The 69,934-nt window shown below is 36.9% G+C and overlaps 8 protein-coding genes across 15 annotated transcripts in view; 2 read left to right on the top strand and 6 right to left on the bottom strand.

Annotated features, from left to right (window-relative positions):
• LOC111441850 overlaps positions 1–3,874 on the bottom strand; it is a 45,523-nt gene extending 41,649 nt beyond the window's left edge. For 4 of the 5 annotated variants that reach the window (XM_023079025.1, XM_023079019.1, XM_023079034.1 and 1 more), the window contains exons 1-6: positions 3,594–3,874; positions 3,166–3,259; positions 2,692–2,786; positions 2,120–2,601; positions 1,804–2,011; positions 1,324–1,635 (exon numbers count right to left, since the gene is read on the bottom strand). In XM_023079025.1, coding sequence (XP_022934793.1) covers positions 1,324–1,635; positions 1,804–2,011; positions 2,120–2,601; positions 2,692–2,786; positions 3,166–3,259; positions 3,594–3,770 — 1,368 coding nt within the window. In that variant the 5' untranslated portion in view covers positions 3,771–3,874. Of the gene's footprint in view, positions 1–1,323; positions 1,636–1,803; positions 2,012–2,119; positions 2,602–2,691; positions 2,787–3,165; positions 3,260–3,437; positions 3,532–3,593 lie in introns of those variants that run through there. The other variant, XM_023079043.1, reaches the window with a different exon arrangement.
• A 2,561-nt stretch (positions 3,875–6,435) lies between these two features.
• LOC111454479 ((S)-ureidoglycine aminohydrolase) lies at positions 6,436–10,885 on the top strand. Its single transcript, XM_023095973.1, has 13 exons — positions 6,436–6,496; positions 6,671–6,799; positions 7,694–7,781; positions 7,864–7,940; positions 8,046–8,085; positions 8,203–8,269; positions 8,771–8,856; positions 9,130–9,211; positions 9,469–9,525; positions 9,614–9,652; positions 9,814–9,884; positions 10,487–10,540; positions 10,638–10,885. The coding sequence occupies exons 1-13, from the start codon at positions 6,436–6,438 to the stop codon at positions 10,711–10,713; spliced, it is 927 nt and encodes a 308-aa protein (XP_022951741.1). The 3' UTR covers positions 10,714–10,885.
• A 437-nt stretch (positions 10,886–11,322) lies between these two features.
• Positions 11,323–15,192, bottom strand: LOC111450607 (phospho-2-dehydro-3-deoxyheptonate aldolase 2, chloroplastic-like). The gene is made up of 5 exons (XM_023090824.1): positions 14,617–15,192; positions 13,827–14,104; positions 12,217–12,493; positions 11,838–12,083; positions 11,323–11,749 (listed from the first exon to the last, which is right to left on the bottom strand). The coding sequence occupies exons 1-5, from the start codon at positions 15,103–15,105 to the stop codon at positions 11,465–11,467; spliced, it is 1,575 nt and encodes a 524-aa protein (XP_022946592.1). The 5' UTR covers positions 15,106–15,192; the 3' UTR covers positions 11,323–11,464.
• Positions 15,193–26,091: 10,899 nt separating this feature from the next.
• LOC111443208 lies at positions 26,092–28,909 on the bottom strand. The gene is made up of 2 exons (XM_023080927.1): positions 28,572–28,909; positions 26,092–26,679 (listed from the first exon to the last, which is right to left on the bottom strand). Exons 1-2 carry the CDS (start codon positions 28,752–28,754, stop codon positions 26,401–26,403), a joined length of 462 nt encoding a protein of 153 aa, XP_022936695.1. The 5' UTR covers positions 28,755–28,909; the 3' UTR covers positions 26,092–26,400.
• A 123-nt stretch (positions 28,910–29,032) lies between these two features.
• Positions 29,033–31,238, top strand: LOC111443177 (ABC transporter I family member 1). The gene is made up of 2 exons (XM_023080878.1): positions 29,033–29,263; positions 30,269–31,238. The coding sequence occupies exon 2, from the start codon at positions 30,369–30,371 to the stop codon at positions 31,056–31,058; it is 690 nt and encodes a 229-aa protein (XP_022936646.1). The 5' UTR covers positions 29,033–29,263; positions 30,269–30,368; the 3' UTR covers positions 31,059–31,238.
• LOC111443185 lies at positions 29,534–34,790 on the bottom strand. 4 transcript variants are annotated; one of them, XM_023080915.1, is made up of 7 exons: positions 34,599–34,790; positions 34,411–34,490; positions 34,222–34,314; positions 33,176–33,246; positions 33,020–33,082; positions 32,855–32,924; positions 29,534–29,738 (listed from the first exon to the last, which is right to left on the bottom strand). In XM_023080915.1, exons 2-7 carry the CDS (start codon positions 34,472–34,474, stop codon positions 29,734–29,736), a joined length of 366 nt encoding a protein of 121 aa, XP_022936683.1. In that variant the 5' UTR covers positions 34,475–34,490; positions 34,599–34,790; the 3' UTR covers positions 29,534–29,733. The 4 variants fall into 4 exon arrangements, with proteins under 4 accessions (XP_022936683.1, XP_022936666.1, XP_022936675.1 ...); XM_023080898.1 differs by lacking the exon at positions 29,534–29,738 and adding an exon at positions 31,865–32,064; XM_023080907.1 differs by lacking the exon at positions 29,534–29,738 and adding an exon at positions 31,978–32,108.
• Positions 34,791–39,077: 4,287 nt separating this feature from the next.
• LOC111443170 lies at positions 39,078–41,460 on the bottom strand. The gene is made up of 5 exons (XM_023080863.1): positions 40,773–41,460; positions 40,498–40,596; positions 40,252–40,296; positions 39,731–39,868; positions 39,078–39,600 (listed from the first exon to the last, which is right to left on the bottom strand). Exons 1-5 carry the CDS (start codon positions 41,163–41,165, stop codon positions 39,244–39,246), a joined length of 1,032 nt encoding a protein of 343 aa, XP_022936631.1. The 5' UTR covers positions 41,166–41,460; the 3' UTR covers positions 39,078–39,243.
• Positions 41,461–55,345: 13,885 nt separating this feature from the next.
• LOC111440962 (serine/threonine-protein kinase SAPK3-like) lies at positions 55,346–59,214 on the bottom strand. The gene is made up of 9 exons (XM_023077850.1): positions 58,868–59,214; positions 58,490–58,564; positions 57,369–57,470; positions 57,238–57,291; positions 57,079–57,171; positions 56,903–56,995; positions 56,683–56,787; positions 56,482–56,580; positions 55,346–55,801 (listed from the first exon to the last, which is right to left on the bottom strand). Exons 1-9 carry the CDS (start codon positions 58,988–58,990, stop codon positions 55,523–55,525), a joined length of 1,023 nt encoding a protein of 340 aa, XP_022933618.1. The 5' UTR covers positions 58,991–59,214; the 3' UTR covers positions 55,346–55,522.
• Between the last annotated feature and the right edge of the window lie 10,720 nt (positions 59,215–69,934).

The following is a 69,934-nucleotide window of genomic DNA, read 5'->3' as shown; positions in this document are numbered from 1 at the left end:
CAATGAGATGCTTTGAACATAGCGATAATGAATTTTCCATCCAAGCTTTAGAGTTGTCTTCAAAATCCTTTGGATTCCCTCAAACCATAGTTTTGAAATTAAACCTTTGATAGCATTAACCCAAAAAAGATAATCACGTGGAGGTAAAACCATACAATAATCAGATGGTGTTCCGACTTGCATCATTTTCAAACACCCTCTGAATCTTCAGTCTACAAATGCTTACAATGGAACTACCCAATCGATTATTGAACGGTCTAACTCCTTAGGTTTGACTTGAAACCATCTGGGCTAGTGGACTTCATTAACCTTTCAGCAGAATAATGGGCTAACAATTTGCAAGTGCTCCAGGGCCCACCATACTTAACGGCTATCATTCTCCTTCCTGCCAAAAATTTGAACAATATTGGAACTCAAGCACTTGCCTCCTTAACCAGTCCTTTGTCTTCTGCGCATTGTACTGGCAACCCAGAAAAACTGAACCCATGCCTTTTATCCACCGAGTACATGTAATATCTAGTACCCATTGCCATTAGGCAAGGACTTTCTTCTTCATCATAGAGTTTGATGGCTGCCTCAAAGAAGAAACATCCACAAGCGCAAACCACTAATAGCCAGTAACAGAGCAAGGAATGGGACCACTAATTGCAATGGAAAAACTCACTCCCTTTGTCATTCTCTAATTCGATAACAGCAGAGATAAAGGCAAAATAATTGCCTCTAATTTCAATGAATCCCTCCAGACAAATTGTTTTCCTTGAATATCTGATAAAGCCACTAACTTTATATTTATTCATCTTAAAGTATTCACCCTCCACAGAGAAAGGAGAAGGCTATGAATTTTGACTCATCCACGTATCAAGCATTTACGCACCCCTTACAATGTAAAAAATTATTCCATCGTTTGAACTTGGACCAAAAAAACTGGCTACTGTTGACTACCTTTTGCACTGACACAATAAATTTGCCTCCTCCACATTAGCTCGTCTAAACAGTGTTTTGTCAAAGTGAGACTTCGTTTGATTTATAATATTAACGAAGAAAAAGAATGGATGTGATACTACCATGCATACAAGCATACAAAATACATATCACATGGACATGGCAGATACATACACAACATGAAGTACACATCAATTTTAGAAAAAAAAAAACAAGGTAATGTATAAAAAAGTGGAGAACTAGACATCCTCCTAAGACTGGATCTCAATAAAAGACTGGGAGGGGAAGTTAAAAAAACAATGATAACTACAAAAAATAAATAAATAAAATAAAATAATAAACTGATGAAGAATATTGAGAAAGCATTAAATGTGAATGAACCTGGTGATTCCAAGCAGCGTCAACCAAGTGTGAACCATATTCTTCAAGCATTTCATATAGAAGTATGAATGCTTCCCACTGTTGCTGCCGGCTATTTGTTACAGGCTCCTGTTGGCTGCAAATTTGCCCTACACCCAGTGATTTTGCTTCCTTATTGGCCCATCTTTCCTTTTTTGTAATACCTCGATCATTACTATCTTTTTCACTTGAAATTGTCTTTGGAATTGTTGATGCATTGTCTCTTCCATCTATCAATAGTGCTTTATTCAATATATGTAGTGATTGCTTCCTCACCAAGCTCTCCTTGTCCACCTAAACAGGCTCAGCAAACAAACATAATCAACCTAACCACAAATATGAAATAAATATTTCTCAACAAATAAACATGAAATAAAATTGTTACAAGTCATTCTAAAATCCGTAATTGTACAAGTAATGAATCTCAATCAACAATAAACAATCGAAGGTATGTTTGACTACCAAGCCTCTTTTAATTTCTTCCCATAAATCTTTATCAGCTATGTCAGATTCTTCTCCATCATCACACATTCCAGCAACTCCAAGCTCTTCATTGTGAGGGAAAAAACATAAATAAAGAGACAAAATCCTATAGGCATCTCTTCTCTCCAAAGTTCCAAATGAAAATAGTTTTTTGCAACATTTCCATATTTTCATGAGGAAACGACTCCTGTAAGACAATCATGTGCAATAAGAAAATAAAGAGGTGAAACAGAATTCTTAAAACTAGAACATGCTACACGTTTGGACTAAAGTTCAAAGAACATGTAAGCCTAACCTGGAGATATTACATGCCTGCCCTTGAATGGAGACCTCTAAGGAGTGGTGAGAAAGAAGTGCTTCAAAGATTACTGGAAGAAGATAGTGAATGGCACAAGATCGATGATCCGAGCTTTGTAAGAGCATTTGTTCAGATAAATTGCAAATATCCCAAATAAGTTTAATAGTAAACTCTTCGGCTTTTTGGCCCCCATTTGACACCACTACATCTGATGCCTGTGGTGCTTGTCTGTTACCAAGGACAGCATCTAACATTACAGCCAACACGTGGCACGCTAATGGTAATTGAAGAAAGCCATAGGCTTTCATTGTTGAGTCCAAAATGACAGAACATCTATCACCCTCAAAGGTGCTCAACTCTTCATTTTGCAGCACGTTCGGGGAATAAATAGCTGAACTTATACAAAATGGAATTAGAGTTGCTTCGACAATTGGCCAAGAGTTCGTCTCAGTGACAACATCAATGAATGATCCAAAGACCTAATATCAAGAAATTAAGTCAACAGGTTAAGCATGCTCGAAAATTTCAGGTACAATTATCATCTGAGATTAGCTTTTATAAAATAGTACCTGGTTAAGCATTTCCCGATTCAATGTAGCCGCCTTATTTATCAAAGGAACAAAACTTTTCCATATAAATGACTTCAAAGCATCAGGATCAGCACCTAATGATTAAATTAGTTGACCATATGATTAACAGCACGTTACTACCTAAAACATTATATCCAGCTAATCCGAATTGCTGAAGTAATAACAAACATGATTGCCCAAATGAAATCCTAACAGATTGTCGACAAACCTCCATTCTAACAGAGTATAGAGACATGTAAATCTTCTTTCCTTTCCATTTTTCTAAGATAATATACTGGCAGAGGTCCAACAAATCAACTCAATTCTGATGGTTGAGTTGTCACTAGTGGAATGTAATGCATAAACCATATAATAAGAAATATCTAACATTCCTCGTTTGTAACACGGAACCCTCTGATGCAGATTAAAAAGGTAAAGCATTTGGAAAACTATTGAGTGAAGATGATGACTGACCAATTTTTTTAAGTATGTGGCACTGCGCGCACACCAAAGATGTGATGTAATTACATTGATCCGCATCAAGCTTTCCCTCCTTCGTAGTGACATCCTATTCAAAACAATTACCCCAGCTTAGACAAAAACTTTTATTATGTTTCTGCCCATTCCCCATTATCAAACAACTTTTGAGTTATCAAATCTCTTTTCTGGTTCATCCATCCTCTAGATTGAGTTAAAGGAAGTCGTTACTGTAAAACTCAACAAAAACATATATAGAAGCTACATACGTGCATGGATAAATACATATAGTACAGTTTCCATGATGAGGTTCTTACAGGCAATAAACATAGCACATGCATATAGAATAATATGTATTTGCTTGCATGTTTTTACAGCCTAAAATTAAGTCACAACTAACGAAGTGGAGTATTTCAGAGAAGTACATCAATATTTTTCGGAAAATTCTCAAGAAGCGAATCAAAAAGCTCGGATGGGGATAACCCAGTAGAAGCAAAAATGCAATCCAAAATAGCTGGAACTGCCATTGGAGGCACTCTCCGGAAGCTTTCTGATACTGAACTGAAAACAGAAGCCATCGAGAAACTCTTGTTGTTCGACATCTCCGCGACAATTGGACAATATCCAGAAATGCTTTCAATTCAAACGGTCCGATTCATAAACCCTAGGGTTTTTCCTTTTGCTGCCCATTTCTTTTTTTCTTTCTTTCTTTCTTTTTTTTTTTTTTTTTTTTTTTTTTTTTTTTTTTTTTTGTCTAAAATTCTTTTTCCGCCTAAAAATGCATTCCCAAGTAAGAGGTACATAGGTGGTTCTCAAGAATTCAATCCAAACAATTTTTTTTTTTTTTGAATGGTCAAGTTACTAAAAAAAAAAATTATTTATCCATAATTCATGATTATTAAACTTTAATTTTAAATAAAAATATTAAAAAAAATTCTAATTTGACTCTAAAAAAGTCCTAAATAAAAGTATTTAAGTTTCGTATTTTAACCTAAGATATATGTCAAATTTATTAAACTTGAGCATTCCTTATAGTTTCGTTGAATAATATCGAAAGAAACTTAATTTTTTCACGTAATGATTTAAGTGTCTCGGGTTCGTATTTTAACCCAACATATGTGTCAAATTCATTCCAACTTATTACTCTCGATATAAGAGCCAAAAATAATTAGTTAAAAGAAATTACGCACAAAAATAAATAAATAAATAACTGTATTTATTTACATTGAAATAGACTCTAATTTATCTCACAAAAATTATTTTAAAAATTTATCTAAAAAAATTATATATATATATATATATACTTTAATTATATAATAAATATATTATAATTCAAAATAATAAAAATAATTTGTCTGTTAAAACCTTCTCAAATAATAAGAATTTTTTCAAAGATAGTATATTTTAATTTAGAAACTGTCGTAGACACTATAACAGTTAAAACTCGATATTAAAAATAACTTATTTTTCATTAAACCGGATGAAAATAAAAATGATGGATTGAAAGTAAAAACAATTCTTAAAAAACTTTCATAATCGGTATTTAATAGGTAAAATGAAAACCATTTAGTTTTAATATTACTTAAATAACACTTAACCTAATATATTTTTTCTAAATCTAAATGTATGCCTAAATTATAATGGCCGGAAATGCTTTCAATTCAAACGGTCGGAATCATAAACCCTAGAGTTTTTGCTTTTGCATCTGACTGTTCTCTCCCTGTCTCTTGGAAGGTGAAAAAACCAAACACAAATTATTACTTTTTAATCCCTCTTCTAGACCAAGTATAAATTAGATAGGCTTCTTATATATAAAAGTTATATATTAATGGTAAAAAAAAATATATATATATATACTCGAGATGTGAATGCTCGTGATTCACTCAATATAGTGATGGATATCATGGCTGAACTACAAGGAAGATTTTCTAGAATTAGTCCACTTCCCATTATTCGACAATAAAAATTTACCACGTGTAATTAAAAGAGTTATTGAAAGATGACTAAAACAAGAGTGCACCGTGTAATTAAAGGAACCAAATGTTATTAAGATACCTGTAGACTCTTATTGCAACCTTAACCTAGTAGGCATCCATGGGCTTTTCTTTAAGCTCTATGAAGTTCAGGTCTAACTTTATAGTTATTCGAGTTTCTAGGTAAGCCTCGAAGTTTTGAGTGTTTCTTATAACCATCACAAACCTACTGTGGGTCTAGAGGTGATTCATTCATTTTTGACGTTGGGAGTCGACTAGGTGACAAATCTCATTTTTAGGGTGAACCAATTTTTTGTTATTAGACTTAGTCAACTTGCATCGCAATAGATGGTCTAAAACCTGAGTTGATATGCTATCTCATAAAATTTGATAGAACAATATGACATATAGCGGGTCTAAACATCAACTATAGAAGGTTAGTTAGCAACCTTTTCATTGGGACATAGAGTCACTCTGAATCTGGAGGAGCAACCCTCGTGTGCTGCCCAACTACTAGGTTATCTACATCGTCTTACACCCCTTCCAAGACGAGTTTATGACGCATATGTCCTGTTTGGGAGACTCCTGACCTTTTTCACACATGATAGTGACACTTAGTTGTCTCGATGTATTACATTATCATGCCTAAGCCTGACTTGACTGTATTTGTACTTCTACTGCTTGGTAGGGTGGGGCTAAACTCAATGTACTCACGTTCATGTTGTAACATGTGGCAGGTTGAAATTCTTGTAGTCGACTCTCAGGGATTGAGTTCAATTCTTCACGGATGTAAGGATTTCTTGACAAAGCAACACGCGATGCACCTCTCAGTATGTTGCATAAACTTCGTTATATTTTAATTCACAAAATTTGAAGATATTTATTTTAGAAGTGGTTGTTAATGTGTTTAAATTAAAAAAATTAAATTAAATTTAAAAACTAAAATAGATATTTTAAAAATTTTGAGGAAAAAAAAAATACTTTTAAAATGGAAAATTTAAATAGAATAATTTTGAAAGCATGTAAGATACAACCTTAAATTTAAATAAACAAGATATATAAAATATTCCATCGTCAAAAAACGAGAAATTATCACGTGACTTCAAATCAACCAGTGAATGTGAAGCTCACTGTCGCTCATCGGCCGCCATTTCTCCACCTCGAGCATCCAATAAAAAGCGCCACCATGGATTGCTATTCCTACCAATTCTAATTCGTCCTGATCAAAGAGAAAAAAAGTTCGATCGGAATTCAATAAACAGAATCACAAGATAAAATCCGTCTCCCGTTTGATATGTGGAGCTTCTCAGCGCACTCCCATGGAGCATCTCTTCTAATTATCATCACCACTTCAAGTAAACCATCTCTTGTATCTCTTTGTATCTTCCCCATTTGATTCCCGATACAACTTTGGAGAATCGCGAATTGAATCTTTTTTTTCTTAGATGGAAATGCGTTCTCTATCGACTAAAGAAATCCCTCTTTGTATTGCGGCGAATTGAAACTCACGTTACTGTAATTTATTTCAGGTTTGCTTGGAGTTACGTTTGGTGGAGAAGGGTTTTGTTCAGCGCCCTCCATTATCGATTCGGATGCCGATTCGAAGCCTTTGTATTATAAAGCGACCAATCCTACTCTTTCTCCTTCTCATCTGCAAGGTTGGTAATTTTGTATGGGGCTTTATGATCAAATGAACAGTTACAAAGACGTGGTGAGAAATTGTTCTTGTTATGAAGTGGATTTTGCAGAATTTCGGCATTTCCATTTTGTTATTAGTTTGATCAAGTACTTAGTTCTGGGCGTGAAATTGAGTATTCAATTCATCTTATGTGGAGTATGCTGTTGCAATTTTCCATCACTCTCTGGCTTTTCTGATACAGTTTATGTGGTATAATGTTAGAATTTTCCCACTAGTTGATCTACACCTTATGAAAATTTGCTTAGAGTTCAATTCATGGTAACCACCTACCTAGAATTTAATACCTCATGCTTTCTTGACAACCAAATGTAGTGAAATCAAATGATTTTCTCGGGTGATCAGTGAAGGTATGCTCATAAATTTCAAAAAAGAAGGATAAAAAGAAAATAAAGAAGAATGTAGTTACTATTTGAACGAGATGGAGACTGCTTGAAACTAAGTAACATTTTTTAAAGTAAAACGAAATGTAGAAACGTATCCTACCAAAGCTCTAGAGATGTCTTAAGACTCTTAACAATGTTTTGATGACGACATTAAGAAATTAAGCGTCATGGATCGGAGCCCGTTTTTGTTTTAGATTGGCTTGTATTCTCCTTGTTTTCTTTCATTTGTTCTCAGTGGAGGTTTCGTTATTCATAAATTTAAGAAAAAAAAAAAATTACTAATGTCCATGTTTGGCTATCACCAGATCGTAATGTTTAATATTCTTATTCTGGTAAAGTGATCTTTATTTTTCAAGAATGTAACAGTAAAACAGGAACTTCTTCATTTAGGGACTTGGTTTGAATAATTTACAATAAAAATGTTATAACTACGTATTGCTATCTCGACGTCACTTGTTTCTTTTGTGCAGATTTGCCTGGTTACACTCGCAGTGTTTATAAAAGGGATCATGCCTTGATAACACCGGAAAGTCAAGTGTTCAGTCCTCTACCTGAGTGGTAATTTTGGTCATCATCTTACTTTTGAACATTCTTGTTAATTATTCTTTGCAAGGCCTGAATTATTTTTTTCCCTTTGCAGGACTAAAACACTTGGCGCATATTTAATCACACCAGCACTTGGTGCACATTTTGTGATGTATCTTGCGCAGATGCAAGGTTTAGTTGAACTTTGCCACGAACCTTTACATAATGCGCATATATACACAACGAGTATTTTTTATAATATTTTATTCATATTTTCTTTTATTGTATGAGCTGCAGAGAAATCAAAATCAGGATTGCCCCCACATGATGTTGAGAGGTGTACTTTCTTTTGCCTTCTTTATGTAGTCCCATTGCAGAGAAATTGATAATATTTACCTAATACCTATATCATGCAACTGACATTTCAAATTTTTATCTATGGTCTTCATACTAGATTTTTATTTGTTGTTCAAGGAGCAGTGAAACTTACCAATTCGTCAGGCATAAGCGAAAAACTTACGGTAAGACAGAGTTGTCAATTTACTTGTTCATATTTTTTCTCCAGTGTCAGATGCTTGCTTTGTAGTTAAGAATAAGATTTAATGGTTTATTTCCTAGAAATGTCTATAAGAGTCATTCTTCATAGTTCATACATTTGGATTTCATTTGATATTCTCAAGGCTGCAAATCAGCTCATACAAGAAAGGTTTGTGTTGAATAAAGTACCTAATTCCCTCATCATATTATTTCATTGTCCTGTTTGAATGGTTGGCTAGCATGAAGGCCGATGATTTGTTGCTAGTGAAGTTCACAGATAAGAACAGCACCCTGAATTTTATAGATCGAACATTGAAATACAAGTATATAAATAGATTCATTTTTATTCAATGGAAACAGTGATTTGTGCTCATGTAGACTGTCTGTTATGGTCGATAATTGGATTGTTTGCGGAGTGAAACTGCTCCCGTGATATGATCAATAGTCGAGAAGTCTGATGATATTTATGAATCTGTGAAATGAAGGTTGATTCATTTGCTTATCTACCTCCGAATATCGACCATTCCGTGAAGTGTGACTCTTCTGCTACCCTTGTGGTTTTTGAAAGAAGGTTTGTTTCCACCTATTAACTATAATATGCATGAAATGGCTTCACATTTGTGCACCAGTCATCTTCACTCCAGTTCATGATAAGCATTTATCAATACTTGCATCATGTATGTATTTGTTCTTTCACCTGAAACCAATGTTCTAAGAAATGATTATGAAACTGTTCAGTATATCTATTGTCACATATATCACAGGAAATACTTCAATAACATTGCTAATAATTGGCTTATAAACAGTTCACCTCTCGTGACTTCGAATTGTCTCATTTAATCAGGTATGCTTCTCTGGAGAATCATCACCCCAAGCAGATCATTGGTTCGACAGACAAGCAGCCCCTCCTCGAAACTCCTGGTGAGGTAAGCGAGGATGTTTCTCCTTGCTTTAGGAAGGTTAAAAGTTTCTTTTGGAAAAGGAAACACAAATATTCATTGATAATATGCAACTTTACGAGTAAAGATGCAAGTTCTCAGTAAGAACTGCTGTAGATTTAAACTTACAAAATTTAATAAACTATCCTTGGAACAAAGGTTCTTCTGAACATCTTATAGATATGTTCTTATATCATCCTACAATATATTTGAAAGTTCTTCCTTGTGTTGTATCACATTACCAGATCTTTCAACTTAGGAAGCTCCTTCCCATGTCCATGCCGTACGATTTCAATGTCCATGTAAGTTATGAGTTGCAATTGAAAGATTAGTTCTTTTGTCTCGGTCATGAGCTTTCTTATAGTTATATTGAACATCTTTTCCCACTAGGTCATGGATTTTGAGCCTGGGGAGTTTCTTAATGTGAAGGTAATTTCATGAAGTTCAAATCTTACATTTCTTAGCTTTGGTTGGTTTTAAACTTCCTTCTAATTATTCGGTTTATACGTTATTCGATGGAAAAATACATTCCTTTTAAATTGGATCTATATTATGCCTCTTAATTATAGTTTTTGTTGAACGGTTGACAGGAGGTTCATTATAATCAGCATGGTTTGTTTCTCTTAGAGGGCCAGGGCATTTATCGTTTGGGCGAAAACTGGTAAATATTTCATTCCTCTTGCTCGGAGTTGATCGCCTTTCATATATATATATTATATATATATATATATATATATAGATATAGATATATAAGCTTGAAACTAGTTTCACATTTTCTTGGGCAGAGCTGGAAATTTTCTTTGGGTGGGATAAATTTTTTATTTGCACCTCTCGTGCACATAAATCTTTTAAATTCGGTTAACTAGACAAAGGTAAAGACATCTATCCTCAACCAAGAAAGAAGTTAGAAGTTGAAGTAAAAAAAAAAAAACATAGAAATCTTTTGGTTTTAAAAATTTAGGAGGGAAAATTAGAGACAAGATTTAGAACTAAGAGGGCCCCCCTGCTCTGCCCTTCTCCTTGTTTACTCCACTCTTCTCGACATCATCCATTCATCACAAAGTCCACATATAACAAATAAATCAGCAAACAAACATGTATTTTAAATAGAAGATAGATATGCATAGCTTTTATCTTGTAAGATGCACTGTAGGGTTCTTATGACATGTGACTAAAATCAAAGAAATACAATTCATTTTTCGTTCTTGTTCAAAATATTTCTCATGGACTTCGCACTTGTTCTTATTATTGCTGTTCTTGTAGGTACCCTGTTCAATCTGGTGATGTCATTTGGATGGCTCCCTTTGTACCGCAATGGTTAGTCAAATGCATATATGTTAGACTTGTTCTTATTCATCCTCATTACAATATAGTGTAAACTAGGTTTGGGTTTAATATTATATGATCTTTTCAGGTATGCTGCACTCGGGAAAACACGAAGTCGCTATCTGTTGTACAAGGATACGAACCGTGATCCCCTTGATCACTAGTAGTATGTTGATGCAACATTATAAGATTACTATCATATGAACACAGTGAACTGGTAGGATTTATTTTAGATTGTTGAAATGGAATAGTGCATTCCCCCTGCAGACCCCTTTGATTTGAGTAACGTTTTTAAGGTTAAGCATACAATAAATACTTGTTGCAAATTTCATAGTCCATTCAATTCATATTGAATGACTTTTTTCTGCTAAAAATACTTCTTAAACATTTAAAAATTTTATCATTTTAAAATTGTATACTAATTTTTATCGATTATAAAATTTATTTTGACAGAATAAAATGTATCTATTAAGTTATAAATTTTATGTGAGATCCCACATCAGTTGATGAAAAGAAAAACGAAAGGAACATTTGACTAAAAGCACCACTATCATTTGACTAAAAAGTATCCTTACCCGTAGACACGTTACATTTTAAATGGTTTGGATTAGAATGCAATTTTGTCCTTTTTAATTTATTTTATCAATTAGAAATGCCACGTGCAACTTCAATACTTAATTCCACACTTTTAGGAGACCCTTTTTTAAAATGGAACATTTGACTTTGTGAAACAAACACTAATAAAGTACTGAATTTTGATTTATTTCAAGGAATTCTCACAAACAAAAGCTTTCAAGAAATCATTCAGATTAGACAAACATTCAGTCTCCGTATGTAAAATTTATTACCTCAACAGAAAAGATATTGGAGTTGCAAGTTGTTATTATAGAGCAAATAACGCATTATGGAAGATTCTTAAGCAACAGACCCATTTTCTACAAGCATCCCATTAGAGCCAGGCTTAGAATGCATCCTTTTCCTCCGCAACCTTTGGGATATTGCAAAGGCCAACTCCAGCGACTGCGAAGCATTCAGTCTCGGATCGCAGTGGGTATGGTAGCGAGAATTCAGGTCGTCGAAAGTCACTTCCTTCGACCCTCCGACGCACTCTGTCACATTTTGTCCAGTCATTTCTAGATGAACTCCTCCAGGGTAGCTCCCTTCTTGCTCATGAACATCGAAGAAAGCTCTCAACTCGGCCTAAGTCAAATGAAAAGATAACATCAATATCTAGCAAGATTTACAGTGAGTATGCAATGTGGATTCTTGTTGGTAGACAGGCTTTTACCCTTATTGAATCAAATGAACGAGTCTTGAGACCACAAGGTGCCTTTATTGTGTTGCCGTGCATGGGATCGCTAACCCATGTGACAATAAGCCCGGCTTGACGCACGGCTCTAATGAGATGAGGTAACTTGACTCGCATGTTATCGGCTCCCATTCGGGTGATTATCGTAAGACGTCCAGGTTTGTTGTGAGGATTCAAAATCTCACATAACTGAACAAGCTCTGCTGGATCCATCTTGTCACTTACCTACATAACAAAGCCACTGACTTGATCAAACACATTATAGCGAAGTACCTCCCAGATTTTGAATTGATCAAGCACTTCGTATCTAGATGCAAACAGTGAATCTATCCCAGTAATAACAGCTGTTGTTGGGTACCTTAATGCCGAGAGGATTCGACACGCCCCGCAGGAATTCAACATGAGCACCATCCAACTGTCGAGTCCTCTCACCTACCCAAAGCATGTGAGCAGAACAATCGTAATAGAGGCCTGTCGTTGAGTCCTCCCTCGTCAAGGCTTGCTCGTATGGTAAGTGAAGGCACTCATGAGAGGTCCAGAAATCAATTGTGTTCATTATAGGATGGTCCATAGTGATTCCAGCAGCTGCCATGAATCCAAGCGCTTCATCAACTCTCTGAGCAAGTTCTTTATACCTGTAACCAATACGTAAATCTTCATTTAGTTCATTATACCTGCACCCAATAAGATAATCTTCATCATAGGATAGTCCATAGTCTAGCTATTACACTAGGTGCTCATGGGACACCGATCACTAGACTCGGTTTTGTTTAACCCAAAGGCCAACTCTAGAAGATAGAAATATCGGAACGGAAGACATTAAGAAGCATCTCAAAACCTTGCAAGTGCTTATTGTCACGGTCCTACATTCTTGACCGTGTGGCGTCGTGATCTATACACGCTCACGACTAGCCTTAAGGGGAATTAAGCCCTATATATATTTTTCGCCCCGGCTTTGTGGCTTCGTCGGACCTTAGGCGAGGTTTGTCTTCGCCGATCGAACATCGCTTGTGCGGAATCCAAGCTTGTCCAACCACACACGCCGCCTGTGCGTGTATGTTTAATCGTCTGCGACACATCCGACTTACCTCTATGCTAGGCCAACTCATTCGGTTCGACCTTGCCTCTATTCGGGCCAAGGTCTCTCAATACAACGTCGCATCTCGTCTTGCCATCTCGATCCCCATCGACGAGGTCCATATGTCTTGACGCCATCCCGAGTCTCGGGATGTCGTCGGCCATCATAACTCGTTCGGTCGTGCCATCGAGAATGGGCCCGCGTGTCGTTCATCTCATCAGGGCTTCCCGAACATCCATCCATCCGGGTTCTATCGAGGCATAGGCCCTCCCGTGCCCATGCCAAGTCATTTACGGATACCGTACCGGATAGCGGGTGTATGTAGCAACCTCCAACACGCGGGCTAGGGCGCAATACTGGCACACCCGTGCCGTCCGGTACTGTCCTTCAAAAACCCATTTCAAAGGAAGTCGCCCAAGACACTCGTCTCGGCACGCTCGCCCACACTGTGACACACGTATGTGCCACAGGGTAGCTTTCTCCTCGTTTTCTAAAACCTTCTTTTAAAACCGAGGCTAGAGGCTCGACCGTACGTCGCTTGGCCGTAGGCGACGCAAGAACAAATTGGCTTAACTCACTTGTCGCTGGAAAGTGAGTGCCGCACAATCGCTAGTCCGCTGCCTTCGAAAGTGCGATTGTGTCACTTATCACCAAGCCACTCCTCAGGGTCATTCAGTACATGAGGCTAAAAGACCAACAAATTGGACACTCCTTTTGAAACAGGGAAAAGGCTTTTTCTTTCTCATTTTGAGAAGATGGAGAGGCTGAGTTCATAATGAAGATCATAAATTTAGATCTCAAGGACGCAGCCGTACAACCTATAGTCTACAGGACAGATCTGTTCAAGTAAGGCAATTATTGAAGAGCATAAATTGTAAAATGACAGTCACCTGTCTCCTTGCTCACTGTGTTGAACGAAGTCGAGATTCCATTGAGAAACTCTCTGCATTGCAGCGTATCCTCCAGTGGCAAATGCTCTAAGAAGATTCAAAGTGCCTACAGATTGGAGATATGCTCTAACCAATCTCTGAGGATCCGGGGTTCGAGATTTCTCGTCGAAAGCATCTGCATTGATGTTATCTCCACGATAACTTGGGAGCTTTACACCATCTTTAACCTCAAATGAATCTGACCTGGGTTTAGCAAATTGTCCTGCCATTCTTCCTACCTGTGAACATAGTTGGTTGATCAAATTTATATCAAAGAAATTCCAAACTCAAACATTTCTCATCTTTGAAAGGATTTAATAGACGACAGACTGGTATACTCGGATATTGAATATGTGTTTGGTAGAAAATTTAGCATAAAACATGCTAATGTTGTTTTCAAAATCTTCACTTCCAGGGTTGTAGAATCTAAATATAATCCAAATACAGCTTTTAGAAATTGATATACCAAATAAAAATTCCCAGAATTCGTTTAATTCAATGAATCTGAAAACAATGGACTGACTGAATTTGGATAAGATAGTGAACAGATCTAGATAGAGTATTTGCAATATCTTCCCAATGTGAATATGAATTCAAAAAACGAGATACCAACAAATGCAGGGTACGTGTAAACAATCATGGATTGAGATCACATCATGCATATCACAATAAGTCATCAACAGTGAAGTAACATATGAATAAAATAATCGGAGATAATCGTATAAAATTCAAGAATCCGACAGAAATCAACCTTTATAATGGGCATTTGGGCGCCATACGTAAGAACCATACCCATCTGGAGCAAAACCCTGAAGGTATCCCTAATATTGTTCCCATTAAACTCCTTGAAGCTCTCAGCGCAATCCCCACCTTGAAGCAGAAACGCTTCGCCAACGGCGGCCTTCGCGAGGCTCTCTTCGAGCTTGCGAGCCTCGCCAGCGAAGACGATGGGCGGGAAGGACTCGAGAACGCGAAGAACGGACTCGAGCTCATTAGGGTCGGGATATTCAGGGAGCTGAAGGGCCTTCTTGGATTTCCAAGAATCAGGCGCCCAATTGGAGGATCCAGAAGTGAAATGCGTGGAAGAAGAAAAAGAAACGGCGGAGGGAATGGTCCGGCAGAATTTGGCGGCGTTGGGGATGGGAAAATGAGGTTTGAAGAGGAAAGATTTGGTGGTGGGAGTTGTACGGACGGCGGAGGAAGTAAGAGGAGGGAGATTTGTGGAGGCGGAGATGATCATTTTTTACCTTGTTTGTGAGTCTCCAGTCGCCGGTAAACTCTGAAGTCGGTTCTGTTGCTGGCTGGATAATGGGCTCGCTTTACGTCTGTGTATCAAATTTGTTGGGGACCACCTCAATTTGCATGTATATATAATATATATATATATATATATATATATATATAATTCTTTTATATTACTTTTTTTTAGTTTATTTATTATCTTTCTTCCTAAGTTTTATAATAATTAAACTGGCCAATCGTGTAATTATATTAATAAAAATATTTTGAAATTTTTCCTAATATCCATATTTTTTTAAGTTTTTAAAGTCTTTTTTTTTTAAATATTATTTATTTGCATGGAATTTATTAATACTTTATTTTTTAAAAAATAATTTTGAAGTTTAAAGAATATTTAGTATTTTTTAAAATACAAGTTTTTTTTAATACTCTTTAATACCACATTTAAAATACTTAAATTTTTAGTAATTTTTTTTTTATATTTACAATTTCTCATTTTTTTTTATATTTTTTATATTTTATTATTAGTCGATCTCTATAACTTTCTCCATTTATTATTATTTATTTTGTATCTCTCCCCTTAAATATTTAAATGGGAGAATCTCTTATATTTATGAATATTTAAAATAATAATAATAATAATAAATTTCACACAACAATTTATTTTTCAATTATTTTTTTTAGAAATTGATTATTTGAGTATTAAAGTTTCTTAGATTTATTTTTTGAAAATAATTTGAGAAGATTTTTTTTAATCTAAAGTTTTGATATTTAAGAAAAGATAAAAAAAAAAATATATATATATATATATATGGAAATAAGATAAGTTTTAAAAGAACAAAAGATAGGAATCAAAAGGGTATTCAAAAAGTTTTTTTTTTTTTTTTGAAAAATGAGAAATTGTTCGGTCATAAATTGAGAATAGGAGATAGATTAAATTGAAGAAGAATATAATATAGGAACGGTGAATAAGTTATTTTAATCCATTATTAATCCTGAAACTTTTAATTTATTTTTATAAAGATTAAAGTGTTAATACTATTTATAAAAGTTTAACGAGGGTGTTTTTAATTTTTTTTTTTTAAAGTTGAAGAATATTAACCAAAATTTGAAAGTCTAAAGTTTTTTTTTAAAACAAATTACTAATAATTTTTAAAATTTTGTTTCTATTTTAGGAATAATATCGATAACTTTTAAAAATTTAGAGATACTTTTTCGAACAAAATACAAAACTTAGAATTTTTTTTTTAATAGGATGTTTAAAAAGGATGGTTTAGTATAGGGTTGTTTTTAGTTATTTAATTAAAATTAAATTAATAAAAATATTCTAAATTTTTTTTTTCTTAAAAAAATATCTCTAAATTTTAAATTTCTTTTACCTATATCTCTTGATAATCTAAAAAATTACCTTGGGATGAAATTTTAAAAATACCCTTTAACTTTATGGTTTCGAAAATACATTTGAATTTTAAAAATTTTCATTAATATCCTTTAATTTCTTTAAAAAATTAAAAAAAATATTCTTACGTTTGGTACTATATTTGAAAAATATCAATGAAATTTAAAAGTAGCATTATCACCCTTAACCTTTATAACAAATAGATATACGTTAATATATGAACTGAAACTATCTATCCACATTTGATAGATTATATTTTTTTTAATATTATTTTTGAAAGTTTATGAGTATTTTTGAAACGCTCTATTAATAGTAAGGATATTTTTGAACTTTTAAAAAAAATTTAAAGGACTAGTTGCAAGGTACATTGGTCATGATTTCATGATTACTTTATCCTATGCAAATCGTTTGCCTGTAACTATTCAATATTCTTACGAAAAATTAATCGCATCGGAGCGTTTCCGCGGTCGAATCCATTTTGAATTTGATAAATGCATTGCTTGTGAAGTATGTGTTTGCGTATGTCCTATAGATCTCCCCATTATTGATTGGAAATTGGAAACGGATATTCGAAATAAACGATTGCTTAATTACAGTATTGATTTCGGGATCTGTATATTTTGTGGTAACTGCGTTGAATATTGTCCAACAAATTGTTTATCAATGACTGAAGAATATGAACTTTCTACTTATGATCGTCACGAATTGAATTATAATCAAATTTCTTTGGGTCGTTTACCAATGTCAGTAGTTGATGATTATACAATTAGAACAAATCTAAATTCGCCTCAAATTAAAGTCTAAAATAAGAAGTTTTTTAAAAAAAGTTAGTAATCCGTCCCAAGTGAGCTTATTATGGAAGTTGTTTTTAATTTTTTTATAAAAAGTTAGAGAGGTAATTTTGAAAATTTTAAAAAAAAGTTTGATATTAATGAAAATTTTGAAAGGTTAAAATATATTTTAAAAAAAGTTTAAGATTATTTTTTAAACCAATTATAAACAATTTCGTCGTAAACGAGTTTAATCGTATATTTAAGATTTTTATTTTTATTTTTTATTTTTATTTTTTTTAAGTTTGAGCATATTATTAAAATTAAAAAATATTTTTGAGGCCCATGCAAAATTTAAAGATATTTTTAAGCCTTTAATTTATATCATCTATTTGAAAATTATTTCGAATATCACCTACCTCGGTTACAATAATTAAATAGTACAAAGAATGAAATAGACCTAGATTCACTGCTAGCCGTAGTCATTCCTTAGACATAGTACAAGGAATGAAATAGATTTATTAGTCATTCCTTACATATCTTTCTTAAAGCTCAATGTAACGACTCAGATCCACCGCTAGTAGTAGTCATTCCTTAGACGCAACTTAAAGTGCATTTAATGCATCTCTTTCTTGAAGCTCAATGTAACGACCCAGATCCACCGCTAGCAGATATTGTCCTCTTTAGGCTTTCCCTTTCGGGCTTCCCCTCTGCTGGAGGAAGGTTTTCACATAAGAGTGTTTTGTTATCCTCCCCAACTAATGTGGGACATCACAATCCACCGCCCTTCGGGGCTCAGCGTCCTCGTTGACATTCATTCCTTTCTCCAATCGATGTGGGACCACCACCAAATCTACCCCCCTTTGGTGCCCAGCGTCCTTACAGGCACACCGTCTCGTGTCTACCCCCTTTGGGGCACAGTGAGAAGGCTGACACATCATCCGGTGTCTAGCTATGATACCATTTGTAACAGCCCAAATCCACCGCTAGCAGATATTGTCCTCTTTAGTTTTCTCAAATTGTCCTCTTTGAACTTTCCCTTTCGAGCCTCCCCGTCTGCCAGGGGAAGGTTTTCTTTGAACTTTCCCTTTCGAGCCTCCCCGTCTGCCAGGGGAAGGTTTCCACACCCTTATAAATGGTGGTTTGTTCTCCTCTCCAACTAATGTGGAACATCATAACCCACCCCCCCTTTGGGGCCCAGCGTCCTCGCTAGTACTCATTTCTTCCTACAATCGATGTGGGACATCATAATCCACCCCCCCTTGGGGCCCAGCGTCCTCGCTAGCACTATTTCCTTCCTCCAATCGATGTGGGACTGCCCCAAATGCACCCCCTTTGGGCCCAGCGTCCTTACTGGCACACTGCCTCCTGTCTATCCCCCCTTCAGGGAGCAACGAGAAGGTTGACATATCGTCCGGTGTCTGGCTCTGATACCATTTGTAACGACTTAGATCCACCGCTAGTAGATATTGTTCTCTTTGGGCTTTCCCTTTCGGGCTTCCCCTCAAGGCTTTAAAACGCGTATGCTAGAGGAAGGTTTCCACACCCTTATAAAGAGTGTTTTGTTCTCCTCCCCAACCAATGTGGGACCTCACAATCCACCCCCTTTCGGGGCCCAACGTCCTCACTAGCACTCATTCCTTTCTCCAATCGATGTAGGACCATCACCAAATCCACCCCCCCCTTTGGGGCCTAGCGTCCTTACTGACACACCGCCTCGTGTCTACCCCCCTTCGGGGAACAGCGAGAAGGTTGACACATCATCCGGTGTCTGGCTCTGATACCAACTGTAACGAACCTAAATTTTACCTATTTAATTTAAGGTCATTACTATACTTTAAATGCGGAATTTACCTTAAATGGGCTCTTATCATAAATGTGACATAAGTTTGCTTTTTATTACCTCATGAATAACGAATACAAGGGAAAGAAAGGAAAAAGAACAACGCTGAAATAAATGTCTTATACTAACTACCCTGTGATTTATTATGCGATTACAATTCAACCATACTAACCTATACTAATGATGCAAACGGGAATTCAACCTAAACTAACCTATACTATGAATGCAAATGAAATTCAACTTATACTAACCTATACTATGAAATGGAAAACAACTATCCTATGCATGTGCCACGATTCCGGGATGTGCAATGCCGTCGTCGATCTCACATGGGTGCCTTACCTTTATCTGAAAAACATAGTAGCACGAGGCTTGAGTATTTCTAGAATACTTAGTAAGTGACCCCCTATCGGGGTTATGCAACAATCACATGCAAAATGGGATGATGAGACATATCTTTCAATCTGTCTTCCTATGATGCTGTCCTAATGAGTAATTTGGATGTGTACCATATACTCTACACACAGCCCATACGTGCGAGTATGGGCTCACTAGTTAGTTCACACACCGCTGGACCACTTTCCTTGTCGAGCGAGCATACTTTGGGAGCTCCTTAGGCCGGACACCCGTTAGAATTAGTAACCGACATGGCAACGCTATGCAAAACGTAATGATCGTTGTCCTACCATTGGATGTATGCGTCCGTACCCTCATGATGGAATAGGGGTATCCCCCCAATGCATGAGCACACCTAATGCATGAGGTCCCCAATATTTCTACTTTTATCATTAATGAATATAACCCCGCTATCGTCATCTTTCATGCTTAACATGTCATTTCTCATTTTTCAGTCTATGTATCATACATAATCCTCACGAGGTTACATTTCATGCAATTTATCGTGATTTCATGTCATACATTACATGCTATTTACATTCAGAATTATAATACCATTCACGCCAGAATAATCAAGACACATCATAAACGTCATAAACATAGCACATCATTTCACTTTAAACAGCATACATTCACATTTCACAAGCGTACTTAATCGAGTATAACAAGCTAGCATACAATTTAATGACATGTGCGAATCCATGGGCACGTGCCAACATACAACATACAACCCGTAACCTACGACGGGTGAGCCACTTACTTGGTAGGCCTTAGCCAAAGTACTCCCTAAAATATAAACGTAAGCTCCTAGCTCCTTGTATCCGTCCTATGCTTCCATTGGTGGTTGATTCCTATTGAATTATTCGACACCTTCGTTAGTATTTCACAAACATAATTAATTTCCAACTCGAATTTTGAAATACGGCCTTAAAATGATCTATTTTACCTTAAACGGGGTCGAAATCAAGTACGGGAGGGTCGAAACGTTGCCAAACAGGTCGGAATCAGGTTTTCCGAGCTGAATAAGCCGTCGGAATCGAGAAGCCGCTGCTGAGCCAATCAAGCCGCTAGAGCCGAGAGGGTGTCGCGCTGTAGACGTGCCACATGGCACAACTAGAGGGCGACGCGTGTGCAGCGGTCTCGGGTTGAGGCGTGGGTCGTCGGGTCAAGCGCGCGGGCTGTCGGGCGGGTCGGACTCTGGACAGGGGTTTTGGTTGTGATGGGCTGCAGGGTTTTGGTTGCGGTGGGCTGGGCTGAACTTTACTATTGGGCCGTAGTTTGTTTCAGTGGGCTGAGAGGTTTTGGATCACGGATCGGAGATCGGGTCGAACTTCGTCTTCCTTGCCCGATTACTAGCAAATTTTTTCGGCAACACTCTCTCTCTCCTCGGTCACGTCGTTCTGACGTCCTTTTTCCTCCATTTTCGAGTCTCCTCCTCCCCCTAATCCCGTTTATGGTATTTGTTTGGTTCGTAAGGACCTAACACTCCCGGATTTGAAAGAGTTCGAAAATTCGACGTTTTGTCTCCCTTACCCGATGGTGTACAACGTGCAAGCAACGTCGAAATCTACCCCTAGTGTGTGTAATGGTCTCTAAGATTATTTTCGTTGCGTAAATCGGAGGTTTCAACGTCGATTTCGTAGGGTTTGGCTTTGTCGGAGCTTCGTCGATTTTCTCACTATCTTTCTCGTTTTTCTCACTATTTTTCTTTCTTGCAGGTGTCTTAAAGGTGGCTGAAGGTTGGGTTTGGTTTTCGTGGTGACCCCAACGTCGGGCGCGCTTTGTGGGTTGTGTGCGAAAGTTTTCGGTCTTACCGACGACCGCAGTTTTTTTTTTTTGTTTTTTATCTGATCCGTTACATTATCTACTCTTAAAAAGAACTTTCGTCCTCAAAAGTCTCGAACTTCTGGATCAATTCGGGATATTTATCCTTTATTTCCTCCTCTCGTTCCCATGTTGCTTCTTCAATTTAGTGGTTTTGCCACAATACTTTGACGAAACCTTTGTTTTTATTACGTAAGACTTTCACTTCTCGAGCTAGAATTTTAATCGGTTTATCCTGATAACTTAAGTTTTCTTCGATCTCGAGGGGCTTGAGTCTATCATGTGCGTAGGGTCTGTAATATATTTCCTCAACATGGACACATGAAATACATCGTGTACGCTCGAGAGTGAAGGTGGTAAGGCTAGTTTGTATGCTACTGAACCTATTCTTTCTAAAATTTACAGTTCGATAAAGGGGGGGATTAGCTTCCCCTTACATCCGAATCTTAGAACGCCAATCATAGAAGCTACTTTTAGGAACACTGGGTCCCCCTCTTTGAACTCTAAGTTCATACGCCTAACATCGGCATAGCTCTTTTGCCTACTTTGTGCGGTGCACATCCTTGCTCTAATTTTCTATATTACCTCGTTGGTGATGCAGACCTACTCGGGTCCTACTAGTTCTCATTTTCCTACTTCGTCCCAACACAATGGGGATCTACACCGTTTTCCATATAACGCTTCAAACGGCGTCATCTGATGGTTGCTTGGAAACTATTGTTGTATGAAAATTCCATTAAGTGTAGTTTAGTGTCCCAACTCCTCGTGAAATCCATAACACATGCCCGAAGCATGTCTTCAAGGATTTGGTTTAATTGTTCCGTTTAACCATCAGTTTGTGGGTGGAAGACAGTGCTAAAGTCGAGGCGGGTACCCAACGCTTTTTGGAGTCTGCGCCAAAAGGCCAATGTAAAATGTGAGTCTCGATCAGACACTATTGATACCGGGACTCCATGCAACCTCACAATTTCTTTCACATATAGTTGAGCTCAGTTGTCTACTGTATATGTTGCCTTACTCGGTAGTAAGTGTGTTGACTTTGTCAGACGATCGACAATTACCCAAATTATCGTGTAACCCTTTAGTGTCTTGGGTAGGCCTACTATGAAATCCATAGCAATATTTTTCCATTTCCATTCTGGTATACTTAGAAGTTGTAGTAGTCCGGCGGTTTTTTGCCTAGGGGCTTTTACTTGTTGGCACACCAGACATTTACTCACATATTCCGCGATATCCTTTTTCATACTTCGCCACCAGAAGTGTTGTTTCAGGTCTTGATACATCTTTGTACCACCTGGATGTATCGAGAAGGGTAAGTTGTGTGCTTCAGTTAGGATTTCGTTCTTTATTTCGCTCACAACTGGGACACATAAACATCCTTGACATAATAGTCCATCATCTGTTGACTTAGAAAAACAGTCCACTGGGCCTACTGTCAACTGGTCTAAGATTTTGTTTAGGCTTGGGTCCTCACGTTGTGAGTCTATGATCCTCTGTCTGAGCGTGGGATGCATTGCCAGTTGGGCTATTTGGGCTATAACCTCCTTGGTTACTACCGCTATGTCAACTCGTTCGAAATCAGCTCGCACTCGTGGCTCCCTTGTGATGAGGGCCGACGAGTGTACTATTTTTCGACTTAGTGCGTCAGCGACTACGTTTGCTTTTCCAGGGTGGTACTGGATATTTATGTCGTATTCTTTTACCAGCTCGAGTCATCTACGCTGTCTCATGTTCAATTCTTTTTGTGTGAAAAAGTATTTTAGACTTTTATTGTCCATGTAAATTTGGGTCTTTTCGCCATACAGGTAGTGTCGCCAAATTTTGAACGTGAACACCACCGCCGCCAACTCTAAATCATCTGTAGGATAGTTTTTCTCGTAATCTTTTAATTGACATGACGCATATGCAACAACCTTGCCATGTTACATCAGTACACAACCCAGCCCCTTTTGGGTGCATCACTGTAAATCACGTATCCCACATAGCTTTCTAGGACTATGAGCACTGGGACGGACACTAGTCTTTGTTTTAGTTCCTGAAAGCTGACCTCACAAGTATCGTTCCATACGAAAGGTACGCCCTTTTTTGTCAATTGAGTGAGAGGCGAGGCTATTCTAGCAAAGTCTTGGATGAACCATCGATAATAACCCGCAAATCCCAAGAAACTTTGTATCTCGGTGACCGTAGTTGGGCGTTTCCATTTCGTGACGGCTTCTATCTTGGTGGGATCTACTAAAATTCCGTCTTTGGACACTACGTGTCCCAAAAACGAAACATGTTGTAGCTAAAATTCACATTTGGAGAATTTGGCATACAACTTGTTCTCCCTTAAGATAGTTAGGGCTTTTCGGAGGTGCTCTTGGTGTTCTAGGTCCGTTTTCGAGTATATTAGAATGTCGTTTATGAACATGATCACAAAGTGTCTAAGCACTCCTTAAATACTCGGTTTATTAATTCCATGAACACCGCTGGGGTGTTGGTGAGGCCAAAAGACATTACCACAAACTCATAGTGGCCATATATGGTTCGAAAGGCTGTTTTTTGTATATCTTCGTTTTTAATCTTAATTTGATGGTATCCTGACCGAAGGTCTATTTTGAAAAACATTGTTGCCTCTCGAAGTTGGTCAAATAGGTCCTCGATGCGGGGTAATGGATATTTGTTCTTTACCGTCCTCTTGTTTAATTCTTTGTAGTCAATGTATAGACGCATAAAACCATCTTTCTTTTTAACAAACAATACTGGTGCACCCCAAGGGAATACGTTAGGTTCAATGAAGCCTTTATTTAATAGGTCTTGTAGTTGTGATTTAAGTTCTTTTAGTTATACTGAGGCCATGCGGTATGAGGCTTTAGAGATGGGTCCCGTTCCTGGTTCCAATTCTATTCCAAAGTCTACCGCTCGCGATGGAGGGATTCCCGAGAGGTCCTCTAGGAAGACATCTGTGAATTCGTTTACTATGGGTACTGTATCTATTGTTTTCTCCTTTCCTTTTGTATTTACTGCACAGGCTAGAATCGCGCACCCCCCTGCGTTGTACCAGACGTCTGGCTTTCATCATCGATATTATTTTTGGGTGGTGCTTGTGAAGGCTCCTTTAAACTTAAAGGTAAGTCCGTTTGGATGTGTGAATACCACTTCTTTCTTATGCCAGTCTATGCTAGCAAAGTTTTTGGCTAGCTAGTCCATTCCTAGTATGACATCAAAATCCGTCATATCTACTACTTTTAGGTCTATGTGGATGGTTCGTCCAGCTATTAATACTTGTCTGTCTTTTACTCTATTTTTTGTGACTAGGTCTACCCCTGCTGGGGTATCGATCGACAATACATGCATTAAGGGTTCTACTACGAACCCTGCTTGACTAACAAATGGCAAAGAAACAAACGAATGGTTAGAACCTGAATCAAGCAACGTCAATGCAAAGTGTTCTAGTATAGAAAGCGTACCTGTCACCACGGTGCCAGACGTTCCCGCCTCTTTACTGGTCTTTGCATATGCCCTGGTCTGTGCGCGAGTTATATGTGATGTCCCACATTGGTTGAGGAGGAGAACAAAACACTCTTTATAAGGGTGTGGAAACCTTCCTCTAGCATACACGTTTTAAAGCCTTGAGGGGAAGCTCGAAAGGGAAAACCTAGAGGACAATATCTGCTAGCGGTGGATTTAGGGTTGTTACAAATGGTATCAGAGCCAGACACCGGATGATGTGCCAGCCTTCTCGCTGTTCTCCGAAGGAGGGTAGACACGAGGCGGTGTGCCAGTAAGAACGCTAGCCCCAAAGGGGGTGGATTTGATGGTGGTCCCACATCGATTGGAGAATGGAATGAGTGCCAGCGAGGACGTTAGCCCCAAAGGGAGGTGGATTGTGATGTCCCACATTGGTTGGGGAGGAGAACAAAACACTCTTTACAAGGGTGTGGAACCCTTCTTCTAGCATACGCGTTTTAAAGCGTTGAGGGGAAGCCTAGAGAGGACAATATCTACTAGCGGTAGATTTTGGTCGATACCCAAAGAGGACAATATCTACTAGTGGTGGACTTGGGTCGTTACACTCAAGGGGAAGCCTATTGAGGACAATATCTGCTAGCGGTGGATTTTGGTCGATGCCCAAAGAGGACAATATCTACTAGTGGTGGACCTAGGTCGTTACACTCAACTTTGAACAACATGTATGGGAGGTCTCCAACTCCAACGTCTTCTAGAATTTCCTTTGATAAGCTAACCACAACTTGAATATAATAAGATTTTGGTTTATTGCAAATTAGTAACAGTAATGAGAAAATTGATTTAATTTTATTTCCTTGTAAATTAAGAAATTAAAATAAATATACAAAGGATGGAGATATAAAGAAAGAAAACACTTTTAATGTCGAGAATCAATAGGACAGAAAATAAAGCATTGTGTCCCCTCTTCTTTAGATCATTGTGTCCCCTCTTCTTTAGAAAAGTGTAGAAATTGGGACTCCAGTAGAGAAATGGGACCTATTATGGGACATGCATTAGAGGCGAATGATTGTTACGTTCAACCCGGTTATTATATTCCACATCTTAAAAAGAAAAAAACTTATTTATACGAAACTTCTATTTCGAGCACACACAACGGACAATATTACACACCACGGAACTATATTTGAATTGATATTACTTAAAATAAAATTGTCTTGGATGATCTCAAAAAGATCTTTTCCAACAATGTCATAACTGCTCGAGATTCATTCCATTCTATGCTAATAGAAGCAATATTACACTACATTAGCTTTAACTCAACGGGTTAAGATATAAAACTTCAACGAAAAAGCAAAGTTTTAAAAGACGATGAGATATTCATTACATAAACTTTTCATCTAGAGGCTCGAACCCAAGACCTGACATCTCAACAAAAACATCCCACAAACAGGCAAAAGGCATTTATGGATCTTTGTTTCAGAGAATCAGATGATATGGACAAACTAAAGAAACCACCCATCTCTTTATTTGTCTGCCTACAATATCACAAGAACGGTACCAGAGGTCCCTTCACTAAGTTCATACTTGGGCTATCATAATAGACACAACCAAAATTCACTCAGTTGTCCTCTCTTCTTGCTCCACGTCGTATTCTTCGTCATCATCGTCGTCGTCGTCATCTTCTTCATCTGCGTCGTCATCACCAATCATTTTAAATCGAGGAAATTTGTTAAGTTCATTCTTTCCATCGTCTTCGCTAAGGAATTCCAGGCCATATTTTGTGTCACGATGCTTCACTAAAAGCCAACGCAACAACCGATCTTCCTTGTTTAGGTAATGTAACTCCTTGTTCATGTTCGGAGTGGCCATCATCGTCATCTGCATAAGTTGCCCCTTTACCATACAAGAAAGAATAACAATGTCATTGATTGATTCTGACATCCACTACAAATAAATAGATCAAATTTTTTTCGTCGATCCCACAAAAGCGTCACGAAACTTGACAATACATCAGATGAATACAAGCTCTAGTTTAGAACTCCTACGATATTGTGTTCATGACACACAACAGAGTTTGGGTATCGACTTCGACTTTTGATAGTTCCAACTGAGTCATCAAGTCATATTCAGCTAGTTGGGTCTAATAGCCATCAAGTTATATACAAGGATCATAAGGTCAGGAGTCAATATTCAGGGGATGGATTAACATTTAAATCATGCAGGCTTGTAAGCATATTTTTCGACCCGGAAATAAAATCAATATCATAGCATAACTACAACCGCTTAAGGGAGATCGATTAACCTAGTCCGAGTAATCTTCTCAAGCATTCCAACCTTCTTTTCTATTGTTGAGGTCCCCAATAAGGTGGCTAGATGACTGAAGCTAAAAGATCAGAAGCTTCATTTGAGGTGACAACAATCATGAAGGAAGAACTCACTACATAGATGGGAGGTTTGTGGTTCGTAGTTTAAGCTATGGAGACCATCTACCTATAATAATATCCGACGAGTTATCTTGGCAACTAGAGGTAGTAACGTCGGACGACCCATTCGTATTAAGAGAATAGATAATGATTCCCTTGAGTTATGAACAATTTATCAGAAATATGTGCAGTAAGTAATAACTAAGAGGACTTATTAGGGTCACTGCTCTTTTGGAAAGCATCAGATAGAGTTAACATACAGAAGCCTGAAACTGAATAAACTCACCTACGTCTTCATAAGAAAAGAAATCACAAAATCACATGATATTTCTTTCATTCCAATATCAAAAGCTCAAAGCTATTATCCAGTTAATGATTTCGTTTTTGAAATTTATGCTCGTTTTCTAATAATTTCTTACTCTAATGGAATTCTTCATCAAAATCCTTTTTTTTTTCATAAAGAAAACGTTCTTTTTAGCTCACAAAACTTGTAACAGCCCAAGCTTACCGCTAACAGATATTGTTCTCTTTGGGATTTCTCCTCAAGATTTTTAAAACGCGTCTCCTAGGGAGAGGTTTCCATACCCTCATAAAGAATGTTTCGTTCTCATCTCCAACCGATGTGAGATCTCACAATCCACCACCCTTCATGGCACGTCTTTGTTGGCACTCATTCCCTTCTCCAATCAATGTGGGACCCCCCAATCCACCCCCCTTCGAGGCCAGCGTCCTTGCTGGCACACCACCCATGTCCACCCCTTTGGAGCTCAGCCTCCTCGTTGGATATTGCCCGGTGTCTAGCTCTAAATCATTTGTTATGGCCCAAGCCCACCACTAGCAAATATTGTCCTCTTTGGACTTTCCCTTCAGGCTTCCCTTCAAGGTTTCTAAAACACGCATGCTAGGGAGAGGTTTCCACCTTCCACACTCTTATAAAGAATGTTTTGTTCTCCTCTCCAACCAATGTGGGATCTCATAAAACTAAGCTTGAATTACGAAAATATTGGTAGATACTGGATAAAAAAACAAAAACAAAATTCATGAATGAAAGTAGTGTTTATAAGCTTAATTTTTATCAAGCAAACTGGTTCTACATCATTAACCATGAGCAAATACAGCCACCATTTCAATGATTTGCAGTTCTTAAGTACAAAGGTTTACTTGGAACTTCAACTAAATTAACCAAAGCCACTTTTATCACCTTTGAAACAATCCAAGAACACGCGAACAAGCTAATTAAAGGCATCCAATTCTCAGTTAATACAGTGATCATGAGATTTACAGATACAATCCAGCTAACAAGAACAACAAACAGTGGATGATAAAAGCTTCAACAAGAAAACAACAGATATCAAAGCTCACCTGAAAATATCTTCCATCAAGCTTCTTAATGCCATAACCCAATTGAACAACTCCAAACGACTTAATGTCAGTGACAACCCCATTTCTTCTGAACACATGCTTGCCCACTCTAGCAACCAAATCCAACAATGCCTCCTTCCTCACATGGGGTTTCATCAAAAGCATACAATCGTAAAGAGGCATCTTGATTGATAGCACCAAATCTCCTCTTTCGAACTGTTGCAGATTTTAGCCGATTGCCGAGAAAAATGACGGTCGGCGCCGACGCCGCTGCGGATTTTAGGCGATGCTTTCGAAAAATGGGAAGAGAAGGCGAGGGCAAAAGAAATTTCTTTGTTTGATCTTTGGGGGTATAAAATGGGCTGGGCCGGTTTGGTGGGCCTTTAGAGACCAATCTTCTGTTCTTTTTCTCCGCTTTCTCCCTCAAACATCTTATTCTGCAGCCACAGACGCCGTTCTAATTTCTTTCCTCTCTCTTATATCCCTCTCCGCCGACGCCGCCGTCGGCCTCCAGTTGCGGATCGCTGGATGCACTCATCGCCATTTCTCTGTTGAGACCAACCTCACTTGGGATTCCTCAATAGTTTTCCAGTTAATCTGCTTCAATACTGTTGCAAAATTCGTTTGAAGAAATTGGAATCCATATATCGTGAAATTGCTTCAAGGTTATGTGAGAGAAGAACTTCGTTGAGGTAATCTTTGCATCTCCTTCGTCATTTTTGAAGAGGATTTAATACATGTATCTGTATTACTCTGGATAATTGGGATTGTTAGAAAGGATCAATGATGCAGAATTGTTGGTTTGCTTTCCTTTTCCGTTGCACTCATGCATATGATTTGTATAATTTTGGTTAAATATCAAGTTTAGTCTCCCAACTTTCTTATTTATCTCTAATTAATCCTAACTTTTAGAACGGATCTTATAGTTCATCGAGCATTTAGTTTTATATCAAATAGGTATCTCAGGTTTGAAGGTGTCAAATAAGTTTATGAACTGTCTAATAATTTTAGATTTAATATCTTTTTAGTACATAACTGGAAAATTTTCAAGGCCATCCATTGAAGCCAAATCTTGTATCCACCATTTGAAATCATCTATTCTCTGTGTTCATTCATTTTCCCTGTTGGCTCTACATCTTTGGCATCGCCCATCTGCATATATTCACCCTGCAGTGAGTTGGATAATAGCTTTAATAGCTTCTCAACAGGGAAAAACAAAATCTTGATTTTGTTCCCTAGTTTTGCATTCTATAAAAGTTTTCACCTATTTGCGAGCTTTTGCTATACAGAACAATTGTTTGATCTCGACTCGGGCGTCCTGAATGATGTATTTTAGGGTGTTTGATTGTTCGTTGCTTGCTGAGAAAGGCTGATTGTTTTGCTGGACTGTTTAATGTATGGCAATTTATTGATTTCGAGCTATTTGGATCGATTTTTCAAGTGCTTAAAAAGAGGTTTACGCGTTCAAAAATACTTTTAAGTACTTAAAAAGTCATTACAAACATGTCTGGACCCTTCTAGGATCGTTATTTTACTTCTTAAAGAACTATTTTATTGTTTGCTTAATGTGGTTACGTCTCGCTTTTGGAAGATTTGGATCAAGAGAAATCAAAGGGTCTTCTAATCTATTTTGCTTCTTAAAGAACTATTTCATTTTGACTTAATGCGGTTATGTCTTGCTTTCCTTTCTACCACAGGAAGTGTTGGCGTGTGTAGTTTCTTATGAGGCTGAGCTCAGTTTGGAGAATTTTAGTGTTTTGTAGTGAACAGTAATAGTAGTTTTGCATATCTCAACCAATGTCTCTCAGGAAGCCACCACTTCCTCGCCTTCTACTCAACCAGGTCTCTTGCATGCGGAATGCCCAACAAATCCTTAGAAATGTTAACGTCTCGATCCATGATGGCAGTGCGCTCGTGTTAACCGGGACCAATGGTTCAGGTAAAACGACATTCCTACGAATGTTAGCTGGATTCTCTCGGCCTTCTACAGGTGAGATCCTATGGAATGGCCATGACATTACAGAATCAGGAGTGTTCCATCAATACAAGCTTCAGCTGAACTGGCTTTCACTAAAAGATGCCATTAAAGAGAACTTCACCGTCATCGACAACGTTCAATGGTTCGAGGTGCTCGAGGGGAAGCAAGGCAAGTCATTGCCTTCCCTCCAATTGATGGGGCTTGGAAAATTGGCAAAAGAGAAGGCGAGAATGTTGTCGATGGGGCAACGGAAACGACTTCAGCTAGCAAGATTGTTGGCCCTTGACAGACCAATTTGGCTGCTTGATGAGCCTTCAGTTGCATTAGATGATGATGGGGTGAAGCTGCTGGAATACATCATTGCAGAGCATAGAAAGAAAGGTGGAATTGTTATTGTAGCAACACATATTCCAATAAAGATTGAAGATGCCATGATCTTGAGGCTTCCACCGCGGTTCCCACGGAGAATGACATTGGTTGATATGCTTGATCGGGCTGACATATCATAGCTACAAACTCCGAAAGGGGAACTTTTTGCCATTTGGGAAGAGATCTGAATCTTCGTACTTATACATTTTTATAGATTCATTTATAAGTTTATTAGGAAGATCTACACGGAAATCACGATTTTGACCTCAATCATTTCTTATTACTATTCGAGGACAATAAGCCTTCAACTTTATCATCTATCATGATAACTCGACCTTCCATTAGATTTTTGTAAGGGTTGAATCATCTTATAACTTCCGATGGGATTTACCCAATTCATGATTAGGATCCATTTGACTTTCAAATGTAATTAAGTTGTCACTTGGAATGGTGAAAGGTTTATCACCCTATGGAAGGTTTATGTCATTTCATTTGATATTTCGAAAATTAAAATTTAGCATCCAATACTTTTTTCTATTTAGGATTAAATAAAATATTATTTTATTTCTCTTCAAGAAGTAGCCTCTACTTAGGCATATCTTTGAACATATTTATCCTCTCGAGAGTTGTTTGCATGCTTAGGAGTCTCGAAATATTGGAGTGTTGTAAATTAATTTTACTACTTTTTTTTTTTAGGTAAAATGTTCAGTTTGCAATCTCCATTGCATATCCTAACTAAAGTTCGGTAGTATGTCTAAGTTTTCTTTTAAATCACAATTCACATAAGTACATACTCATACTATTGACATTCATGTTCATAAGATTATAGTAGGCATATAATTCCCAAAACTATATACATGAAATGCTATATGTTTGACGTATCATATACCCACAATGTAACCTAGGAGTACTAAAATGCCACAATGATTGTCGAAGTCTATAGTTTTTAGATACTAATAATAAATGTGATACATAGGCTCATCAAGTTACATAATTTTAAAACTGACATTCAACAAGGATTGATTTTTTAAAAAAAAAAACTAAAATTTAAGTATAGTTCTTTCTCTTGTGCAAGACCACCTTTCGCTACATAATTACTGCATCTAATGTTCAACAACATCCAAGACCACAACGCTATTATGAGGCCTACAAAGTGCAAGAATCCTATGCACTGAAAATTTGAACGATTTCTGCAGATAAACAATTTTTCAATGAAAAAAACTTGTCTTAATAAGAAGAATCCTATGCATAATCTCTAGCAAAAACCAGTGAATTTCTCCTTAGAAAGCATGACAACATAAAAGAACTGGTGAAAGAAAGAAGAGGGGCCAAATAGAACAAAAAATATCTTAATTTGGCTATTTCTGAAGTATTGAAGTTCGACATCATGTATACAAACCAACATTGGTAATCTGATCAAGAATAATTCCCAACTTAACTATATTCCAGTTCCTATAAGAGAAATGCATAAAGACAACGCCTTCCCTTCCAAGAAAGCACATGAACTAAATGAAGAAAGAAATAGCTTGAGCAAAATCGCTTCCTACCCAAAAGCTTAAAGGACTAGGCAGGCAATCAACCTTGAAGATTATGTCAGTGCAAGCATCAGAAACTTCATATACTTTCAAACATAGTGACACATCCATATTATCGAATTAGATGCAATCAAAAGATGGCTCTCAAGAAAGCTCTAGAATCTTTGGTCGCTTATTTGATTTACCTTTTTCTTTGCTTTCACTTCTACAATTGGTTTTTCTAGACTTCAATCTTTTGAGTTTAACTGACAATCGATTCCCACGGTCAGTATTCTGGTTGTCACTCTTTTCATTATCATCGTCATTGTTGTCACTTGTAATGCTATCATCACTACTCTCTTCAGACTCTGATTCACCACTACTACTACTACTACAATTCAATGCAATCACAGGCTGATTACCAATTATTGCAGATTCAGCAGCAGCCACAGCTTCAGGAGTATGAAGATCAGCAATGCCCAACATCAGATCCTGTTTAAATCAAATTATGACATTAAATGATGAAAAACCAAGCTCCCACATCCACAACCACGTACATTCCAAGGATACAAGGAAGAGTGGCTTACCAATTCAATGACTTCTGATTCATCGCCATTAAGGGCTTCAATATCATATTTTTCAGCATCGTCCTATGACAATTAACAAGAATGTATAGGTCAAGAACTATGAAAGTTGTTTGTGTTTAGATTCAAATTTAGGGGGTAATTGGTCAACGTGCAAACCTTTGCATCCAATTGCAGCTTTTTATTAGCTTCTGATAATACTCCTAAGAAGTCTTTGACTCTTCCCAATACTGCAACAAGGGAAGGAAGTGAGCAATGTTTGCAACTCCAAAGAAGGAACAAGCACTGTAACATATTCAAATACAATAAAGAAATGTTCTATGTTCTAAATGTAGTAGTTAGGAAGGAATTTGTCTACTTCAAACGACATAAAATGGGGAGGTAAGTTCCCAGCTAAAGTGCATTGTGTTAAATTGTTAGAACAGTGCTACAAACAATCTCTACATTTCATCTCATAATAATGCTACAAGTTAGAAATATTTAGTAACAATGCGACAATGTTACATAGTCGGTAATTCTCCAACCACTCTATGTTACATCCAACTACACTATACTGCTACATTGTTTTAAATGTGCAACTCGCTTGCAAAAGCAAACAATTTTTGCAATAGAAAGATCAATATATTTCCAGCCTACGAGACAACCAAGATTGGGTACCAACTAGTGAGTACTTCCTATCCATCCATCAGGCATAGATGTACATCCATAGATCTTGCAACAAGCACAGTTCTTATTTTTACGATAAATTTCATAACCATCTTTTGGGAAGAGGATTCTTGATAAAAAATTGTACTCTTTGACTAACCTAATCTTTCATAAACTTTACAATCTAGAGGAAATTAAACACAAACTTGGGAAGACAATTGAAACAATGATTTAATGGGTGGATGCTAAATTTCCAGGACACCTTTTTCTTGACAGAGAACAACATATCCATGTCTGCATTTAGCCTGCTAAAAGTCAATGCACTAAAAATGCTAAGCTCGTGTCCAGGTTTCAAACGGTTAGGAATAACGACTCTACACAATGGTATGATATTGTCCACTTTGAGCCTTTGGGCTTCCCCAAAAGGCCTTATACCAATGGAGATGTATTCCTTACCTACAAATTCATGATCATTCCCTAAATTAGCCTAAATTAGCCAATGTGGACTCCCTCCCAACCATCTTCAACACAAACAAACAGCTGAATTTAAAAGTATGTACCTTGGCTTTTTGGAGCTGGTTCTGTAATGGGTTTTTCATTCCGACAGGGTTCCTTGGACGTTGAGTTCTTTTTACAAACTAGCAGTGAGGATTCTGATTCAAGGAAAAAATTAGTTAATAAACAAATAATCTTACTAATACCTATCATTCAATATATGCTAAAACGAAGAAAATCAACAATAAAGTTACCAAAAGACGAAGAGGGCAAATCTTTCCGCTCCAAACACAAAAGATCCTTGCTAGCATGCCGCATCTTTCGCGTCTTCTATCTGCAAAGAAAAAGAAGTCCTCCGTATGAATTCAGAAGAAATCGAAAAACAGCGAGAGAGGGAAAAAACGAAATTGAGAGATTGAAAGGCAGAGAGAGTCAGATGAACCTGCGTTTTGTGCAAGAAAGAGATAGCTACAGAGCAAACAGCAAAGGGCGGACAGCGACCACTCGCGGCGGCTGGCAGCTCTTCCCGGCGACTGTGAGGAAAACTGAGGAGGCGTCGCCGATAAACTGCTATGCCGACCGGCGATAGGCTTAAGTAGAGCCGAGAAATTGGTTTGGGAGAGTAAACTGATATGAACGGAAGGGCTTGGGAGATTGTAAATAAATAAGGCAAATGCGGCAAACCCTTTAGGATAGTGAAAAGACAATCTTGCCCTTTTAGTTTACAAAACCCTAATTCACTCGATCAAAACATAGGCCAACCTTCTTATTATCGACTAAATTATAAAAAAAAATACATCTAAACTTCATTTTTTAAACATTATAAAAAATACCTCCGATTTTTCTTTTAAATTCGAGAGTTTTGGTTCCCATATTTTGATAAGTTGTTATTAGATTAGATTTGATTTAGTTATTTTGATTAAATTTGATTTAATTATTTGAATTAGATTTGATTAAGTGATTTAGTCATTGATTATGTAATGCTATATAATAGCAAAATTAAATAGGAAGAAATCAAGAACCGGATCGATTTTGGAAAATTGATTGCCCAAGCCTATGAAGGGCGGAGATGTTAGGAAGAGGGGAGATGTTAGGACATATCATACCTTGAGTGGTTAGAATATGCATGTTTAGAACTCCAATGGGCAACCTAGTGAACATTGTACGGTATGGAAAATTACAAAAATGCCTTTATAAGTGAACTCAAATGGGCAATTTTTGGTACTTCAATGCTTTCAGTTGTGCTAGAACGGAGGATGAGATATTGTGATCTGTGCTCCAAGTGACTAATAGATGTTATCTCCCCGCTTAGTTTGTTTGTACGTTTCTTGGTTATGAATTCCTTGCTTAGGTGATTGATAGGAATATCTCTCTAATAGGTGTGCATAGTGCATTAAATATGTTCCCATTGCTTCAGTTGATCGATAGGAATATCTCTTTAGTAAAACATGCTTGAACCAAGTTAAGTTTAGGACGTTACCGTTAGAGTAGCCTTTGTGTTGACCTAGATTAATAGGTTTCCAGTAGGCCTAGCACCATAGAATCGTGAACGACTTTTAGAAGAATAAATTTAAGAGCACCGAGAGATTGGATTAACCCTAGGTGTTAGTCACAAACCTCTTAGAAATGGATCAAGGCTAACTCCGCAATTTCATAAACCAATACTAAAGAGGGACTTGTGACTACATGGGTAGCTAGCTCTTTTATTGTGTATAGAAACGGACCAAGGCTAACGTTGCAATTCCATAGATCTGTCTTTTAGAGAGATTTGGGACTATATAGGAAGTTATTTTAATGTGAGAGTTTCTATTGTGTATAGAATCAGATCAAGGCTAATGTTGTGATTCCATAAACGGGTCTCGAAGAGAGATTTGAGACTATTTTGATAGCTATTTCAAGGTAAGTGTTTCAATTGTCCATAGAAACAGATCAAGGTTGATGTAACGATTCCGTAAACCGGTCTCAAGGAGAGATTTGAGATTACACAAGTAGTTATTTTAAGGTGAGTGTTTCTATTGTGTACAAAAACATATCAATGGTAAGCAGCGATTCCATAAACCGTCTTGAAGTGAGAATTTGGACTAAAACTCCAACGAGCCTCCCTCGGTCATCTAAAATCTTTTCGTCCCTTGACACCTTCTTGAAAAATCTTTGTTATGAACTTATCCATGAAAATGATGGTATCCGATTGCACTCTCAAAAGATGATTCTTGAACTAAGATTGTTTTCGTAAAGGAAAGGAATATTGAAAACCCTAGAACGAAATAAGTTTGACTTTTCTACAAATTTGAAACGTGAACATAACACCTTTTATTGAGAAATTCTCTCTCGATACTCAATGCCATGACTTGAGAATTGTCCTTTCAGTTTGAGAGAAAGATTACCCATAACGTTTATAAAGGAATTGAGAGTAGTTGATGGAAACTTATGAATCGAGAGATAGACTACTTGAGAATTATAGGAACCAAGCTAGTGAGTACATTATTTTCCTCGAATCTAAACTGATATGAACCAAGAGACATTATTCATACAATATACTTCAACGAAGATGTGAATAAAATGTTGTCAAAATTATCAAAAGAGGTTGCAATTCATGTCACATTGAAGAGGAATGAAGTTTGATAGTTATAAATTTTGGGTGGGTTACAATTTAGAGTAATTTAGAGTTATTGTATTTTAAGACATTTTATTTACTTTAGGTTACATTTACATAATGGCTAATTATGGTCATTAAGTATGAATGTTACAACTTTTGGAATGTCTTCATTTTGAGGCTATATAAAGCCATGTATGTTGTATTTGTAAGGTAGATTTGAAAAATATATTAAAAGAAGCATTTGTGCTTTTCTTTAGCCAATGGCTAAGTATCTTTGCAATTCTATGTAGTTTAGATTGCATGTAGAATCATTCAAGCTCGACATGATCAATTTTGCTTGTGAAGTGATTTGAATCTCAAGCAAGCGTTCTTGCCTTGAGATATTTGATCAACAAGAATCATTCAAGCTAGACATGATCGATCTTGCTTGTGGAGTAATTCGAATCTCAAACAATGTTCTTGTCTTGAGATATTCGATCAACAAGGTAATCCGAATCTTATTCTCTTTGTAGTTGATTCCTTATCTTATCATAAACTCTTTGTGTAGTGAATTAAAATTTATAAAAATTGAACCTACAACTTCATGGATGTTAGGTCTACAAGTTTGGTGAAGAAACTAACTTGAGATGGCCACTGGAACGAGCTGCACAACTCGAGTTTTAAAGTAAGGAGCGAGAGACACACATCATTGTCCTTTATCAAAAATAGAAAACGATGGTGTGGCTAATTCAATTGAATCGACCACCTTTTGGTTTTTTTTTTAAATTGCTCACTATTCTAGCTCGTTTCTCATAAATTTTTCTTTGGTTCATTGTTCTTGAGTCATTCTAGGACCTCCACACGAAAATTTGAGAACATTTGAGTTTGGAAAGCATGGGAACAAGCCCATGAATACATATGAACAAGTAATAGCCACCTTAGGCTTTTCTTGAGAAATACTCGTAGGAATTATTTTGAATTGCTTTGAAACCTTGAGAATAACATTGTATGATAGAAATGATTGAAATGAGCACGTTTAGATGTCTGAAACAAGATTTATGAACCTTAGTTGCTTGAATTCACTTGATATATCAATATAAACCCGACATGTTTTAATGAAATAAATGGGTTAATTTAATTTCGGTAAAACATGATATGAGATGTTACTCTAAATTACTAATTTAGAGATTTAGCTTCAATTATATTCTTGGTAAAGCTGGTTTGTGAACCTTTGAGTACAATTAAGGTCCATATGTTTGTAACGAGCCATCGTATTTGAACATTTAATTTCTTGCTAGCATGTTTGAACTTGTTTATTGTGAATGGCATGAGATTGGTATCTTACATGATGTTCTTAGCTAGAATACGGTCGTAGGATACGAGTTAGACTCAAGTAGGACACATGGATTTGCATGAATCATTAAAAGGCCTTAAGAGATCGAGCCAAGTACCACGTAGCTTAAGAGTATCCCAAACTATACTATGCCCAGATTAGAATCATGAACGGAGTTAAGGCCAGTCTTCTATCCTTATCGGTGGCATGTAGGGAATATTAAGACTAGCTAGCTAATCTTAATAGTGAACTTACTTTGATTGGTAGATGTCTTCTTGTCCACCGTGTGGGGTAGACATAGATTAGTTCTTATAGAGTAGTGCCTTTAAATCAGAAGAACATGATGAGATAAACTTAAATTAGAGCTCTGTGAGATATGAATGCGTCGGTATCGCACGTGGAAACAAACTAGGATACCCCAACAGGCCTCTTGTTTCATAAACTAGCCTGCATGATGGGCAAGGGACCACATAGGTATCTAGTAGTTTGTATGCACGAGGAGGTACTCTTAGTTAGTACCCCATTAGTTTCGGGGTGGACCATTTCACTCTATTTTATTACATACGCTTAGCAAAAATCATGTTTTTTGATACACGTAGGACATGGATTCTATATAAACCAACGGATCGTGACAAATCTTTACTACCAACAATGCTTTCTTCTCTCATTACTTCATCCTTTTCACATCTCTCATATCGAAAAAACATATATATAAATGTCTTAAAACGTGATCATGAGCCACTTTTTATTCAATCACTAAAAACAGTCGAAGTGCTATATTTCCTCATGTTTCTCGGTCGCAGATCACAACATATCGAACTTGCTGTAAAGATTTGAATTTGAATCTCAACTTTCACCTCGTTAGAAGCCATTCTAAATCAAATAAAATACCATCCACGAAGAAGATACCAGTACGTGTTCATGTGACCAAAGTAACCCATGAATCACGAGACCATTGAAATGAAGTGCTTCTTAAACCGTTAAATGTGGTACTAAACACTTCGAAAGAGAAATGATTTTGTTTTCTTTTTCTTATGAGTAAGAAACTATGATAGCTTTATGAGGCATAATAAAAACTGTCCAAAATGGAATATAAGAGTGAAACAGCTAAAAGAAAAATAAGTGAACTTAAAGAAACTCAAGAACATTATGTGAAAAAGAAGTGGTATAACCAAAATATCAATCTGATTTCATGTTCAGATCTCCATGACTCTTCTTCATTCGTTTCAACCGCAACGGAACGTGTTCTTGCAACACCGAAACGTTGACATTGTTCCAAACATCGGGCTTGGTAGGAAGTCCAGCAATTTTCTCTGCAACTTCCATGTCTTCTGGGAGAACCGAACCGAACACCGTGTACACTTTATTCCATTCTTGGTGGTTTGCAAGACTAATGAAGAATTCCGGTCCCGAACCAACCCACGCTACCGAACCGCGCTTTATGTATGGGCAAACTTCAGGGGAAATCTTCTTAAATGGTTCCCCTTGGGTTTCCAGTGTTCCTTGAATAAGTGCAAACGGAGGACCTAAAGGAGCCTAGTGGTTCAAAGAAATTTGAATAAGAACATGGTTGTTGCACCTCATATGGATATCTAGTTCATCCTCTTAAGTTATCTTTTTAAAAGTGTAATGTGTGCAAAAGGAGCTACACGAAAGACATCCTTACGTTTTCTATGGGGTTTCCTTTCGAGTCCCAAGATTGGCCTCGACCCTCGGCACGGTAGAAGTGGCAACCAGCGCAATGTCGTAATTCCAACAACTCAAGAATGTAGGCAACAGAATGGGGAGCACAGTCAGGGAAGAGCTGCATAAGTTAAGAAATATGTCACAAACGCTATGAATAGATGCTGCACAAGTGAACGAGGCAAATTTTCGCATTATAACGACACGTGAAAACGACAGGGGGAAGCGTTCTAAATGCTATCAGAGTCCATAAACAGGGTATAACCAAAAACACTATCTCAGAATGCACAAAAATGTAACAGTTATATGGGTAAGATCTTGAAGTTTCTATTGTCAAGAACATTCTGATATTCAACAATTCAATCATGCAATCGACGAATACGAACAGACGAAAGTTTCCTCAGAATACGAAGCATTAAAACAAATAACGAACACGAGTCTCCTCACCCCTAAGAACACGAGTTAGGAAGGTAACTAAGAGCACATACAAGCAAGGACGGTTACCTTGATATGAAGCGTGCCATGGTCGGTCTCCAACGCAACGATTCCCTAGGAAACAAACCATTGAAGACTCATCAATAGACAAGAAGCTGAAGATATCATAACCATAGATACATATATAATGGGTTAATGATCAAACAAATGGCCATTTCCTTCTGGAAAAGCCTACAAAATTTGGGATAGAACATTGAAAACAATACAAACAATTGTTAAAACAATCATAAACTTTATGTTTGAGAGATTCAAAACCTCTCCTCTTCCAAAGATAAGCCCAGATGTCCAAATACTTGTTGTCCCTCCTTCCTGCCGATCAGGGGCCAATGTATCCTTCTGTTTCTTCAGCCAACACTATTGACATAAACATAAAATCATACATGAATTCAACAGAGCTTAATATCTCTCATTGAAACCACAGAATTTGAAGAACAGAACTCTAAAATAAAGGATCTAATCAAACCAAATACACATGATTAAGGTAATGATTAGGAAGAAAAAGTGAAAAACTAGACAAGATTTCAACATACTTCACCAAATTTTGAACCACATTCCTTTCGATTTCCACAATAAACCCAAGTATCACACAAGCAAGGCCCATCATTGCCGTTGCACATAGCTTTACAAGCCTTACAACACAGCTCAGAGGAATTGAACTTAAATTCAGAACCCCACTTCACAGCCGGACCCCAATACTCCAAATTCTCGATTCCCCGGCAACATTCCTCGGCTCCACCTTCCAAATTTCCGGCATCACCATCTCTAATCACTGCGAACGATTCAAGTTTGGAAGGATCGCCGCCGTTGAGTCTGAACAAAAAAGGGAGAAACGTGTACACGGCGGCGCAGGAGATGAAACTAACCAAAATTAGGATCGGTAGGGTTAAACGAGAGGCTTCTTGGTCGATTTGCTTACGACCCATCTGAGAAATGGCAAAGAATTGCCGAACCCAGATGCTAATACAGGTAACTGAGATCGGAGGAACGAATTCAAGAACAAGGGCTGGCGAGACGAGCGTTGACTGGAAATTTATGAGGCTTTTGCTCGGATTTCGAACATAGAATTTCCGAATTTCGAAATTTCTGTGTTATAGATGAATTACGACATTGAAATGAAGGCCGGAGCATTGGCAAAAGAGCAAAATGGACGAGATCCTAGTCAACGATTACGATGAAGCCGAGCTGAATTGCAGTACGGAGATGAAAACGACGTCGTTGCGGCCGGAGAACGAATTGTTTGACCTTTAAAACCTATTTTGAGTTAAATTATAAGTTTGAAGGATTACGTAAACATAGTAAATTAATTTATGTCGTTTTTTAATTTAAAAAATTATATCGTATTTTTTAACTATTAATTAAATTCTTTGTTGATTATTTATTTTATAAAATATTTTTTATTTAGTTTTGAAATCGACCTAATTTGGGTGATTAAATGAAGTGTACAAGTTGTTTGAAAATTGAGCAAAAAAAGGTGTTTAGTCAACTTTTATTTTTGTCTTTTTATTCCATTTATTGGCGATTTATATTTTATAAATTACCCATTAAATTAATATTAACTTCCTATGTGTTATTCCTTGCGTGTAGGTTGGTGGAATTAATGTTATTATTATTTATTTACATATGATCAAAAATTTGAATTTTTCATCTCAATTATTATATATAAAAAAAATACATATATTATTTATTTTTGTTAAAATAATAATTTGGGTTTTATTCATTTATTTATTACGACCAAATTTTTAAGGATTTTTAAAGTACAGATTACAACACGACTCTAAATTTTTTCTTAAACAAAACAAAGGGAATATAAAATATAAATATATTTTATTTATATTGTCCAAATCACAAGTTTAAATACCTTGAGAAACGATGAGTTAAAATGACACAACAAACAGGAACAATTGGAGGCTCTGGTTCCTTAGGATCGACTCTCTATGACTCTTACTCCAAATTTGCTCTCATATTCGAACAGCTCCTAGTTACTTAAAAAACATGGCAAACATAAAGCGAGTACAAGACTTGGGCACTAGCCTACTTGTAGATTTTTAATTGTTTCTATGATGGATGCTACGGTACTACACTTTTTAACCTTGATCCTTAAGTTTTGGTCATGAGTATTGAGTACATAACATGGTTCTATATCGATGATCTTGGTCTAAAGTTCTAAGTTTTTAAGTTCTTAGTTTTGACATGAGGACCTTGGCTCTTAAGAGGCGTGTGGGTTCCTATGGTAGGTAAATAATTTAGTCCTAACTTATGTATGAGGTTTCATGCATTTCCTAAGACACAATATGCAGGCCTATGCTTAAGACTTTGGAAGTTCCCAACATCATAGTATGAATACCTATATCCAATGTTTCATGTGTTCCCTGTGATGTAGTCAAAGTCCTGATACTTGAATTCATGGCTTCATGCATTCCCTATGATACCTTCTGCAAACCTATGTCTAAGGCTTCATACGTTCCCTGCAACATAGTTTACATACTTGTTCCAAAGTTTCATGCGTCTTTTGTGATGTATACTGTGTTGAGGGATCATGTTGCATCGCTTATCAGGGGACCTTTAGAGCACGAGGGTAGAGTGGTACCTAACCATCTTAATGTTATGGTAAGTAAGTTGTACATTTTTTTAGTACCCACCTTCTTATCATGATTATTGCCTTTAGAGTATCCTCTTGGGTTCATAGGTTTTTGTGCTCTAGCTTTAAGGTTCTTTTTAAAACTTAAGACACAAACGCGACATATACATGTAAGCCCTAAGCTGTGAGTCAAGTTTTGGTTCTTCCGTGGGTCAAGTTTTGGTTCTTTCTCTAAGAACTTTGATCTTGAACATTTGGAGTCTTAGTTTTTTATTCTTGTTTCTTGTCCTTTAGACACTCCCTCTGTGATACCGGTACATGAAATGAGCCTAAAAGTCTATATTTTTGGTTTGGACTAGGATTCAAATTCCAAATTCGATTCATGATGACTCTAACATTCCCTTGAATTGGGATCTGAATTCAACCTATAACTGTCACGACACATCCTTAGGTTGAAATCCAAATTTGACATCTTGGTGGCCCCGAAAATCTCCTACATCACTCACGACATAGTCTGAGTTATGAAATAATGAAGTTCAAGGTTGCTTGAGGCGTGTGGTGAGCCTAAGTAATGTGGTACCTAAAATTCTTAGTATTGCTTAAGGCTTGAGTTGTGCTTTCTTGGCATGGTCTTCTTCTTGCACAACCAAAGCATAGATTATAACATGTAAGCTCTAACTGAACATGTGAGTCATAATATATAAACTTTCATAATCACGTGGTTCCTTATAGTATCAATATTTTGCAAAATGTAACATATCGGGGCACTTGGAGTTCATGAAAGCCATGTATTCTTATATTAGGGATAGTTTCATAATTTTTTTCTTTAAGTTTCTCCCTGTTAATGATTTCATCTTTCGGAAAGAAACTCCCTTAGCTATGCTTACGAGTTGACTAGTGGCTAATGAATCACGGATTAAAGAGCCAATTTTGGAGAGATCCATGGCGCAATGGTAGTACGTCTGATTCTAAATCAGAAGGTTGCGTGTTCAATTCACGTTGGGTTGAAGAGCAGTGTGTGAATGACAATTGCAAGATATGTGTTGTATAGAGGAGCCGTCCCATAAAATATCATGGGATCCATGGCGCAATGGTAGTGTGTTTGACTCTAGATCAGAAGGTTGTGTGTTTGATTCACGTTGGGTTCAATATTATACTATTTGATAGTTTTAATCTTATATTGTAAACGATGAAGAGCAATGTGTGAATGAAAGAATGACAGAAAGCGCGGACTCAAGATCAGAAGGTGAAGGTTGCGTGTGTATACAGTGAAAGCACCGACTCCAGATCAGAAGGTGAAGGTTGCATGTGTATACAGTGAAAGCGCCGACTCCAGATCAGAAGGTGAAGGTTGCGTGTGTAATCTTATACAGTGAAAGCGCGGACTACTCCAGATCAGAAGGTTGCGTGTGTAATCTTATATTGTATTATTGTAAACATGAAAGAAAGCGCGGACTGATCTGTATTGTATAGAGGCGCCGTTGCATTAAATATCATGTGATCCATGGCGCAATGATAGTGTCTAACTCTAAATCGCAATGGTAGTGCGTCTAACTCTAAATCAAAAGGTTGCGTGTTCAATTCATACTATTTGATAGTTTTAATCTTATAATCTATCTCATAATCTTATATAAAATTGTGTGAATGGAAGCTGCAAGATCTGTACTGTACAGAGGCGCCATCTCATTAAATATCATGGGATCCATGGCGCAATGGTAGCGTGTCTGACTCCAGATCAAAAGGTTGCGTGTTCGATGTTGGGTTCAATGTTATACTATTTGATGATAGTTTTAATCTTATATGGTAAACGATCAAGAGTAGTGTGTAAACGACAAGATCTGTATTGTACAGAGGCGCCGTCCCGTTAAATATCATGGGATCCATGGCGCAATGGTAGTGCGTCTAACTCCAGATCAGAAGGTTGCGTGTTCGATTCATGTTGGGTTTAATATTATACTATTTGATGATAGTTTTAATCTTATATTGTAAACGATCAATAGTAGTGTGTAAACGACAAGATCTGTATTGTACAGAGGCGCCGTCCCATTAAATATCATGGGATCCATGGTAGCGCGACTTCAGATCAGGTTGCGTGTTTGATTCACGTTGTTCAATATTACTTGGGTTCAATATTATACTATATGATCATCTGTATTGTACAGAGGCGCCATCCCATTAAATATCATGGGATCCATGGCGCAATGGTAGTGCGTTTGACTCTAGATTAGAAGGTTGCGTGTTCGATTCACGTTGGGTTCAAAATTATACTATTTAATAGTTTTAATCTTATATTATAAATGATGAAGAGCGGTGTGTGAATGACAATCTGTATTGTACAAGGTGCCACCATGGTTAAATATCATGGGATCGCAATGGTAGCGACTCCAGATCAGAAGGCGTTTTCGATTCATGTTGGGAGAGAAGTGTGGGATCGCAATGGTAGCGACTCCAGATCAGAAGGCGTTTTCGATTCATGTTGGGAGAGAAGTGTGTAAACGACCGATTCATGTTGGGAGAGAAGTGTGTAAACGACAATTGCATGATCTGTATTGTACAGAGTTGCCGTTCTATTGAGGGGAGGAGCCAAGCAAAGTCTCTCAAATCAATAGAACCAACTCTATCTTGAATAAGATAGGACTAGGACTCTCAAATCAACAAACACACCTATTTAGAACCAACTCTATCTTGAATAAGATAGGACACGGACTTTCTTTGACTGAGTATAGCTATGGAAAAGCTGGTTGGCAATAACTAGGACTTTCGATTTCAGGCAATAACTGGAAGCTTATCTACAAGGACTGGAAGCTTATCTACAAGGACAAGATCTGTGGGATATTACGTCAACAATGGAAGATCAAGGTAATTTTTTTATTGAAGAATATTTTTTGAAAGTGAAAAAATCTGTGTTCTGAAATTTCAAAATTAGATGCTGAGGTACCAGTGAGTGAGGCTCGATTACGGCGTTATCTTATTCGTGGATTACGGAAAGAGTTTATGCCCTTTGTTTCCTCAATACAAGGGTAGGTAAATCAGCCTGCAGTAATTGATCTGGAGAATCTTCTTTCGAAGCTTTGATTAAGCAAATGACTAGCAGCAACGAGTTTTCCCGAAAGTCAGAAGATGTGTTGTATGTCAAAGATCAAAGGAGATAGAATTTTCATTCAAAGCCTTCATCTAGCCATGGGAATCAATTCAGAAGTGAGAAGTCATCAAAGAAGCCATTTAAATCTTGTTACAGGTGTGGAAAACCAGGTCACTTTAAACGAGATTGTCAAGCGAAAGTGGTGTGTGATCGTTGCGGAAAGCAGGCCATATTAAGCCGAATTGCCGAGTCAAAACCTAGGAATCAGAAGCAAATGCTGTACATGAAAGTAAGAATTCTTCAGATTCAATTTGGGAATACTGCTTAACCACTGAGGTTCTTGATCAGCCATTAAACGTGACTTCAGCCGTATATCAAGATGATGTCTCTACCGGTGATCAAAATTCTAATTCCACTGTATGCTTCTGAATTTGATTCTCTCCAAATTTCGCCTCTGCACTCTTTTTTTTACTCTGATGCCAATTCTGCTGCCACTGGTGACCCTTCTGTTTATTTCACGGCTTGGATTTGGTATTCGACGAAAATGAAGATTTCGAACTAACCTTTGACGATCTTGACGCCTTTGAGGTTGACGATTTCCTCATCTCCGAAGATTTGGATCAAACTACCAATTTGTTAGACTTGTAGGCTGACCAGGAAGCTTCTAGGGGCGCTGCTGTTCATGTTTGTAGCTTTGCATGCTCTCCAGGATCCGGAAGCTCTGCGGTTTCATGCAAGCAGTCCCCCAATGAAGGTGAGTTTCTAGACTATCAATCTTTTGAATTAAGAACTGCAGATAGCGAGTGTTTTTCGACCCATTCTAGTGGATGGGACTCAAAAGAGTCCGAGGATTGTAAATTGTCCTTCCCTAGAGCATGGTGACAATGGTAGTGATCATGAATTCTCAGTCGAACTAGATCCGAAATCTACTAATCCCCAATTGAGTTCTTGGGCTCTAAATGAGGATGAAAAGAAGAGTAAAGGACCCAACAAAAGGGAGGAAGGAGAATTAGAACCTGACCTTGAGGTTGAAACTGCGCTTGCATCTGAACCTGAATCGAATCGTGAGCCCGAACCAGATCCGAAATCGAAAACTTGATGTGAAGCTGAATCGTTTCCTGAGAGTGAAGATAAATTGGTAGAAGAAAAGCATTTGGAGTCTAATAATGGTCAGAGGGAGGTTGAAAGTGAGAATCTAGACCAAGTTCAGCAAAGTAGTAATAGAAGCTGAGTTCTTGGATAAGAGCATGGATGTGGCTAAAGAGATAAAAGCTAGCAGTGATGACGTTGGTTTATCAGAAAGTCGGGATGTATCGATTATTTTGGGGAATTATACCAAGGATGAACGTGATGTTGTGGCTGACGAAGACGACAAATTGGAGGACAGTTTGGTTGGGGAAAGAGAACAAGGTAATGGGATGGATGACAAGAACTCGTTAGAATCTTCAGTTCAGTTGGATGACGAGTGCAAGGAAAGCAAGGGCATCGATCACAAAGTGAAGACCAGGGATTTTGATGTATCAGATAAAGAGGTAGAAAAAGAAATGTCAGATCGAGAGACAACAAAAATTACTAAGGCACTTGCCAAAGTGAAGTTTGAACTTTTTCGTAAAGGCTCGAGTAGTTATTAAGAAATAAGCCTACTAAGGCACTTGCCAAAGTGAAGTTTGAACTTTTTCGTAAAGGCTCGGGTAGTTATTAAGAAATAAGCCTGCACTAAGGAGGCTGTCAAAATTAGTGTAACTTATTTTAGATGAAATTAGTCAAAATTGTTAAGTCAGTATCCTTGAATGAGGCTGTCAAAATTAGTGCAACTTATTTTATTATTTTTGTTTAAATAGGAGCCATTTGCTGAGTAAAACATAAGCCTTTTATTTTTGTTTAAACAGGAGCAGTTTGCTGAGCAAAACATCAGCTGTCAAAACCAGTGCATCTTAATTTAGATGAAATTAGTTAAGTCAGTATCCTTGAAATTAGTGCAGAGATAGGAGCTTATTTTAGATGAAATTAGTCAAAGTTGTTAGGAGCTTATTTTAGATGAAATTAGTCAAAGTTGTGCATAAGTCAGTATCCTTGAAGGTATGATATTGTCCAGCATAAGCTCTCATGGCTTTGCTTTGGGCTTCCTCAAAAAGCCTCATACCAATATGGAGATAGTATTCCTCACTTATAAACCCATGATCTTCCACTAAATTAACCAATGTGGGACTCACTCCCAGTAATCCTCAACACTATGTTAGAAATCACTGCTCTCCACCATGGTATGATATTGTCCACTTTGAGCATAAGCTCTCATGAGTTTGTTTGGGCTTCCCAAAAGGCCTCATACCAATGGAGATGTATTCGTCACTTATAAACCCATGATCTTCCATGAAATTAACCAATGAAGGACTCACTCCCAATAATCCTCAACAATCCGCGTTTAACTCCAAATCAGAAGGTTGCGTGTTTGATTCACGTTGGGTTCAATATTATACTATTTGATAGTTTTAATCTTATATTGTAAATGATGAAGAAAAGTGTGTAAATGACAGCTGCATGATCTGTATTGTACAAAGTTGCCGTCTCATTAAATATCATGGAATCCATGGTTCAATGGTAGCGTGTTTGACTACAGATTAGAAGGTTGCGTGTTTGATTCACGTTGTGTTCAATATTATACTATTTAATAGTTTTAATCTTATATTGTAAACGATGAAGAGTAGTGTGTAAACGATAGTTGCAAGATTTGTATTGTATAGAGGCGCCGTCTTGTTAAATATCATGGGATCCGTGGCGCAATGATAGTGCGTCTGACTTCAGATCAGAAGATTGCGTGTTTGATTTACCTTGGGTTGGGTTCAAAATTATACTATTTAATAGTTTTAATTTTATATTATAAATGATGAAGAGTGGTGTGTGAATGTCAGCTGCAAGATCTGTATTGGACAGAGGCGTCGTCCCGTTAAATATCATGGGATCCATGGTTCAATGGTAGCGCGTTTGACTCGAGATTAGAAGGTTGCGTGTTTGATTCACGTTGTGTTTAATATTATACTATTTGATAGTTTTAATCTTATATGGTAAACGATGAAGAGCAATGTGTAAACGATAGTTGCAAGATCTGTATTGTACAAAGGCGCCGTCTTGTTCAATGGTAGCGCGTTTGACTCGAGATTAGAAGGTTGCGTGTTTGATTTACGTTGGGTTTAATATTATATTATTTGATAGTTTTAATCTTATATTATAAATAAAAAAGTACTCCCCACAAAATGATACCCAATAGGGTATCATTTTGTGGGGAGTACTTTTTTGATCCTGACCTACAAAGGGAAACAGCACACAGTGGATTGTGGCTTACTTGCTGTGATCCATTGTATTCTCGGATGAAATGGAAAAGAAAAGGAGAATGACATCAGGTTCAGTAGTTAGAGGTTCGGGGGCGAGTGGGGAATTAAAGCATATTATCACACGTTTTCAGGTGTTGGAAGTAAGAAACACCTGAAAACGTGTGATAATATGCTTTAATTCCCCACTCTCCACCAGATGGAAGAAACAAACCCCTTCTGGTCGCTGATGCCCCTTCACCGACCGACGATCTGTATTGTACAGGCGTTAAATATCATGGGAGATTTGTATTGTACAAGCGTTAAATATCATGGGAGATCTGTATTGTACAGGCATTAAATATCATGGGATCCATGGCACAATGGTAGCGCGTCTGACTCTAGGTCAGAAGGTTGCGTGTTTGATTCACGTTGGGTTCAATATTATACTATTTGATAGTTTTAATCTTATATTGTAAACGACAGCCGCATGATCTATATTATACAGAGTTGTCGTCCCATTAAATATCATGGGATTTATGACGCAATGGTAGTGCGTTTGACTCTAGATCAAAAGGTTGTGTGTTTGATTCACGTTGGTTTAATATACTATTTGATAATTTTAATCTTATATTATAAACGATTTGGAGCAGTGTATGAATGACACTTGCAAGATTTGTGTTGTACTGAGGAGCCGTCCCATTAAAATATCATGACTCCAGATCAGAAGGTTGCATGTTCAATTCAATTATAACTATGTCAGCCATCCCGAAAATGCCCAAAACTAGACAGTCTAAATACCTATACCTAAGACTTCATACATCCTCAGTGGCATAGTCTGAAACGTGCTTCCACGATGCATTTTATAAACTTACCTCCTAGGCTTTTTACATTTTAAGCGATGGAATTAGAACTTGTATTGTACTTCTCTTTAGTTTTTGTCCTTAGATCGTTTTTTTGGTTCTTGGATTTCTTAGATTCTGACTCCAAGGGTTTGTATTTGAGGCATAGGCCTTAACTTTCTTACTTAACCCTATTTCAATCTCATATGTCATGAATACTTCATTGTAACATGCATAAGTCGGTATAAGATCATAACATATTTAGAGTATTTTAGTCATTTATCACTTTAAACTTGGTTCGAGCCCTAATGGTTCTAAAATATTACCGGATCCTTAATCATCATAAATTAAGGCCTTTTATGAAGTTTCATCATATTTGGTGGACATCTGATCTGGGTCATGTATTGGGGTGAACTATATTAGGGACATTATAGTCATTTTACATCTTTACTCGGTTTAGCTACTCATCCTTATCCAATTTTACACCTTCGCTACCAAATTTCATATATATTAACATATCATATTATGCCTACATTGAAATTTGATGGGAGTGGGTTATTCTAACGTCATTTTATTCTCAAGCATAACGCTCGATTTAGGTCGTTAACTCATGGTTTTTGACTTAATTCTTCCATACTCCTTTAAATCATATTTTAACTTAAAATTCATATTGAAATCCAAGTAATCCTATTAAGAAAAGTCCAAGAGGCTACCTACCTCCATGTTGACATTTGGGACCTCAATTCTAGAGCTTCCGATATTCGAATTACTCTAATTTTCTTTAGTAGATTCTTCTTTGAGTCTAGTTTTGTAAACCACCAATAATTTCTTGAGAACTGATCTGAATTGGATTTAGTTTGAGAAAAAATTAAGAGGTGTCAGAATTTTAGGTTGACATGGCCAATTCAATTGAACCGACCATATCATCATCTTCTTCCCCAAAACAAAGGAAGAAGGTGTGACGCCATTGCCAACATTGCAAGAAACTCACGCTCTCTAACTTTCTACGGTGAATTTCTCCCCTTGATTTCTCCATGGAATTTTAAGATGGTATTGCACAGAAGATGTAGAGATTGATTCCGTACTTTTCGTGAACAACAACTCAAGATATAAGCTATGAAAGTTCGTCACAAAACATGTTTCTCGTAGAGCTAAAATCCAGAAAATCATAATTGGTTGCTACGTTTTAGACACTTTTAGGCCTTAATTCCTTTATGAAATATTTTTCTATGTCCACCTCAAGCTTAAGAAATAGATTTAGAATGACAAATTTATGTATGGGCAACAAATTTTTTGTTTGAAACTCTCGGAATCTTACCCATTTGATATGTGGAAATCACTAGAAGGAAGTAAGATTTAGATTACCTTGTTGATCGAATATCTCAAGGCAAGAATATTGTTTGAGATTTGAATAACTCCACAAGCAAGATTGATCATGTCTAGCTTGAATGATTCTTATTGATCAAATATCTCAATGCAAGAACACTTGTTTGAGATTCGAATAACTCCACAAGTAAGATTGATCATGTCGAGTTTGAATGATTCTACATGCAACCTAAACTACATAGAATTGCAAAGAACTTAGCCGTTGTGATATGAACCAAGAGACATCATTAATACAATATACTTCAATGAAGATGTGAAGAAAATGTTGTCAAAATTATCAAAAAAGGTTGCAATTCATGTCACATTGAAGAGGAATGAAGTTTGATGGTTATAAATTTTGGGTGAATTACAATTTAGAGTACTTTAAGTTATTGTATTTTAAGACATTTTATTTGTTACATTTACATAATGGCTAATTATGGTCATTAAGTATGAATGTTACAACTTTTGGAATGCTCCATTTTGAGGCTATATAAAGCCATGTATGTTGTATTTGTAAGGAGACTTTGAAAATATAGTAAAATGAGCATTTGTGCTTTTCTTTAGCTAATGGCTAAGTTTCTTTGCAACTCTATGTAGTTTAGGTTGCATGTAGAATCATTCAAGCTCGACATGATCAATCTTGCTTGTGGAGTGATTCGAATCTCAATCAAGTGTTCTTGTCTTGAGATATTTGATCAACAAGAATCATTGAAGCTAAACATGATCGATCTTGCTTCTGGAGTGATTCGAATCTCAAACAATATTCTTGCCTTGAGATATTTGATCGACAAGGTAATCCGAATCTTACTCCCCTTGTAGTGATTCCTTATCTTATCACGTTGGCTAAAGAAAGCGCAAATGCTCATTTTACTATATTTTCCAAGTCTACTTACAAATACAATGCCTCTACATAGCCTCAAAATGAAACTAAAGGCATTCCAAGAGTTATTACATTCATACTTTATGGTCATAATATAGATGTAACATAAAAAGTAAATAAAATGTATTAAAATACATTAATGAAATATAATAATTATAGATTACTCTAAAGTGTAATCCGCCCAAAATTTATAAGAATGAAACTTCATTCTTCTTCAACGTGGTATGAATTGAAATATCTTTTGATAATTGCAACAATATTTTCATCGCATCTTCATTGAAATATATTGTATGATTGATGTCTCTTGGTTCATATCACCATTTTTTTTTTTTTTTTTTGCAGATTACGAGGCTTATTGGGCAACCCGATGGAGAGCTCCTTAGCCCTCGACTTTTTCATGAATCCTTCTCCTCTCGGAGCTGAATTTATTAATTTGGGATGAGATGGATGGTAAGAGATGGAATTTGGAGTTAACTCAATTCCTTCGAATTTTACCCATTTTTGAAAAAATCAAATTTCTTTCACTTCCGAGCGTGTTAGCCTTCGTGGTTTTCATGAGACTTCTTCTTTGGGAGCCCAGTAATTAGGAATTTTAATTTTTTTTCATTCGATGGCTGTGATCGTGGAAGCTTGGATTGAGAAATCATGTTTGATCTATTTTCAACTCTCAAATCATTCGTCAAACTTGTTAGGAAACTCATTTAGAACGTGTTGGAATGGGTTTGAAAAAAATAATTATCCATAGCTCTCGAATTTATAAGAAACAAGAGAAGAAAAAAATCATAGTCTAGAGACTTATTTCTTGAACTTTAGGAACTCCAATCACTCCATTCTTATCCAAAATCATTGTCCTAAAAATAAAAATTCATATTTATAGTTGAAGCTTGAACGCATTTTCTTTGAATCAAAATTGAACTAATTTGTATGAGAGGGGTCTAAGGATATACTCTAATTAGAGAGTTGTTGACATTAGTTTTGAATATTAACCACGTTGGATCGAAAAAACCTTAAATCTTCTTAAAATTACTAAAATTTCAGCTCGATCCAACAGTTGGATTTTGAGATCTATTAAATTTTGTACATACTATCTCCGATCCCCATTGATTTTTCAGATTGATGGCCTTTCTACAATTTTGAGGGGTATTTGGTAATTTAACCCTCTTTAATTATTTTCTAGAAAAATCTAAAAAATTTCTAAAAATTCTTTGGCCCTTTTTCACTAATTTTTTCCTCTCTAACAAGCCTCTTGAAGTATTATAATAAATTAAAAATTTAGAAAGTTCTTACGAATTAAATATAGAAAAAGACATTTTTGTCCTTTATACTTACTTTTTCCGTTCTAAACCTTATTCAAACGTCTTGGGTCCTAAAGAAAACTTGTTAGAGCATTAAAATCACTTATTTAGGCCCCTTATCCTTCCTCGGGATTCTTAATCTTTTTCTTGTTTCCTTTAAACTTCTCGTTGGTACCTTTAAGCTTACTCGAGTTTTCTTCACCTTCCTTAGAGTCTTACACTTAAAATTTTTCTTTCAACCAAATTGTCATTTTAATGTTACTCTGAGTTTGAAAGAGACCTTACTTACCTATGTTTCAACAATACAAAATTAATTGATTAAACTCTTTAATCAATCAATTTTTATTTATTAACTGTACGTAACTTCACTATAAACCTAGTGTGGCACTCTTATGTACTATAAGATAAGTTTTTTTTCATTAATATAATCACTACAACCAATTCGACATTTTAGATTAAATCATTCGTAACAATTACAAAGTGAGTTGTATCGATAGTGTTACCAATTTAAGATATCTAACATTATCCATAAACTATAAATCATTTAGCTTATTACTTGAACATCATGGATAATATTAAAATTATTACTAAAAATAATTAATTAATGACGAGACCATGAGAGCATAAATTGGGCCGGTGTGTTTGAGTAATTCGCCACCAAAGTCATCGAAAAGAGGGTAATCTATGCTATCGTACGGGGAAGACCTCATTTTTATTATCTAGTTTCCTTCTAAAAATTAAAGTGTTATTTTAGACTATTATAAATAGTGCGTGGTTTTCTTAAACTGAACACCGACGTATAGATTGAGCATTCAATGTCTCATTGTGTCGATTAAGGTTGAGCTAGACGATTCTAATCTATGAGAGGTCATGAGTAATAATACCTCAAATTTTGATAATGATGCAATTTTACCCAATATATATTTATATATCTATTTATTTGTTTATTTACGTGTATATTAAATTATTAGTAAGCAAATTAACCAAAATTGAAAAGATGGTTAAAAATTGCACATTTAATTCAGTAAAAGTTCAATTTAATAAAATGAAAGCTTAGGATTAAAATTTTGAATATTTTCCTAATGATATATAAACTTTTTGAAAATTAATTGAAAACAATGGGTTTTGTTTGTAACAAAATTTATGGAAAATATAATTAAATTTGAATATAATAAAAATGTAAGGGAGAAGCATCAAAGGATCTGTGGCGCAATGGTAGTGCGTCTGACTCTAGATTAGAAGGTTGCGTGTTCAATTCACGGCGGGTTCATTTACAAAAAGTTAAAATATACCATTTAATCTAAAAATTATTTATTTTAAATATAATAAAACTTTAGTAAAATATACTTTTTGAAATGAAAAAAGTGGAAAATTGAGACTTTGCAATTTGAATTTTCCAAGAATGATGGGTGTTACGATGATGAAACATGTAAGGTTGAGGTGGAGCCAGGTGGCTTCTGGCATGTGACATAAACCTCGTCAAGTGTGGAACGTTGTGGTGTTGCCTCTCAGCCTACTCTCACCGTGGGAGCAACTCGACAGTTCACTAACAACCGACGGATTCAGGACCAGACCCTACGCCCAGCTCTCATAGTCAATCCTTTTCTCGATGTTACATATCATTTGCCAACTTCCCTTGCCTACATTGTTCCGTCGACTAGAGGTTGTTCACCTTAAAAACTTGATGCAGTTATAAGTATGATCGACCTTGAATCAGATAGTATTCCTTTTCATAAACAAACAAAAAAAAAAAAAAAAAAAAAAAAAACACTTTTGTTGATACAATGAACATGTTTTGGGCAGTCAATGCAGCTGCCCCCACAATCTTCCATCCCTTCTATTTTCCCTATACAATGTGATTTTGATTTGACACCATATGTTTTCATACACAATAAACTCTTCTGTAACCAAACTAAAAACCGGACCATTCTCAAACACCAGTTACATAGTCACCACTTACATCTACTTCCGAAGCTATATCGGCGTCCAGATCGTCGAGCCCCGACCCTCCGCCCAACGCTCGGTCCCCAACATTAGATCCCTCTCCTGGTGTCATTGCTTCCTGAACAATCTGCATGATTTCCTCGATGCTCTGCCACGGGTGGTCGTGTTCTTGTCGTTTGAAGTTGGTTTTCTCAATCTCAATTAGCTCCTTTGGCAAGTTCTTGAAAAACCATGGCAGATGTTTTATCTCTTGGATGGTGATCCTCTTTAAGAAACAAAAGAATAAGATCAATGAGCATACAAGAAGATGTTAGGAATCACGGATCTCCACAATGGTATGATATTGTTCACTTTAAGCAGAAGCTCTCGTGGCTTTTCTTTGAGCTTCCTCAAAAGGTCTCGTATCAATGGAGATGTATTCCTTACTATAAACCTATGATTATTCCTTAAATTAGCCAACGTGGGACTCCCTCCCAACAATCTTCAACGATCCTCCCCTCGAACAAAGTACACAATAGAGCCTCCCCTGAGATCTATGAAGCCCTTAAACAGCCTCCCTTAGTCGAGGCTCGACTCTTCTAGAGTCCTCGAACAAAGTACACCCTTTGTTCGACACTTGAGTCACTTTTGATTACACATTCGAGACTCACAACTTCTTTGTTCGACATTTGAGGACTCTATTGACATGGCTAAGGGCATGACTCTGATACCAGGTTAGGAATCACGACTTTCCACAATGGTATGATATTTGTCCACTTTGATATTTGTCCACAATGGGATCCTTCCCTAAATTAGCCAACGTGGGACTCCCTCCCAACAATCCTCAACAAAAGATCGAACATAACTCAACGATTCGATTTAATATTATCCCATTTTGAGTTCAATCAAGGAACTTGAGATGCAAATTGCAACAAAAATTTATGGAAATAACTGTTTGTTACCGACCTTTGCCGGGTTCGCAACGAATATTCGAGAAAGAAGGTTACGACACTCCATGGACACACGAACATAATCCGGAATGGAGTATTGAACACTCAATATCCTCTGTTTGTAAGATTAGGGAGACAGTGAGTTCTCAATGCCAAAATGAACAATCATGAAGTTTATTGTGCAGAAACTATACTGAATTCTTCGAGAGACACTCACCGATATCGTCTTACGAAAATCTCTCGGATCTTCGGGGTCCTCAAACGGGTAAGCTCCGACCAACATCACATATAATGTCACCCCACATGACCAAACATCTGAAATCTACAAGCAGTAACCAAACCATTGTTCTTATGAATGTCAGCAAGAGCCAAAGAAGAGTAAACCATCAATGCCACAATGCTGATACATGCAACAACGAAGGTTGGAACTTCAATACCTTTCCATCATACTCCTTCCGTGCTAGAACCTCCGGTGCGATGTATGCAGGCGTCCCGACAGTCGATTTCGGTTGCGAGTGCAATAAAGCGGACTGTAACGAATCGAACAAACATAAAAAGGTGAAGATAATGATCTGAAAGCATAATGTTTGGCAATGTGAAACAGATTATCGACCTTTGAGTAACCGAAATCGCATATCTTGAGCTGCGGGGTAGGACTTCCATCCAAGAGCGTGTTTTCGAGTTTCAGGTCCCTGTGACAAATTTGCTGTGATGGAGAGAAAATGATTATAAAGACAACAACAAGAGAATAACATATGTTTGATTGTTATACCATGGAATGACAGTAGCTGACTCCTGATATTAACTGCTGGAAGAAAAATCTTGCCTGATTTGGAGACATGTTAATGAGCAAATGGATTGTGGAGGAAAGATAAGCAAAGGAATAGAAGGTAACAATCCGACCTCGTCTTCGCTAAACCGACCAGCGCTGCATATTCGTCCGAAAAGCTCTCCTCCAGCTGCATATTCCATGACAATGGCTAAGTGAGTTGGAGTTAAGAAGACCTGCAGCCAAATATCATTCATTGAGCTGCTCCATCCATGTGGGATCTTTACAAAGTCCAAGCTAAGATCATAGCAAACTGACTAATGGATCTCAATCCATTTTGCTCCGAAGATATCTTCACTTTGTAACAGCTCAAGCGCACCGCTAGTAGATATGGTCTACTTTGGCTCGTTACATATTACTATCAGTCTTACAGTTTTAAAACGTGTCTACTAGAGAGAGAGGTTTCCACACCTTTATAAGGAATGTTTCGTTCTCCTCTCCCAACCGGTGCGAAATCTCACACTCCATCTCCCTTGGGGGCCAGCGTAGCACATTGCTCAGTGGCTGGGTCTGAGACCATTTGTAACAGCCCAAGCCTACTGCTAGTAAATATTCTCTGCTTTGGCTCGTTATGTATCATCGTCAGCCTCATGGTTTTAGAACGTGTCTATAAGGAGAGGTTTCCATACCCTTATAAGGAATGTTTCGTTCTCCTCTCCAACCGGAGTGAGATCCCACGATCCACCCCCCTTAAGGGCCAGCATCCTTGCTAGCACATCACTCAGTGTCTGGCTCTGATACCATTTATAATAGACCAAGCCTACCGCCAGTAGATATCCATAAGTCTCATGGTTTTAAAACGCGTATACTAGAGAAAGGTTTCCACAACCCTTATAAGGAATGTTTTGTTCCCCCTCCAATGGATGTGAGATCTCACAATCCACCCCCCTTGGCCAGCATCCTCGCTAGCACATCGCTCAATGCCTGGCTTTCATACCATTTGTAACAACCCAAGCCCACCACTAGCAAATATTGTCCGCTTTGGCTCGATACGTATCACCATCAGCCTCACGGTTTTAAAACACATCCACGAGGGAGAGGTTTCCATACTCTTATAAGGAATGTTTCGTTCCCGTCTCCAATCAATGCGAGATCTCACACACTTGTTCTTGCATTACACGTTTACTAATAGAAAGAGATGAGCAGATCATGGTAGAAAAATAACAATTCTCATTTAGTTATAAAGTATCCTTACCTCCTTGAATCTGATAATGTTGGGATGCCGCAACGATCGATGATTAATGATTTCCCTCTGAACTTTCTCATCAATCTGAACAAAATAATTCACACATTCTATCTCCTTTAATGTGATTTTACTATGATCAAAAGAGATTATACTATGATCTCCGCCTTCAAATTAATGGAAAAGGCCTAAACAAAGTCATTAATCATCTATAATCAACAAAACCATTGTTGCATTTGTTTAAACAATGAAGCATTACTAGATCTTGTTCTACAACAAATCGAAGAAATCCAAAAGCTAATCAGAAACAATCACAAAGGAAATCCCATTAACAAAAGATTAATCAAACCCAAATCTCCTAATCCCACCATAATTAAACCCAATTGATACCTTTTCCCCTCTCTCAATGTACTTGACAGCAACAAGCTCGTTGGTGTTCTTGTCTCTAACGAGCTTAGCAACTCCAAAATTTCCAGAGCCAAGTTCCTTCAATGGTTCATACCGATCCTCCATTAGAATTCAATAAAAAAGAAGATAAATGAAATTGAAACAGAGTGAAAGTTGGGGAAAAGAGATGGGTTTCGTTAAGAACAGAAGAAAGTGGGAATCGGGAACTGTAAAACTAAAACGTGAAGCAGGGTTTTAATGGCGGACGAAGTGGAGCAGTAAAAGAAACAGAATTCCTCAGGTACAGTGTCTCATCAGCCGCAAAGCAACGCACCCTTTTCACGATGAATTTGCTCAAAATGGGAATAATTTTCAACGGATAGCTCTTTGCCCAAAATTCTTTTTACACACAAAAAAAAAAAAAAAAAAAAAAAAAAAAAGAAAAAAAAATAGTATATAAAATTTTTGTAAGATCATGGGTTAAGTGAGGCTTTATTTTGTTTTATTTTTAACTAAATAAAATAAATTACAATTGTTTTTTAAGAAATACATTGAAAAATAAATAAAATTATTTATTAATAAATGAAATGAAATTGGATAGAATTGAAATGATCGATGGATTTCAAAATGATAACTCAATAATTGAATGATATTTATAAAAATGATGAAATTTTGAATAAATTGGGACAAATCAAAATTTTAAAAGGAAATAAATTAAAGAATTGACCAAATACATTATAACTCAATAATTAAAATCAGATTTTGAGAACACATGATATAAAACGAGTAATTGACGTGTCAATATGATTGTCCATTCAAAATTGGGTATGTGTAGAATATTTATCCAATTGTGTAATTATTATATAATTATTTATCTGACCAAATTTTATTTTTTTTTTCTTTTTTCCTATTTATGCCTAATTTTTAGTCGCTTTTATGACACATGAAAACCATGGCTTTATGATTAAATTATATAAATTTTTACCCGATAATAATAATAAAAATCTATATAAAATTACTAATTTTAAATGACAAATTTTTATTCAAAATCAAAATTTAATAATTATTTTGTATTATATCATTTAGTACGTAAAAGTCACGCGCCAAAGTGGGGAGAAATAGGGGTGCAATGGTTCAGTAACTTTCACTAATCATTGGACGCCACGTGGAAAGTTCACTTCAAATGTCCGGCCCACCCTTACACCAACTTAATGCCACGTCACTTCACATAAAGCCGTATTTAATTCCAATTGGTTGGTGTTTAAAATAATTTAATGCAATAAAATACAACCAGTCTCGATTTTAATCAACTAAAAAAAACATAAAATTATGAATATTGAAAATATTATTTCCTAATATTTCCAAAATAAATGGATTTTTACCTAATGGATAAGGACATGTCCATGGTCAAAATCGATCGCACGTTTAAGGGTTCCTACGCACGGTTCGTTCATGAAGAGTGAGTCAAGACCTAAGATTAGGCCGAAAGACGTAGTCGATAGACAACAAGTGAATATTCCTGTACTACCCCTTGTTGGTCCCGAGAGACGGAGGAGACTAACTTAGCCGAAAGATGGTTATCAATTCAAAGTCGCAAGATGTCCTCGCTCACTATCTTACCATGTACGCAATAAGTTTGATCGACTTTACTTTTTCATCTCGTTTAACACGTTTTTTAGTTGGAATTAATATATTATATAGTGAAGTGAGATGAAAATCATTATACCACATTTTTAAATCTAATGTTTTAATATTCATGGATTCCACGTTACAAAATTCACGAATATCATTTGGAACAAGATTTTTTCATTCAATAATCAAGTTATCGCTCGTTTAATTTATAGCAGACCTAATGAGTCTACCCTAACTCAATTAAGTAAAAATTAAGATATTTTTATGGTTTATTGTTTATGTCCACCGTCTTGTCTTGTACAATGTTTTAGTGACACATGTTGTTGTTGAGCGTTGTGATATTTATTTAATTTTTAATTGAATACATGTACTTTGCTCGATTTATCATAAAATTAATATTTTTATTTATTATTTTAATTATTTAACTTTATTTTTTTAAAATTTAAAAAATATAATATTTGCTGTATTAGGAGTGAGTTACTGGAGAAAAAATATTAACGATCTAAGTAACTTGCTGTATTAGGGTGAATAGGGTTTTAAGAACAAAAGCATTTAATGTGCTAATTATGATACTTTTGAAAGACGGTAGAAAATCATCATTAATATAATAAAATAGTTCAAGTTACAACAATTCAGTGTCATAAATTATAATAATAATTTTGAAATTAAATACTAAGAATATACAATAAATCATAATAATAATTTTGAAATTAAATACTTAGAATATGATCATAATAATAATTTTGAAATTAAATAGGAAACAATTAAAAAATATGACACCCTAGTTTCAGAGTGGTTCAGTCAAACTCGACCTACTCCACCCCCAAATGCATTTTGAAATTTTGAATAAAAAACTTTCTAACTCTTTTCATGGAGAGCCCAACTACTACACCGCTCTTTTTACGAGTTCAAGAGTAAACTCAATCCTTTCTACGATGTAGGATCAACCCGGTACAAGTATTTAAATTTTTGTAGGAACACACCATGACTCTGTAAAAGAATATATTTACAATTTGAACACTCACAACTATTTCCTCACAATACAACCAAAATTCTATCAAGAATAAGATTACTAAAACAAAAATCTCTCTCAACTAGTTATGTGTTAAAAATATGGGGAAGTTGATAGGTTTAAATAGAGAAAAACGTGGTAGAAATTAATATTGACCATCTGAAATGGGACGTAGAAATTAAAAATAAATAAGAAGAAAAAAATATAATAATATAATAATAATAAAAGGTAACATGAGTACGGTTAAATTAAATTTTTAAAATTTATTATAAATATAATAATATAATAATAATAAAAAATAGTTGAGTAACCACCAAAAAAAATTCAAAATATAATAATATAATAATAATAATAATAATGTGAGTAACGATTACATTCAAATTTATATTATGTATAAATAATTTTATTTAGAAATATAATAATAATAAAAATTATAAGTGTCATACTTTGATTTAACTGTCACATCATCACATTGGGTATATTGTTCGACTGTAATTTATTCCTTTAAGCTCTCATTTGAGTGATTGAAAAGTCTGAAATCGTTAAAAAAAATTAAAATTAATTAAAATGAGATTAAGGACCAAAAAGCCAACATTAACTTGTAATATATACACATATACGAAACATATTCACCATGTGATTAAGAGCTTAGTATAATAAACATATATGAATGACATAATTTAAATTATAACACACGTGAATGCATGCATAGGATGTGAGCATGTTAGAAATTTATGATGTATATGACTCTAATTTATGCTTTGAGTTGGTTTTAACATGTGACGTTTGTAAGTGTGCTTAGTCTACTAATCCCAACAAAACCATTGTTACAAGGAATCAGTACGAGGGAAGTAAGTAAGATTTGGATTAGTAGTGAAGGTTCCTTCATTATTTTAGCAAAGTAATCTCAATCTGTTTTTCCTATTCACTAGTACACTGCGCCCTAAAACAAAAGGGAAGTCAAGGCAATACACTTGTTTGAGATTCAAATCACTTTACAAGTAAAAGATCGAATCAAGCTTGAATGATTCTAAACATGCAACATAAATAAATTATATATAACGGTAAGAAACTTAGCTTTTGGGCTAAAAGAAAGCCTAAATGATTTTTTTATTGTATTTTCTGAATCCACTTTACAAATATAACATATATGTTTTTATGTAGTCTTAAAATAGAGGTGTAACCTTTGTACTTTATGACCATAATTAACATGTAACGCAACCTTAAAGTTTATATTGTATGATCGATATCTTGGTTCATATAATCCTAACTGACATACGTGTGCAAAGTCAGAGATAATGAGTATTCCTAGGAGTCTGGTTGGTGCTACTTCAAGCTGCTAGGGAGTTTAGTAGACGAATCGTATTTGATTGAAAAAGAGTCTTATGACGAGTTTGAAATTTATAGTATGCATAAATAGAGCTAACAAATAAAGATTAAGGTTGACTAAAATACCTTAAGATCCATAGAGTGCCCTGACATCCAAGATTATTGAGAATTAACTAACAGCCTAAAAGACAAGGGGATCATTAGGTCGAGGTCTCAATTCAGACCAAAGACCTATAAATAACGTGTTTTAAATTAAACTTATAATACATTGGAAATATAACGACCCTAGTTTTCTACTAACATAGAGTGCTAGCATACGCATGACGTAACTTATTTATGCGGAAACATTCATTTAAAACGAATTTATAAAACGATGTCATGGACTTATATGTTTACGAAAGGGTCTTAAAACAACACGAGGAAAATACTCAAAGTAAATTAAAATAAAACTAAGAAAAATAATAAACTAGTAATGTCTTATACTAACTTAAAATGTATGAAAATAAGGTAACGACCCTATGTAGGTTTCATGGTCTTCAATGGAGTGCTGCCGTCAACCACAAGGGTGTCTTGTCTTCGCCAAAAATATAAAAGTAGCACATGATTTGAGCATTTTAAGAAATAATCAGTAATTAACCCCACTATTGTAGTCGCAAATACATTCAACATGAATAAGGACCTATCATTTAAAACCATGATCTCTTGAGTAGCCTTTTATCCTTTAGTTGATCGGAAGTGACTAAGAATTTTTTTTTTTTTTAATGATTCTTTTTACTTTAAATTCATCACTTTTTCTCATCGAGTTTGGTGGAAAGTAAATAATTTTAAATAGCGAGTTTTTTCAAAAGGTGTCCAATTTTTTTTTACAGGCTTTTGAATCAACATTCAGTACTCGTGTGAGGATTCTTGATTATTTTAGGATTTCTTTCGCACCTAAAACAATGGACACAAAATTAAATTGTAGAGAATTAGTTTATTAGATTTTTAATGAGAGGAAGATTTTGTTCTAAAACTTTGACAAATAGTTCTAGCTCTAACTTATTTATTACATTGTTATATCACAATTTAGTCAATGTCATGCATGGGTAAATCTCTTCTATGTAAGTATAATATTTTGGTAATATTTTTTTTATTTTTGTATGCATAATTTTTTTGAAAAATATTTTTATACTATTTTTTATTTTTGTTATGCCCATTTTCTTCAGCGACAAGCTCGGTATGCAGCGGCACCTAACGGCGCCCTACTCCCCCAGCAGAACAGGGTGGTGGAACGCCAAAATCAGACCATCGTCTGAACAGCAAGGTCATTGCTGATGACGGCTAGGATGCCCGGAAGGTTCTGAAGCCTCGACGAAAAGACTTGAGTGTTCGGCTGCGTCGCATACATGAAGGTTGCGCGTCCCCACCTTGCCATGCTTGATCCCAGGGGGTTGAAGGTCATCTTCATGGGCTACGAACCCGGGAGCAAGGCATACAAGCTCTATGATCCTGTGGGGGGGGGCGAGCTCACGTGTCGCGTGACGTTGTCTTCGACGAGAGCACCTTCTGGCAGTGGAATGACGTGACTGAGGCCGACCAAAATCCAAATCAATTCATGGTATAGTACCACGTCATCGAGCCGGGAGAAGGAGCGCAACATCAGGAACTGTCACTACTGCCAGCAACTGCATCGGGCACACTTACGCCAACCCCAACCACAACTCCAGCTGTACCTCCAAAACCAGTAGAGTTTGCAACACCACGTGCGGATGAACTGAATACCTTCGCCGAAGCAATGTAGGAAGAGATGGCGTCCATCACTGAGAACAAGACATAGAGTTTGGAGAACATGCCGCCGGTACACTGAACCATAGGGCTCAAATGGGTCTTCAAACTGAAGCGTAATGAAGAGGGAAAAGTTGTGAAGCACAAGGCCTGTTTGGTGATGAAGGGCTACGTCCATTAAGCAAGGAGTGAACTTCAAAGAGGTATTCGCGCCGGTGGCAAGGTTAGAATCTATTCGCCTATTGCTGGCGATCGCGGCACATCATTCCTGGGAGGTCCACCACATGGACGTGAAGTCCGCTTTCCTCAACGGAGAGCTGAAGGAGATCGTCTACGTCCGACAACCACCTGGTTTCCTAGACAACGACAACCTCAGCAAGGTATTGCGCCTGCACAAGGCACTCTACGAGCTTCGACAAGCACCACGAGCCTGGAACGCGAAACTAAAAAAAAAAGTATCCTTCTGTCGCTGAAGTTCAAGCGCTAAGCCTCTAAGCATGGCATGTACATGCACGGCCACAGCAAGCAGAGTGGAAGTCTACGTCGACGACTTTATAATCACTGGAGGTGACATGGAAGTTCTTGGGAGATTCAAGAGGGAGATGTCAAAGAACTTCAAGATGAGCGATCTCGGTGTACTCATTTACTACCTCAGCATCGAAGTGCAACAGAGTACTACCGACATCACCATCTGTCAAGGTGCGTATGCAAAGAAGCTGCTGGACATGGCTGGGCTAGTGAACAGTAACCCTACAAGAACGCCAATGAAGGCTCGGCTCCAGTTAAGGAAGGTCAGCACTACGACGGCAGTCGACTCCACCAATTATCGAAGCATTATCAGGAGCCTGCACTATCTGGTAAACACACGCCTTGACTTTGCATATTCCGTTAGATACGTGAGTAGGTTTATGGAAGTACCTAGGGAGGAGCATCTAGTGGTTGTCAAGCGCATCCTGCACTATGTAGCTGAAACCAGAGGCTGGGGTGTGAGATACTGCATAGGGAAAGGAAAGAAGAAGCTTGATCTGGTTGACTATAGTGATAGTGACATCACCGATGACGTTGATGATCGTAATTGCACCAGCGGGATGATTTACTTCCTCAAAAGGTAGCGCGATCTGCTGGCAATCAACAAAACAAAAGGTAGTTGCTTTGTCTTCCTACGAAGCAGAATACATCGCCGCTTCGACGGTGGCAACACAGGGAGTCTGCCTTGCGCGACTGATGGAAGAACTCATCAGAAGAGAAGGCGATCCACCAATGCTCTATGTGGACAACAAAGCTACGATATTCCTGATAAAAAATTTAGTTTTGCATGATTGGAGCAAGCACATAGAATTCAGATTCCACTATGTCCGGAAATGTGCAGATCTGGGGCTCATCAAGATTGATTTCATTCGAACAGAGGAACAACTTGGAGACATTTTCACCAAGTCCCTGGCGCGAGTAAAATTTGAGGAACTACACTCAAAGATCGGAGTTCAAATAATAAGGTAGATATACCACAACTTTTAGGAGGAGATTGTTAGATAAAAGCTATGGTTTTTCCACACGTTTCCTTAAACTTAGTTAGTTGTTTTTTTTGGTTTTTTGAATATCTGAATTAACGCTTCACGTATAATGGAAGAACGTATGTTTAGCTGGCCATTTGAGCCAACTTTAGGCCAAGATTTGTTTGCCACTACGGCTAATTTTAGGATAGGATGGTTATTTAAATATATCAACTGAGTGAAAATAAAATCATCGGGTCTTCAGCACATACTGTCTCTCTCTCTTTTGTTTTCTGTTATTTTCTTCTTCCAAGAGTTTTCCTTCGACTTTTTCCTCCGACTTTTTCCTCAACAATTTCCTCCTCAATCAAAACAACATCATTGCCTTCCGCTAGCACGGGTTCTTCTCTACTTCGTCGAAATAATTCGGTTCATTTGCACTGATGGCATGCAGTTCGGCCACCTTTTCTTAGATCTCGCACGCCGCTAGTCCCAGTGGTTCACCTTCTCCTAGTAGGTCTTCAATCCTCTGGTACCTTGCCGCTAGACCATCATCGTGATCGATATCTAGCATCGAATGTACAGTATGTGGTGTTGCAAACTCCATTGGTTTAGGGGGCGTAGTAGGAGTTGTGGTCGGTGTTGGCATAGGCGTGCACAGTGCAGTTGCTGGCGGCAGTGACAGTGCCCAGTGCTGCCCTCCTCCTTCTCCCAGCTAAGTAACGAGGTACTCCTCCGTGAATTGATCTATGTTCTGGTCCGCCTCGGTCACGTTGTTCCATCGGCAGAAGGTATTCTCGTCAAAGACGACGTCGCGCGACACATGAGCTCACCCCCCCGCAGGATAATAGTGCTTGTACGCTATGCTCCTGGGTTCATAGTCGATGAAGACGACCTTCGGCCCCCTGGAATCGAGCTTGGTGAGATGGGGACGCGTGATATTCATGTACGCGACGCAGCCGAATAGTCAGAGATGATTTACCACAGGCTTCTAGTTGTACCAGACCTCGTGTGGCGTCTTTCCGTCGAGGCTTCGCATTGATGTCTAGTTGAGAAGGTAGATGGTCGTCATGATCGCCTCACCCCAGAACCTTCCGGGCATCTCGGATGTCATTAGTAGTTATCTTACCATCTCGACAATGGTCTCATTTCGTCGTTCCACCACCCCGTTCTACTGGGGGAGTAGGGCCCCGTTAGGTGCCTCTGCATGCTGAGCTCGATACAATACTTGTCAACGCTCATCGAGGTAAATTCTCTACCTCGATCCATGCGTAGCACTCGCATTCGGTCTCTGCATGTGCTTGAGCGTTTTAACGCCTCAGCCGCTTCACTCTTCGCTTGCAGCAGGATCAGCCACATGAAGCAGCTCTTGTCATCGACCAGCAGGAGGAAGAGAGTCTTATTGCCTAGGGTCACTGACTTATAATTTATGAGCTCCAACAGCTGGAGCCTCTGTGATCGGTGAGAATGGGAACAACGAATAGAAGTGATCAAGGAATGGAATAGAAGTGATCAGTAATTAAAGACACAACAACACTTTAAGCATGAACGAAGTGGCCAGCTGAAATCAAGTCACCCCATTGGACGTGGCCAAACTCTACATCGGTTTATCTAACAGTCGACGGTCATGACAACAATCAACAGCTTATCTAAAAGACCACAGGTTTATCTAACAAACGGAACCAGTCCCCATGAAGATCCAACAAGTACTAGAAGAGTATGGCGAGGGAATGCCTAAAAATCTCCCAAAAACCTTATCTCGTTATATAGGTATAGAACATGAGATTGAGCTACTGACGGGGGCAAAACCCCTAGCCAAAGTTGCATATCGAATGGCTCCACTAGAGTTAGTGGAGCTTCAGAAATAACCTGAAGAGTTACTTGGGTTCATTAAACCTGCAAAAGCTCCCTACGGAGCCCCGATGTTGTTCGAGAAAAAGAAAGACAAAAGTCTCCATACATGCATAGACTATCACGCTCTAAATAAGATTAGCATTCGCAATAAGTACCCCTGCCCATCATTACGAACTTGTTGGACCAACTTCATGGCGTGAATTATTTCTAAAAAAATTGACTTAAGGTCATGATACTATTAAGCCTGAATAGTCAAAGGAGATGAACATAAACAAAATGTGTCACAAGTATTGGCTTGTTGAGGATCATATGTCATTTGATTTTTTAATCTAAATCCTGGAGAGTAATTTGTCATAGGCGGCATTTGTTGATTGTACAAGCTTTGCTCCTTTCCTGAGAAGTTCGGATGGTTTCTCCACCTTGGGTTGTAAGGTTTGAGAATGAGTTATTTTTCTGGTTGCCTTGACTAGCTTGATTCCCTACGTAAAAAAATTAAAGTTGAATCACTTGTCTGTCTTAATCGAATCGAGTGTGATAATACCCAGATTTTGCTCTTCCCCAGTTGGGTGTGAATATGCTCTAATGGTTCTTTTTCCGTCATTTGCTAAATGAATAGCATTAGCAGGGATTCTTTCTAAATCAGCCAACAATGCATGATTTTCAAACTCATTCGGTTGGGCTCGAAGATCTCCTTGTTGTATATTTTGTTCTATCATTCTCAACATTTTCTCCTTAAACCTTCACTCAAAGTTTTTCTCGAGGTCCAAAATAAATTTCAAACTCATAGATGGGCTCATACACCAAATTTAGCAGCAGCAAATTCAACTTACTTGGATTCATTTTTGCTCTAACTCACTATAATCTACAAGAAGTAAAGTAACTAAATTAGGTTCCCTTACAACGAGCCAAAAACTTGATCGTTTGTGAAGTTCAATAATAAAATGATATAAAATTCACGAGAATAAGTTAAATATACACTATCACATGTAGCAAGTAATAGGTAAATTATCGATTCCACATGGAACCTATTTGTTGGTTACTCAGTTTTTTTGGTATCATTCAAATGTGTGTTGATGAGTTTAAATTATCTAAACGAAATTTATGAAGTGTAGTAACTACTGTCGAAAAACAGAAAGCAACCAGAAATCAACAATAATGAAAGATTCAACTAGGAGAGATTAAATAGATAAGTTGTTGAACTTTGTGTTGGATTTTAGTTACTTTCAAAAGATTCTCAAACCTTATTTCGAGGGTCATGAAGGGTGATTACTTCCATAATTGTTTTTTAATTTCTTTTAACAAAGCTCCAGAAGAATATTTATCCGTAACCATTCAATTACCTTCATGTATCTTTGCAATGGGACTAGAGTATTAAATAGAATTTTCTTGTTCGCTGTTCTTTTGAACAAGAGAGCAACTATTTATGTAAAGTGACCAACTAAAAAAAAGATGTAAATTACTAATAACAACTCCTCAATAAACTAAAATCACACTATCAACATGATTTAACTACATAAAACTCTCCCGCCTTCCTTAAAAGGTTTAGCTCTCCGTGCAAACTGATTTAAAAAAGATCTGTTATTAGCCTAAAATTGATAGAATACGAAAAAAGTGTAAATGATTAGAGAGTTATCAAGCTTTGTTATTAGACTTCAATGGAAGTTTCACTTCTTTGAGCTCTCTCGTCCACCTCTTTACCTTAATTTATCCTTCTATTTTGAACAACTGTTGAATTAGGGTTCTTCTTCCTCGTTCTCTCTCGTTTTTATAGCAACAAAACCCTCTACTGTATGTCTTTTCCATTTTCCCCTTCGGTAGCTCTCTCCTTTTAGTAAATCTTTCCCTTTTATATTGCTTATCTCTTTCCATTTAGAGCTGATAAGTGATAAATCGTCCACCTCGAAAGTTCCTAATTGGGTAGTCATTGACCCACGTGGCATGCTGATATGGATTATAATTTCCATGTCATCCCTAAAAAAATTTCTTTCC

The sequence above is a fragment of the Cucurbita moschata genome, unplaced genomic scaffold, assembly GCF_002738365.1.
Source record: "Cucurbita moschata cultivar Rifu unplaced genomic scaffold, Cmos_1.0 Cmo_Scf00001, whole genome shotgun sequence".
NCBI lineage: Eukaryota > Viridiplantae > Streptophyta > Magnoliopsida > Cucurbitales > Cucurbitaceae > Cucurbita > Cucurbita moschata.
Note: the sequence above shows the minus strand (reverse complement) of the source record. Positions and strands in the feature narration are given on the sequence as shown.

Excerpts from the sequence above, each read along its gene's own strand:
- LOC111454479 (XM_023095973.1), top strand. The coding sequence starts at position 6,436 with ATGTGGAGCTTCTCAGCGCACTCCCATGGAGCATCTCTTCTAATTATC. Across the intron at positions 8,857-9,129 it reads CTTGTGGTTTTTGAAAGAAG|GTATGCTTCTCTGGAGAATC; the intron begins GTTTGTTTCCAC and ends TCATTTAATCAG. Across the intron at positions 10,541-10,637 it reads GCTCCCTTTGTACCGCAATG|GTATGCTGCACTCGGGAAAA; the intron begins GTTAGTCAAATG and ends TGATCTTTTCAG.
- LOC111450607 (XM_023090824.1), bottom strand. The coding sequence starts at position 15,105 with ATGATCATCTCCGCCTCCACAAATCTCCCTCCTCTTACTTCCTCCGCC. Across the intron at positions 12,494-13,826 it reads CACAGTGAGCAAGGAGACAG|GTATAAAGAACTTGCTCAGA; the intron begins GTGACTGTCATT and ends TATTGGTTACAG. Across the intron at positions 11,750-11,837 it reads GTTCATTTGATTCAATAAGG|GCCGAGTTGAGAGCTTTCTT; the intron begins GTAAAAGCCTGT and ends CATTTGACTTAG.
- LOC111443208 (XM_023080927.1), bottom strand. The coding sequence starts at position 28,754 with ATGCCTCTTTACGATTGTATGCTTTTGATGAAACCCCATGTGAGGAAG. Across the intron at positions 26,680-28,571 it reads TTGATGGAAGATATTTTCAG|GGGCAACTTATGCAGATGAC; the intron begins GTGAGCTTTGAT and ends TGTATGGTAAAG.
- LOC111443177 (XM_023080878.1), top strand. The coding sequence starts at position 30,369 with ATGTCTCTCAGGAAGCCACCACTTCCTCGCCTTCTACTCAACCAGGTC.
- LOC111443185 (XM_023080889.1), bottom strand. The coding sequence starts at position 34,474 with ATGCGGCATGCTAGCAAGGATCTTTTGTGTTTGGAGCGGAAAGATTTG. Across the intron at positions 33,247-34,221 it reads ACCAGCTCCAAAAAGCCAAG|TATTGGGAAGAGTCAAAGAC; the intron begins GTACATACTTTT and ends CCCTTGTTGCAG. Across the intron at positions 33,083-33,175 it reads AGCTGCAATTGGATGCAAAG|GACGATGCTGAAAAATATGA; the intron begins GTTTGCACGTTG and ends TAATTGTCATAG.
- LOC111443170 (XM_023080863.1), bottom strand. The coding sequence starts at position 41,165 with ATGGGTCGTAAGCAAATCGACCAAGAAGCCTCTCGTTTAACCCTACCG. Across the intron at positions 39,869-40,251 it reads ATGGCACGCTTCATATCAAG|CTCTTCCCTGACTGTGCTCC; the intron begins GTAACCGTCCTT and ends TAACTTATGCAG. Across the intron at positions 39,601-39,730 it reads AAGGAAACCCCATAGAAAAC|GCTCCTTTAGGTCCTCCGTT; the intron begins GTAAGGATGTCT and ends TTGAACCACTAG.
- LOC111440962 (XM_023077850.1), bottom strand. The coding sequence starts at position 58,990 with ATGGAGGATCGGTATGAACCATTGAAGGAACTTGGCTCTGGAAATTTT. Across the intron at positions 58,565-58,867 it reads ACATTGAGAGAGGGGAAAAG|ATTGATGAGAAAGTTCAGAG; the intron begins GTATCAATTGGG and ends TATTTTGTTCAG. Across the intron at positions 57,471-58,489 it reads ACATTATCAGATTCAAGGAG|GTCTTCTTAACTCCAACTCA; the intron begins GTAAGGATACTT and ends ATTTGGCTGCAG.